The sequence below is a fragment of the Saccostrea cucullata genome, unplaced genomic scaffold, assembly GCF_032062105.1.
Source record: "Saccostrea cucullata isolate Sc308-1 unplaced genomic scaffold, CSIRO_AGI_Scuc_v1 ctg184, whole genome shotgun sequence".
Classification (NCBI taxonomy): Eukaryota; Metazoa; Mollusca; class Bivalvia; order Ostreida; family Ostreidae; genus Saccostrea; species Saccostrea cuccullata.
The window spans coordinates 200,777-272,865 of record NW_026926406.1 but is presented as its reverse complement, the minus strand read 5'-3'; the positions used below and the strand labels follow the sequence as shown (position 1 = coordinate 272,865).

Here is a 72,089-nt window from a genome sequence, read left to right as displayed (position 1 = left end):
CAATCATTAAATCATTTTTCTAATACTTGAAATACATTTTTTTTAAATTGCTCTCATTGTATTATTTCATTTGTTAGGATTTCAATTTCTTTTATTACCCAAAGCAGGTAACAACATTGTATTCGTTTGTAAGGTTCATTACGTTAATAGACGTTCTAGAAGAACTTGGATTTAATCTACAAATGGTAATCCTACTTATACTCATACTTCCCTTTTTAAGGAAAAAATTCTTCAAAATCACTTGTCAATTTTGAATACTTTTAATATTCCATAGAGCCAAAATGAATTTGAACTACCTTATATATATATTGGATTCCGAAACTTCATAAGAATCCTCACAAACAAAGATACATTGCAGGTTCCAGTAAATATTCATTTGCAAAATTATTTTGTTAAAACAGATTCTGATTGCAGACATAAGTACTCTGAAGTTGACATTAAGAAGATGCTTGAGTTTCTGATTGACAATATCTGTGTAGTTTTTGGAGACCAGGTATTCCAACAATCTATTGGAATTCCCATGGGTACAGATTGCGCTCCGTTATTAGCAGACTTATTTTAATAGTCATATGAAGCAGAATTTATGCAAATTCTTATGCGTGAAAAGAAGAAAACACTTGCTGTAGCCTTCAACTCGACATTTAGATATATCGATGACGTATTGTCAAATTATAATGGTAATTTCCATTCCTATGTCGATACGATATATCCTGGTGAGCTTGAGATAAAAGATACTGACACTTCTGTTTCATACTTGGATATTTTACTTGAAAAAGACGCTAATCGAATCTAACAACCAAACTATATGATAAACGTGATGACTTTAATAACTTTTCTATCGTCAACTTCCCTTACTTCTGCAGCAATATACCTTCATCACCTGCATACGGAGTATATATATCTACATTGATTCGATACGCAAGAGCATTTTACACGTATGAACAATTTCTGAAACGAGGTAAATTTTTGACAAGCAAGTTGATGAAACAAGAATATCAGCAGTCTCGTTTTAAGTCATCATTTCGTAAGTTCTATGGTCGATACAATGACCTTGTCAGCAAATACAATTTATCATTGAGTCAAATGCTGACTGACGTTTTTCATCTCAGTTGTTAGTCCGTCATTAATACACTGAATTGACGACGGATTTTTTCCGTTGTTTCCTGATCATGACAAGGAGCACACGGCCGGTGTGACCGGTCGGCAGGGGATGCTCACTCCTCCATGGCACCTGATCCCACCTCTGCTGTTTCGGGGGTCCGTGTTAGCTCTGCTCTTGTTTTGTATTGTTTTATGGACTTTCAGATTGAATACTGTTCGTTATCGCCATATCCCTCTCATTACTTAACTCTGCTTTCACAGGGTAAACTACTCTAAAGCGCCTATGTCTTTCCTTCACCTTCAAACTTTTTAAAGTTTTTATTAAGATTTTTAAAGATAAACGTTTCATCACAATAATTGTCCTCATCTCTGTCACTCAAACACTGTGTATACCATTTGTTCACACATGCACAACTCGCTTGTGACATATATTTTGATTCCTTCAACATTTTTTGAGTTTATTCAGGATTTTTCCTGAGTAAAGGCCGGCATACACGGTAAGATTTGTATTTTAAGATTATGTATTATAATACAAAATCTTAATGTGTATACACTCTAAATACAGTGTATCATATGATTTTTCGAATCTCGTAAAACTTTATTAAGAATAGGGCAATTCTCTATTTCTAAATACAAGTCTTAACTTGCCTTTCACTTTCAACAAATCAAATGAAACCCCATTGAAGGTCATCTTATTTATATCGTTACTAAAAAAAGCACATGGTAAATCACAATGGCAGACTTTACAAGTAAAGACATCGAATAACTCGTGTTTTATGGAGAGGGGAAGAGGACTTGTGGAATATATCAAGCAGTGCATAGTACGATGATAGACACTGCTATCAGAACCTCATCTTCTAATTTTATTATTTTGACAGAGAGAGAAATATGGCGGGGGAAAACACGTGGGAATACGGGAATACGTAGTGAATTTACAGTATTATAATTCAAAAGTATTCTAATTTATACTTGTATTATACTACAAATCTCATCGTGTATACTGGCCTTAAAAGACAAAATTGCATCGTTATCGGCTGCTCCATGACGTTCTAAAACGTCAGCGTTTCTGTTGTTTTCAATGAGGACAACCAATCTTCTCAAGCTGATTTCTTTTCAACAAAGCAAAATATTAAGCCATGATTTGGAATACGAATCGATATAACATTTCTAATTTTGATTTTCTCAATTGTTTTTAGATTTTACCTCATTTTACAGAGAAAAATGACTACAGACTTTATTTAGTGTATTGTTTGTAACTTACTAAATTTTAACCTGCTCCGCGATCCGATTTTTGCATTTTTAAAAGCTGGATAAATTTTAAGAAATCGTGGTATTAAAAAAAAATAATACAAATCATTTGGATTTATTGTCAAAATATTTCTACCAATTTTTTTTATTTACAGATTTTAATACATAGTTTTACAGTACATATATACATTTTCCGTAAACTTTTTATGAGACAAAGAGAGCACTAATGAGAGAGAGAGAGAGAGAAAGCAGGAGAGAGGGAGAAGAAAGAGAGAGAGGAGAGATAGTGGGATAGAAAAAAAATACATAAACAGACTCTTCTAGGGTTTCCAGGTTAGTCAAAAGTCAATTGAGTATTGTTTCTTGTGATATTTCTACCAAATTTGGATAACATATGACGTCAAATAAAAAAAAGATACGAAAGTAGTCCACGAACTTTTCGAACAACCCTCGTATTTTTCCCGAAATTATTGTGAATGACGTACTGGAAAAACCTTTTGAACAACATTTTGAAAGTAAAATAAAAAAAAAAAATGGCTTTAAGTATTTTTTTTGTGTTTCAAATAGGAGTGCATTGATTTGTGTTTGTTCAATGTTAATAATGGTTTTTCAATCTAGAATGATAGAGGGTATTAAGTGTGTATAAAGAATCATCGATTCGGTATATCCCTGTGAGCTTGAAATAAAAGATACAGCATATTCCACTATCTAACTAGCAAAAGACGTTTATGGTAACCTATTCAAAAGCTTTACGAAAAACGTGATGAATTCAACTTTCGAATCATCTACTTCCGCAGCTTATGTAGCAATATCACTTGCATATTAATGTTAATTAAGCTATATGAAAGAGAAACGTGTAGACATACAATAGGGAGGGATGTATCTGTATACAAAAAAAGGTTTGTTAAGGACACACTTATATAAATAGTTAATTGAGGTTCATTTTGAAAAAAAAAAGCTTTCAAGAGCACAAATAATTTAAAGTTCATTAATATTGATCTTCCAATAGTTTCATATTATAATAAACAACGAGTAAAATATGATTTAAATCTAAATGAAGCAAACGTAGAAACAACAAATACGGAAACTGCAAAAATACAGCGGCGGATATGTCGGAAATGTTAACAAAAAAGGTTAAAATCTTCCTTATGCCGGGGATAGAAAAAAGTACCTCTGAACCAAAACCTACAGATGACCAGGATGACCCTGGTGTTGGGGAGACATCTGGTGGTCAGGCTGCTGATGAGGAGGCGGGGGCAGTGGGTGGGGAGACTGAGAATGGCCAGGGCGGTCAGAGGAAATACATTACTATAGAAACTGACGTCACAGTGGAGGTAAATAATTTACAGTATAAAACTATTTTAGTAATGAAATTCACAGAAGGTTTGATTCTATTCAGGTGATATCACCAAAAGGAATTTTTAGACTGTTTATGATGACAGATGAAGATCATTATTTTAGCTTAACTATCAATTTCTCCGAATGTCAAAATATCAAAATATGTAAATCAATATGCGATCTGACGACCGCCAAATAATTATTTGGTGGCCGCCACATAAATAACTGGCGGCCGCTAGAAATAAATCTAGCTGTCGCCAGAAAATTTATTACTAGTATCAAGCGGCCGCAAGATAAAAAATTTTCCTACCTCGCACCTACCAGCTTCCGTACAAAAACATGACAAGCTTTTTAAATTGTAATTTAGTTAATTGTTGAATAAAGAAAATAAATAAAATGATCTATTGAATTCCAGTTTGAAAACATTTTTCAATAATACAAGGCTCTCATAACAGGAATGTCTGGGTGATACCTCTGTAGAGGGAGTCTGGTTCTGCAGTCACTGTCGTAGTTTGTTCATATCTGTGTTTGCCGCCAGTTTCGAGGTCGAGGAATTAAGTGTTTTCCTGGTTGACAACGTTCTATATATAGAAGGGAATCACACGCCAAGACATGGGGAGATAACCACACCCGCTAGGACATTCACCCAGACCTTTATTATCCCCCCTGTCAGACCTGATCACTATGATTTATCTTCTGTCTCCAGCTTCACTAATGGCGACTATCTCTGTGTCTGCATTCCCTCTCATCTTGATAAACACGAACACTGATTAATGCTTATCTAAAGAGAAAATATCAAACAATAAATTGCATTTCTTTATGTATTACAATGTTTGTAAAAAGTCTAAAGCATTTATCTTTGACTGTTTTTTTTCTGTATTAGTTGTAACTATTAACTATTGTAGCTGTTGACTATTTGTGATATATATTGATATTAATCTTCAAGTTGGAAAAAAGATGTTAAATTTTGTAGATTCTTTTTTTCGCGAGGATTAAATATTCCAAATGATTCTTAGACGCAATTTTGCAAGAACGATCATAACAATATGATTAAGCTATCAAGAGATTTTAAATGGATTCGGCGCTAAGAAATAATAAAAAAAACAGTAGAAAACTCGCGAATGGTGCTTCTTTCTAATTAAAAAGTAATTATTTCTTCAATGAAACATATGGAGATAACGAACAGTATTTAAGATCAAAAGTCTATAAAACAATACAAAACAGAAGCAGCGCAAACAAAACATCAAAAGTGGGACCAGGTGACATGAAGGAGTGAGCATCCTCTGCCGACTGGTCACACTCGCAGTGTGCCCCTTGTAAAGATTGGGAAATAACGGGATCGACATCCGTCGTCAATTCAGGGTATAAATAATGGAATAACAATTAGTATGAACAATGTCAGTCAGCATTTGACTCAATGATAAATTGTATTTGCTGACAAGGTCATTGTATCGACCATAGAAGTTACAAAATGATGCTTTTAAAGAAGACTGCTGATATTCTTGTTTCATTAACTTGTTTGTCAATAATTTTCCTCGTTTTAGAAATTGTTCATTCGTATAGCATGCTTGTGCATATCAAATCAACTGAGATATATAAACTCGGTATGCAGGTGATGAAGGTATATTGCTGCATAAGTTACGGTTGAAATGGACTAATGAGCTTGAATACTTACTGATCTTTATCTTTGTATTTCATACAAGAAAAATAGAACTTTTCTAAATTTCACATATTTCATGTGTATCAAGTAATAGGGTTTCACCCAATGCAAGTAAGAAGTTTTTGAATATTAACTAGTACAATTTAATAAATATTGACATTCGTATTTGCCTTAAGAATAAAAAACTAAATTAAATATATAATAGAATTAAGGTGCATTTGAAAAGTGAAATTTTCATTTCTGCGGCAAATGTTCTGTTGATGAATCAGGTTTTTATTATACAGGAAAAGGAAGCAAATTAACGAATTTGTACTTTTCTCATTTTTTTCTTACATTTGCTCTCTCTCTCTCTCTCTCTCTCTCTCTCTGACAGCGCTATGCGCGAACTAGCAACCATTTGTTTTAACATTCAAGCTATCGTCAGGCAATGCTGGCCGTTGCAAAATGACACGCTGAAGGTCGTGGCTTCATAATTCAGAGGAGGGAGTTTTAAAGATATTTTAAATAAATTTAATCAATTTACATGAAAGTTAAAATACATGAATATGTTGTAGAAAATTATTTGCATATAAATTTAATAATCTACCATCTTGACAAGAATAAATTGAATGTTGATTTAATTATTTTGAAAGTCAGTATTCTGTTTGATAAAAGAAAGATCTATACACATTGCAAAATATAGAGATATGATCATGTGATATTTTAAGAAATTAAAGCAACTGGTATATATTTTTATTTATATAAAGTAAGTCTTAAATCAATCCGTACATTGTTAATTACAAAGTAATATGTATTATATTGTTTTGATTTATAAGGTAAAATATAAATTATATAAATCAAAACTTTGGGGATAATTTGAAGGCTCGAGATTTTTCTTAATTTTTTAATTTCCATCTTTTCGCATATAAAGGTCTACAATTTGCCAAAATGGTCATATCATCAATACAAATGCATGTTTATTTTACAATTTAGAAATATATTTCATACCTTCAAATCTAAAAATAATAATTAAATCTGTGAATCCATTTTTGATTCTAGCATATTATTTTGAAAACGAAGAATTACCTATATTAGGGATTAATACTACAGAAGGAAACAAAATCCTCAGTAAAGGTGGGATTACAATTATTTTGCAAAAACAATTCTATCAACACATGAATGAATGGAAATAAACAATGAAAAAAAAATAGACACAATGATTTTATAAAGGAATCACTCTTACAGGTTTATGCAATCTGTAAATATAATCCTAAATCATCACGAGCAGCTGCGATCTAAGAGAAGGAATTAATGTTGACAAGACAAATCATTTAGTGAGAGTCCTAAACTTAATTAGGGAAAAAGCCGAATTGGGATCCGCCCCTCTACATCTGATAATAAATGTTGTATTTGTTTGCATCAAGCGCGCGCGCACGACTCGTCACAATGGCGACTCAGGGTGCCAAGATACGAAAACAGATACTATCTTACAAATAAAGTGTGAAGTCATCTTCAGCCGAGAACTTTTTATTTTCTTTCAAAAAACTTAGTAATTGAAACCGACAACTATAATTCAGTTAATCTTTAAGTAGAGGAAAGGAGTTTTAAACAAATAAGTACCTGGTATACAATAAGAATAAACAAAGGAGAAAACGGTGTTTGATATATAAGCTTCTGACAGAGTTTTTGTTACATCAAGGTCTTAGATTTCTAATGGTCATTTTAATATCTCACAAATCTGAAGAAATGTGAATTTGTTCTTTGAAATTTTCATTTCACATTTGGACTTCACATGAAGCATAGTAAATGTAAAATATCAAACAAAAATTATAATAAAAGAATAAACAAAAATAAATCATTATAACAAAACTTAAATACGGTAATTATAACAAAAGTATAAATAACATATTTAATGATAATAAAAGTATAAACAACGATTGATGATTATAATTAAATTATCATTTTAATCAACAATTAAGTAATTGTATTAAAATCATAAACAATAGTTAATAAATTATTATATAAAGTATAAACAATAAATTTGAATTATTATATCAAGTATTAAAAACAATTTAAAAAGTATGATATAAGTTTAATCAGGAATAATATTATTATGATAAAAAAATGAACATCGATGAGTTAATTTTGATAAAATTAAAACAAACAATAAATAATAATGCTAAAAATTACAAACAACAAATATATACGAGCGCAATTACGTGAAACACAATAATACATGTAATTTTATAAAAATGCAATTAAGCAAAAAATAAATGAATTACTATATAAAAGTACAAAAAGAAAATTAATACATTAGAAAGACTACATAAACAATATATGATGTATCCAGGATCAGAGTCTGGTAACAACATCGTCTTTGATTCTAAAGGTGATGAAAATAACGTATTACAGAGGTACTGTGTTGTAATAGTACGTTTTACTCCACTTATACTTACAGTTCTTCAAAATTTCATTTTAGTCTTTAATAAGTTGAATATCTCTGTAAACCCAAGGTTCGGTCTTCACTACATATACTATAGATTCCTATTAAAACAAATCCTTAATACAAACAGAGATATACTGTATTGCCGGTCCAGCAAAAACTCTGCTAACTCTCTTTCTTTATTTCTCACAAAATACAAACTGCTGTTAACGATCTGGAACATAAAAACGCTCTTTCCTACTTTATACAAACATTACTTTTGATAAATTAAAAAAAAACTATGCTTTTTGCTACATTAAAAAACTTGCCATGACCTTCAACTCCATATTTTAAAATATCGACTACGTATTATCAGTTTTTTTTTAAAATAAAAGTTAGTATACTTCTGTTCATATGTCAACTCAATATATCCTAGTGAACCTGAAATAAGTTATACCATTAAGTCTGATACGTATGTTTCACATAACAACTAACTTATTGGAGTCTGAACATTTAAGAAGTCCTTGTTTGCTCTGCTCCCATTTCTTCTTTTCAAGGACTATCTAGCTTGATTACTGGTTAGTTAAAGTGTTTCTGTAAATAATATTTATTTTCATTTTAAAATTATTTTGAAAAACTATTTCACGATATCACTACATGTATAAAGTTATTATTAATAAAATCTTCTTCTTTTTTAATTTGTGTACCATATACATGTACTTCTTTACTCTTTTTCTAATCAATACTTTGAAAGTTGATGATTTCTTTTTTAATCTACTCTACTATTTCAAATGAAAAAAAAAGCAGAATATTATGTTAACTTTATTTTCGACTGTTGTTGACATAATTTGCTTGATACTGACAATGTTGCTGGATAAAATAAATTCATCCGGTCAGAATCTGTTCCTCCTAATTAGGCCAAACCCACGTTAAATTAGCTTCTGCTTCATCTGATAAACCAAATGGAAGCAGTAGTTCGGTTGTTTGTATCAATCGAGTGCACACGCGTGTCAACAATGGTAACTCCTTTGGACAGATCCGAAAGAAAAGAAACAGATTTTACATTGCTAAATAAAGAATGACCACACATAGTCAATGACGTGGGGACAGGGTGATCTTTAAAAGTCAGAGAAATCATTTTAAAACGAACAAGAATTAGTTTTTATGTACACGTGAGAAAACTACATTGATGAAGTATTTAGAAATTCTTGACTTTTTAAGTTAAAGATTGCTCCTTTTTAACTTCCCACTTGAATATTTACATACGTCATCCATGCACATTGCACGACATACATATTCATATTGACAAATCATCCTGCAAAATTCCAAATAAATGTAATACATACATGTATGTCGGCATTCCTTGTAGACGGGTTTTATATCTCACAACTGATTGGATCTGCAAGAGAATAATGTATGTCTAAACAATTTCTAAAACAAGGTTATTTTAACAGTATGTTCGTAGCAGTGAAGGAGAAACTTCAAGAGTACCTGTGCAACAATATATTCAAGAATTAGTGGTGTATAAATGTTGATATAATCACAAGATTTTACCAAAATCAGTATCTTAAAAACTTATGACTTTTCAACTTTATACACAACCATCCCCACGATAAAGTAAAGTCCAGACTCTTTGAGATCAATGACAGCTTCTTTTTCAATAAAAATGGAACTCGTACATTTACTTAATTACCTTGTCATTAGTCATTTGCAAAATCATTTTGTTTGAAAACATTCAGATTGTACACGGAAGTACTCTGAAGTTGACATCAAAATATCAAAAAGAAGCTTGAGTTTCTGATTGACAGTACATATGTATCCATGTGGGTTTTGGAGAACAGGTCTTCCAGCAATCTTTGGAATCCAAATTGGTTTACAAATTGCGCCCCATATTAGCAGACTTATTTTTGTATTCATATGAAGCATAATTTGTCCAAAATCTAGTACGTTAAAAGAGGAAAACACTTGCTGTGGCCTTCAACTCGACATTTAGATATATCGACAACGTTTTGTCAAGTAACAATGTATTTCCTTTCTAATGTCGATTAAACTTCCCTTACTTATGCAGCAATATACCTTCATCACCTGCATACGGAGTTTATATATCTCAGTTGATTCAATATGCATGTATATCCATGTGATATCGGAAAGACCTGTCTCATATTTGAATATTTACTTTAAAAAGACGTTATTGGTTATCTACAGTGTTGTCACAACCAAGCTCTGTGATAAACGTGATGATTTTATCTTTTCAGCCTTCAACTTCCCTTACTTTTTCAGCATACCTTCATCACTTGCATACGGAGGTTATTTATCTCAGTTGATTCGATACGCAAGAGCATGCTTTCTGTTAATACAATTTTTAAAACGAGGTGAATTATTGACAAACATATTCATGAAACAAGAATATCAGCAATCTCGTTTAAAGACATCATTTTGTAATTTCTTTGGCCGATACAATGATATTGTCAGCAAATACAATTTATCATATAGTCAAATGCTGACTGTTTTTTCATACTTTTCGTTAGTATGAATTGACGACGGATTTTTCCGTTATTTCCCGATCAATACAAGGAGCACACAGCGGGTGTGACCGTTCAGCATAGGATGCTCACTTCTCCATGGCTTTTGATCCCATCTCTGATGTTTCGGAGGTCCGTGTTTGCTCTGCTCCTATTTTGTATTGTTTTACGGATTTTTGATCTTGAATACTGTTCGTTACATCCACATGTTTCATTGTTTGGCTATTATTACACACTTATATTCCGTTAATTCGAATCTCCGACCATGACAAAGAGCATACGACGTGTAGACCTGTCGGCAAGGAATGATCAGTCATCCATGGCACCTGCTCCCACCCCTGGTGATTCAGAGACTCGTGTTTGCTCTGCTTCTAATTAATTTGCATTGTTTGAATGGACTTTTCAGCTTGAATACGGCTCGTCGTCTACATATATTTCATGTATGAAGGTGAATTATAACAAATCTCCATACTGTAAATATATATATATATATATATATATATATATATATATATATATATATATATATATATATATATATATATATATATATATATATATATATATATATATATATATATATATATATATATATATATATATATATGGTTCTCTTCATAACCTCCACGAAAATTTTTGATTTCACAATATTAAAAAGTATGTTTGTCATAGCTTTATATCAAAACCATGTCTTTGATTGCATATATTTTGCATACTTACACTACAAAATAGACTTACTGACTTACAGTGCATTGTGAAATAATTACCCTACATTTGACTTAATAAAAACATATTTTCCAATAGTGGGCAGAATTATTCACCATAGGTTTGTAATATAATTTTTTTCGTGTACCACATATGACAAGAAGATGTCCTTTCTATATCCATCTGTTTTCGACTGTTGGTCATTCTGCCATTCTGGGCCACCGAGGGCTAAATTCCCCCTCCCTTGTAATTGGCAGTGCTGGTTCAAGTGGATCCCTGCGGGAGGTGCCCGGACCTTTCACGTGGTGTCTGTCATTACGGACCGCACGGGCCACGCCCCCTTACTTGTTTTGCCTCCCCTTTCCAATGTGTGCAATTGCTCGGAAATCTGCGTCAACTCTAATTGCCGCTTATTAAGAGTGGGGGTTAAATATCTGCGACCTTTCATTGCTTCATTGCTTTCTTCCTCGTTTTGTATTTTTAAAAAGTTTCTGTTATTAAAATTTGTTGCCAATCGCAAACCCTAGAGGTATCTATAAAACATATTAATTAAATGCTTTTCTTCATTTTGTAAAATTTGTGAAAAACATCAAGACAGAAACGTTTACATCAAGACAGAAACGAACATGTACATTCATGTACATGAAATGGTAAAATTGTATAAAAAAAAAAAAAAAAGGAAAAAAAAAGGGCAACATGGTCAATGGCCCTGGTGTTAGGGCGGGGCTCTGGTGATTCTGTATTGAAAATGCACAAATTCAAATCTTCTTCTCTTCCCATGTATACTTTGCAGATAAAATTACTCTTTGAAAATGTTCATTAATGTGCCTGAACATTTAGAGTCAAACTACTATAGTACATAGTTACGAGGACTGTTAAAAAATAATGTCCTGAGCAGTGACATATATACTTAGAATTAGAAATCATATGGCACTAAAAAAATAAGCTTGACTTTCTCTCATGATTGAACCTTTAATGAATTGGTAACAGTTTGTGTGACCACTTTTCATCACATAGTTTCATAGTGAGAAGCTGGAAAACAAGGGCTATTCGAGACACTACATTAAAAATGAATATTAAAGAATCAGTAAACTATAGTGAAATTAAATGCTTCGTTGAAATCGCTGTAAAACATGTTAGAATTCCAAAAGAAATATTCATTGAAATATGTTGAATTTACAGCAACCAATGTCTGTTTTAAAGACAAATGAGCAGGTGGATTTCAATGAACTAAAATGGTGTAATGGGCATCAAAAATGGGTAGTGTCCTTGGCAACAAGGACTCACAACAACCAATGAACTGTTTGCCAAAATTCAACATATAATCCCTGATGATGTTTGATTTGCTTGAAGGCACATAGAAAATTGATAGGAACCATTTTGGATGTAGATAACACTGTTTCAAAGAAACATTTGACAGTAAGAAAGCTTATTACTCAATGGTCACCCTATATTTTGAAAAATGAGTGAAAACTACAGAGTGTTAGAATATCTAAACAATTGTTTTCAAAAATCAAAATTTGTAACTATCTATGCTTGTCTGAAATTCAAACAGATAATGAAACTTGAATCCATTGCTTTAAACCCTCAAAACAAACTTACAATAAATCCACTTAACAAAGAAGACAAAGTTTTAGAAGAGCAAAGAATTGCAAGAGCACAAAAACAGCTTTATATGCCATTTTCTTAAATATTAGTGGTCTTGTTGTAAAACTTTTATTCGGAAAGGCAGTTCAATTCCTGGTCTTGTTTCATCTTTCTGAAAGGTGTTTTTCAAGTTTGGAAAGAGAAACAAGTCAACGGCTAAAAGATCTTGCGAATATTGTGGGTGTGACAAAATTTTAACTCTCTGCTTATCCCCCAAACTCCTTAACTCTTCATGGCGTATGGGTTTGGACGCTTTCATGAAGAAATTTTATGTAGTGGTTTCCTGATTCTGGTTCCTTCCTTTCATAAACCTTTCGATTTTTCTTTTGCAAAAACTTTGCTTTCTAGACTCCTCCAGAAATTGATTTTTTTTTTTTAATAATTGTTCAGATATATTTTTACATATTGTCATTTTCAAAACATAGGATGACCATTGAGTATCAAGCTTTTTTTACTGTCAAGTGTTTAGAACTTTGAAACAGATTTAACTACCCCTAAATTGATGCCTATTTAATTTGCTATGTCTCTAATGGTCAATCAAACATCAAGAGTGATAACTTGTTGAATTTTGGCAAACAGTTCATTGGTTGTTGTGAGTCCTTGTCGCCAAGGACGGTAACCATTTTTGATGCCCATTAAATAATTTTTGTTTATTGAAATCCACATGCTCGTGTCTATAAAACATACATTGGTTGATGTAAATTTCACATATTTCATATTTGGGGGGGGGGATTCTTAGGAAGTTTTACAGCTGCTGTAACGAGACGTTTAATTTCACTCTAGATTACTGATTCTTTACCATTCATTTTTAATGCAGTGTCTCGAATAGCCCTTGTTTTCCAGCTTCACACAATGAAATTATGGGATGGAAAGTGGTCACATTAATTGTTTTCAATTCATCAAAGAGTCAATAGTAAGATAAAATCAAGCTTAATGTCAAATGATTTCTATGTTGTATGTCATAGAAATCAGGACACTATTTATTGAACAGCCCTCGTATGTCAATAAGAAAAAAATTCTCCTAAATATATTACAATTGAGATGCAGCTTTTAATTTTTAAGAACACGAAGACGACTTTTGCCACACACATCACGTCCCGGGGGAGTGGAGGATTAAATATTTCCGTAGAGTGATAAAAACATGTGTAAACTTTGATGCGGATAACAGGAGAGGAGACAGTTTTTTTTTCATTTAATATTAACCCGCCTTCTCCTAATGATTCCAGGTAAAATATAAATACACTATACTGGTCCATTGTTCGATATAGCTTTCACTTCCAAAGAGAAATAGGCATAAAAATCTTCGGTCAATGAAAGACGTTTCGTCCGTGCTTTAATTAAATCATTAAAATTTACGTCAGAAAATCGTTTTCAGTAAATTCTAGTATTTAAAAAAGAAGGGATAAAAATTAAGAAAGATTAAAAATTTTGTGAATCTGGAACTTGAATTTTCGGTCCTATCAAAAAAATTAATAAAATGAAATAAAACAATAACTAGGGTATACTATCTTAAGTATTCACGCAAGAAAAGTCCTTGATCCTTCTCTCAAACGATATTTTGTTTTTCTCGAATTAATTATTACTCCGAATGGAATTCCTCTCCTGTATTACACAAATTATTTTTCAATGTATTATGTACTTATAGGATATTATTCTTGAGATAAGAAAAAAAACAAAAAAGAAAAGAACTAAGCATCAAACTTTTTTCAACTTCCGCTGACTGTTTGACAAATTTTACATTTAGAGTAAATAATATTTTATCAAAGTGGCCTTTTCTACGTAAGATATTTTGAAATTAAAATAAGTAATTCTTTTAATTCTACCGATGTATTTAAAATTGAATTAATTAGAAGAATAGTTTTAGAAAAATAAATCAGTCCCAAAAAAGCGATTATTTTTTTTAGCATTATATGAGTAATTTTGAATCGAGAATTAAGAATTTTATTAAAAACACAAACGAAATTGGCTTAAACTCATAAAAAAAAAAACGTATACGATTCATTAATCGGTTTATGTATTAATCGGAACATTAAATTCAAGAATTTTTTTTTGAATTTTGAAAAGAATCAATGAAAACAATTAAACAAATGTCTTTGTACATAGTATATAGTGTATAAAGTTAAAAAGCATCAATTCTAAAAATTCATTCAAGTTGTAAAACAAGCATTAAGACCAATAATATTTCTCAAGTAATACTAAATATAATTGTATTTTTTTCTTTCATCAAATGAATTCCTTTCTTATTTAATGTTAACATTTATGCAAAATTTTCGTCATATGCACAATTTGCATAAGAACTGTCTAAAAGATATCTTTAAAGAAACAATGTACACTGATGAGTTAGCACTAATAAAAAGTCTTTGAATATGTCACTCATTAGAAATATATATCCACATAATCAGTAAAATAAAATGCTATGAAGTCCGATGAATGAAGTATGGAAATGGAAACTGATTTATAAAGGTGGTTGAATCACATGTCTCTGTGACGCCGATTGCAGCATCGGAGCTGAAGGTCGAAAACTAGAAGATGACGATGTTCTGCAAGAACAGAATGAAGAACAAGAGGACAAATGGGGAGGCACCGAATGTCTCAGACTGTGTCCAAAGGACGGGGGGTAGCCGCTGGGCAGGGGGAGGGGATAGGCTGCAGGTCCGTAGAGCGAGGTCCCAGGTGTATGAATGTACGGTAACGGTACAGTAGTGGCGGACTGGCGCTGGTTCGAAGCCGAGGAACGGTAGATTTCATCCAATAGCCGTTTCATTTCGTCCACTGACTTAGTCAGAGTTTGGATGTAGTTTCTGGCGAGGGTCAGTGTAGCAATTTTGGATAGTTTACGTACGGATGGTCCTTTGGCGTACGGCATAACTTCACGTAAGTTATCCATAGCCAAATTTAGATCGTGCATCCTCTTTCGTTCTCGGCTATTTATCTTGGCCCGCAACTCCGTTATTTCCTCGGGGTCTAGTCCTCGCAGAGTGTAGCTTGTTTTACGTTTTCTGGACGTTGATTTTAATTTTTTATCATCTTCTATTTGGTATTCCTCTTCTTCATCATTCATAATATCTACAAACTCTGTATGTTCATCCTCTGAATCAGACATTCTTAGCATTTACTGTCAACTTTTCTCTCTTTCTTCACAAAATAGAATAATCACCATCAGCAATACATCAAATTTCTTCCAATCTTTATTTTGTTTACAAATAGTTTCTTTTTATCATCTTTGACTCTACGTTTTAAAAATGGGCGTGGCGTTTTCGGTGGAAGAGCGGCACTGGGTTGATTTGTTCAAGTGGTCCGAGTTATCACGCCCCGCTACAAAAGGCGTTAACGGGGCTTTTTCAATATGCCTAATTTAGAACCCATTTGTTGGTCGGCTTCGCACCTCTCCCGTTTACTAGTGGTCAACGTTAAATGGTCACGTAGATCAAACGACACGACCTCTGATGTCGTAAAAAAGTTTAAAGTTACTTCGATTAATTTTCAAAGGTTTTTCTTCACAACAATGTGATACGTAAAGTAGCTTTATAAAGTTGATTAAGAGTTTAGTTATTGTTGTTTACGTTAAGGATTAGCGGAAAGATGAGTACCGTTTAAGGGATTAAATTTATTGTGTTTGTCTGTCTGGAAGTTCTAACAAGCGAAATTCGAAGATTAAAACAATCTGTCTGTTCAACTTTCAACGGTGAATACTGTATCACAGTAAAATACATCAGATGTGAATCTTCAAACTAATTATAAAAAATACGTGCCATTCTCTAAGCAAATATTTTCTTTATATAGTAATGTTCCTCTTCAAAAAACTTCAATTGTTATTAATGATATGCATAAAGAGAACAAAGATTCAATTAAAATTGTATTCCACAATGCAATTGGTAAATTCAAACCATTGTAAAAAGAGAACAATCAATCCATATTCCTAAAATTAAAACGGTGCGCAAACTTAATTGATTTGTTAAACCATTTTTTTTTTGTTTAATTCTCGAAATGATTCCTTAATGCAATTGGTAAATTCAAACCATTGTAAAAAGAGATCAATCCATAGTCCTGAAATTAAAACGGTGCGCAAACTTAATTGATTTGTTAAACCATTTTTTTGGTTTAATTCTCGAGATGATTCCTCAATGCAATTGGTAAATTCAAACTATTGTAAAAAGAGATCAATAAATTCATATTCCTCAAATTAAAACGGTGCGCATACTTAGTTGATTTGTTAAACCATTTTTTATCAATTTCTCGCGCTGATCACTTTCCTTGGCCTAGTCCGTCCCCTAATTAGTTAACACAGTGACAAATTCTATTTCACCAACATCTTGAGGATTCTGTTTGCTACATAATGTGTAAAATGTGGCACTGTCGTCCCTCCCACCTGTTCCATTGTGGGGAAAATTACAACCCCCACGTGTGTACCCCAAAATAACGCCGCGGCCATTGTCCACGGTTTGGTGCTACTTAACTCTCCCTAGGGACACCGAGGCACCACAACAGACTAACAGTCAGGGTCGTGTAGTTAGCCGCGCGGACCCTCTCTCCTCAGGGCAGTCACTGTCCACTACAACTAGGGGGCGTTCCCTGGACCTCCTTGTAAACGAATTCCCCACACAAGTGTATGAAATCCCCTAAATCTGCTGAAATACTGGTCAATTGACGATTAATGAGGCTTTCTAGATCAGTTTAGCCTCAAGTCAACTATCGGAGTTTTAGTGTATAGAGGATATGTTGATTAGCATAAAGAAACAAGAGTGATATTTAACTTACACTTTACTACACATTGTTAAAAAAAAAAATCCATGATGATAGGCGATGATTGTTTACAAAATTAACCAACACAGTAAGTTGAATCATAACTCATTGTATGCATAACAAATAGAATCAACAAAAGCCTAAATTTGGCAATTTAAATAGTAGATAGGGCATGGTCTCCATTTCAAAGAAATATCATTAACAATGACTATCATACATGTAGTAATCAAATGTTATAACTCAATCAAATCATATCCCCATTCTCTCAGACACTGAGATTCAAAAGTAAAAAAAAAATATCAAACTTTTAAGCTTCTTGTGTGTGCCAGTGGCATCTAAGCAAACCAAATAGTATACAATACATTTATGTATTAGAATACAGTGAAACAAAAATTTAATTAAAGTTTTGGGGAAAAACATTAATATAACATTTATGAAAAGTTGAAACTGATCCTTGTAATTCTGTGGGTTTCTCAAATATCCAGAAGATTCAATTAATATGCTGACAAATTAATTGGTCATGGGAAAGTAAAATTGTGGATAAGGAAGACCAAAGAAATCCACAGACTTACTGAAATAATTCTTCTAGTGCACTACATATTTTATCATTACTGATCCCTTTTTGCAGAACTGGTACATTGTAAGACTTGAATATACACTTTAAATGTTATACAAAATCTTAATTATTAACATGACTTTTTTTCTGCTAAGTTTTAACTTATTATCATTAAACAATATTGCACAAATGTTTGCCTTGCATCATCAATGAATCAGTACTTTGTTTACATTTACATGTATTATATGAGATATGAGAGTGTTTAATTCACAACAGAGTTGATCATCAATGTTTATTACATATTTTTCAGTAATGAAACATAATAGTTACTGCCACATGTAACAGTGTAAATTAAGAAAGAGTCAACATATAAAAATGGCAAATAACACAATGATATAGAAAACATGCAAGATATTTTTGGCACCACTACTGGTTTTCACACAATCACCACATACACACTAGTTTCTACTGGGCTAAGTATCTTCCCCGTGCTGTAATACAGAGTTGTTCTGTGTCCCCTTGTCCAGACCTCTGTACAGTATAAAATATTCTCATCCCCAGAGATCCTCAGTTCTTCCAAATTTGAAGATCAAAGAACTGTAAACAGCAAATTTACATAAAAAATAGGTGATTTTATTAATTAAAAATTTCAAAAGGCTTCAATGCCTTTAGTACAAGGTCCTGTAGTGCCCTTTCAAGAATTTGAAAATTCTACATGGAAAAAGTACCAAACTATTGAAATTTAATTGCAGATGACTTACAACTGTGTTTTACTGTTAAATGGATTGTAGTTTATGCTTATTCCCCACTCATATCTATATGACTCTTTCTAATATTCATATCCCATTTTTCAAATTAAGAAGTACTGGGTAAACAAATTTAATGTGTATACAATTTGGGAATTTTAAGCTTAATTCTGGGGAAAGGGGTCAAACAATTAGGACAAGGCACTTTTACTGAACCTGGATGCAATGGATATTTAGCTCTATTTTTTAAATTTATTTATTTTTGGCAATATTATGAAGATCAATTTGTAAATTATAAGTTTACATGAATATTTTTCTTGAGAGTATTGATATTATAATTTTATAACAGTGTGCTCCATATAGAAATCAGGAGTGATGGTTTATAAAAAAGATATGGATAATGTTGGAATATTCAACTTGATGAAAATTGTTTTGATTTATTAACAGTGCATACTATGGTACCTTAATGTTGCTACTTTTAACCATTCTGTAATATTACCTGAAGAAAATGAGGGCATTCTGTAAAAATACAGCTACTCCAGGCCAGTCTGGGATTCCTATAACAAGGAAAACACAGTTAGTATAATGTAGCTGTCCAAACTAATTGTCTAATGGTAAGATGTAATAGAGGGACAAGATTATCATCTAATAAAAATGCATTTGTTCCAACACAAACAAAGCCTCAATGACAGATTTATCATTTATCAACAAATGCCAGTCTATGTACAGACCTGGGTTATTGACCACGTAGAACCCAAACAGGATCCAGGACGCTGCGATGAGGGCCCCGAACCCCATCAGGAATCCAATAAAAAGCCACACCCGCGCCGCAGTCTGACCCAGGCAGCCGTCCGTGTAGCTTTCTCCTCTTATCTGACCATTGGACACAGAATTTATACTGGAAAAAAAAGAGCATTCGATTCAATTACATAGGACCTGTATTTTCACATTCCCCGACGAAACATGTTCAACGTTCCTGATTAACAAATTCTTTTGCTTCTTTCATAGAGATTATATTTTGATTAACTCTCTGAAAGCTTTTGGTAGTGATTGTTAATTTACTGAGGATATTACATGTTACTGATTTAGTTGTTTTCTGTACACTTACAAGAAAAACGCTAGCGTCCCAAACACACCACACGTGTGAAAGGCATGGTTGAAGTCCTTCTCATCAGGGTAGTTGGCTGCAGCATCTATAACTATCCACCATCCAGTGAAGAACTGCATAAAAATAAACAACAAAAGTTATGTTAATCGGACATCATGTTGAAAGTCTGAAACTTGAAAATTGATTAATATTCTACATTTGGAGACTCTCATTTTTTATAATGTTTGCAACCACTGATAAGATTAAACAGGCCTTTACCACGATTGTATTTAGACTATTCTTAACGTTTCATTTCCATCAAAACAGACGAATTTTAGTCTTTGATTTTTAACTAATATGGAAAAACAGATATACCCATTATCTGTATTCATAATTAATTATAATTTTTAAAGAACTTTAAGTTAACCATGTCAATCTTCATCAGTACACCATTTTTATTTTGTCAATGTCATCCTCTGTGTCATTAAAGTCTATCTATATATAGATATTTCAATTTGATAAATTTTAAACATATCTATTTTTTTTTTTTTGGTCATGACCACTAGGACTTAGCTGATCTGTAGCTCACTGATCTAAAATTAAAATTGGGATGAACATCCAGAGCTACAGTGACATCTGCACAAAGCATGAATTATCTTCCAAATTAAAATGGCAAATGCTTTGTTAACAATAATTTTTTGTTGATTTTTAGTGCATATTTTCTGGGCACTGGTAAAGTAGAATTGTTCCAAGTGAACTTTTTGATGTCCTCAATTTCAGGGCCAGGAAGGGTATGAACAACATACTCTTATTGAAAATTTTGTTGTGGAAACAATGAATAAAGATGTTAGGAACACAAAGTTAGTAATATTTTCAGCTGAAAGTTTTAGAAACATAGAGAAATAAATCGACAAACTGCTTTTGTTTTGTGCGCAATAAATATACATTCTTTCCAATGACACTGTAGCTTACCGGTCTGTCAATATTTTTTTTCGGAGAGCTACAGTTCTGCAGCTAACTAGGACTACACCCAACATACTTATTACTAGCTAGGGGTACTCATTTGCTGTGATAAAAGTAAATAACTTGCTCCGTGTGTAGGTACAATGCTGTGTACATAAGTTGTGTACAGATACTCACAAGAATGCCTGAGATGATGGAGACGACCGCATTCCTACGTTCTCCGAGCTCTATACAATCACAGCGACAGTGACAGTTGTCCAGAAATCCTGACATCTTGTGATGACGAATAGCCACACGATGTTTTTTTCACATTAGGTAACTCGCAATATACCAATGAAAAACCCAATCTAATGTTAAAAATCAATCTTTCTAAATCTAACGTATCTTTTCTGCACAAAAATTCAGAACCACCAACAAATTCAATATTTTTCAAGCCGTCGGTGAAGCCGAAATGAAAATAAATAAAAATGTCTGAACCATATCCGGTTAGGTGGACCAAACCGGACTAACCGTATATTTCCGGAAACTTTTTCAATGCTTGCAATACTCGGGAAGAGAAGCGAGTACATGTATGTTAAAAATTTTATGCCCCTGTAATCGAAGATTCGAGGGTATATAGTTTTGTCGTGTCTGTCTGTCTGTTTCTCTGTTTATCCGTAAAAACTTGAACCTTACTCATAACTTTTGATTTAGTGGAGCTATGACTTTCAAATTACACGTAATTGTGTATTCCTTGTGACAAGATCTTTCTTTGGGTACAACCAGAATTGACCACTTGACCTTGAACTTTGAGTTTGACTCACTTGTGCAGAAAAATTTACTACTTACTTTGGCCATAACTTTTAAACGATAGCTAGGGCCTACTATGTAAGACTTTCATACTTCACATATGTATTCTTTGTGGCAAGACCTTTCATTGGATACCAACAACTTTGACCTTGATCTTGGAGATTTCCGTACTTATGAAAAAAAAAATTAACCTTGGCTATAACTTTTGAACGATAAGGACATAGACCTATGTAATCCTTGTGCGAAGACCTTTCTTCGGAGGCCAAGAACGTTGACCCTTTGATTTTGGAGTTTGACCTATTTTTAAATATCAAACCTTGACAATAACTTTCGAAGGGTTGGGGTTAGGGCTTTCATTCTTCATATACTGTAAATGTATTAGTGTATTGGTATTTAGTGTGTTTATTCGATAATTAACAAAATAAATTGACCTGTGTTTGAACAAGTAAGCGTAGATTTATTTTTTAAAACGCATTTAACATTGTTCATGGTCAAGCGAATTTATATTTATAAGACAAACTTGCTGTACGTGTCATTTTTTTCACAACCTTACTTATACTATAGGAAATGTTAATTGAAAAACCTGGCTTTGGCCCCCCAATGTTTGAAATTAATAATGACTTTTAGTGATATACCGAAAATGTAGTATTAAAATTGGTATACTAAAAGTAGCTCTAAAAGTAGTTGAAACTGAGAAAAAAGTTTACCTTTTACCCCCCCCCCCCCCCCCCCCCCCCCCCCCCCCACGAAATAGGATTTTCGATTTTGGGCAACTTTTTCCTTTTTTTTTTTTTGCTTGTCAAGTTTTTCAGGTAAGTAAAAAAAACAATTTTTTTTTAGCTGGCCTGTGATTACCCCCCCCCCACTTTCAAAAACGATGCTACGCCACTGTCGTTCTTATTTATGTACAAAACATTTAGCGTTGTACTTGAATTAGCGGATGTGTCTTTCCGCCAAAAGCGCTAAAAAAAGAATACACAGCCAAATGTAATACGTTTACAGTATTTAATCTTTGTGATAAGACCTTTCATTTGACATCAATTATAAAGAACTTTGACCCTTTTACCTTGACCTTGCAGTTTCACCTACCTTTCAAAAACATTAACTTTGGCTACAACTTACGAACGGTTAGGGCTATGGATTTCATCTTTCACGTATGTAATCCTTGTGACAAGACCTTTCTTAATAAACTAACAACTTTGACCCTTTGACCTTGGAGTTTGAACAACTTTCAAAAACTTATCCTTGGCCGTAAGTTTTAAACAAGTGTTGATAGGGCTTTCATATTTCAAAAATATATTTCTTGTGAAAAAGACCCTCTTTTGGGTACCAATATATTTAATTTGCAATAAAGAACAGTTTAATTTTCGGTACGTAACCATACGGGGCATCAGTTTTCCACAAACACATCTTGTTTTTAATTTGAAATCGATTTCAAGGTCTTTATTTATTTGACATCATCTCAGGAAATTGATGAAACAAATTTTTCTGGTGAAAACAAGTTATTTTTTTCAAGGGCCTGTGGTGATGATGTCAATATTAAAGGCACAAGATATCTTTAAATTTGGAAAATGTTCTGTTTATTTACGACCATTTGGACATGAAGCGCGAAGACGAATCCATTTATATTAATGGCCCGTCCAAGTAATTTTTTCTTTTAGGGGGTGGAATGGAGGTGGGGGGTTAGAAGAGATTCATAATTAATACAAGGTAATTCAAAGTTTAAAAACTATTATATCAGCAATCCAATGGCCTTCCGATGGCCTTTTAATTATTTCTTTGCTTGTAGATTTATGGATAATCACATAAGAAGTTTGTTAGATTGATCTAAAGATATTGCTGTGTTACTCATCTGTTCAGACGATTTCCACAGTGCATGTATGTACAGGTATGCAATATACGAGTCCGTTAATTTTTTTTTTTAAAATGAGCTCGAGTCTGATTAAATTTTTAGTTATTTGGTTTTTAATTAATTGAGCAAACTAGCTTAAAAATAATGCCGATTTTGCCCTCTCTCGACTCGTAGTAAAAACAAAATTGGGTCGGTAGGCATGTGTAAGTGGGAAAATCTGGCTTTCAGAAAATTGTGAAATATTTGTGTACGGGGTAAAAAAAAATTTCAGGGATAATAAAAAAAAATAGCAGATGGCTTCGAAGGATAAAAAAAAGTTTGAGTCGGGTCACCTTTAGCCAGTCGGTTGAGAGAAAGCAAATAAACAAATAAACAATTGAAGATGGCCTTTTAATCATTGATAATTTTTGTTAGATTTTACTTAATTATGGAATATATCGTCAGTATTCAAATCACAGGATCAAAAGTAAATAAAAAAAATTTAAGGGTCAAAAGCGTAAATAAGGATGTGTGTGGGAAGGGTGGTTTTATCTATCTTTAAGCACAAATAAGTGTCCGAACATTCTTGCGAAAATAAAGCTTACATACATAAACTCACCTACATCACCAGTCTCTGTACCCTTACTTTGCTTTCGAAGTGTATAAATAGAAATGAGAAAACAAGCCTGTTCATACATTTATTACTTGGCCTGGACTATAATCGATGTCATTACATAAAAATCTTCTCAAACAATATAAAAACATTCCAAACTCTGAACGTATTTTTTGATTAAGCTGATAACCACTTTTCTTCTCTGCTAGCAAAGACAAAGAAAATGCAGCAAAACAGAACATCGTCATGATCACTAAAGTCGATAAGGCAAATGTGTCCCACACACTCACAAATTTATTTTCAAAAATTAAATTGTTAATATTATTTTTACGCCGACAGAAATCATCAACTATCTCGTATACATACACAGTTATTGTAGCAAATAATAGAATATCGCACTCAGGGTAACCCTGCCGAAAGCCAATTTTTGTGTAAAAGTCATTTCTTGTTACATTGGAAATGTATACCATTAAAGTCAAAATACACAAGGTAATGAAAATCACATTGACGCAAATTTCTACGAACGAATCAGTATTACTAAATTTGTGGATAAGTGGAACATTTGCAACAGCATATAGAACTACTACAAACACAGACTCTAGCCGTGATGCATATTGAAATATCGAACTAAACGCAGTGGTGCAGTAAAATGCAGTCGCTAACTTCGCTGCTACAACTTTAACTGTTGTTTGCACACAAATGTCACTGAAATATCCGGACCAATCATAATGGTAGTTTGTAAGAGTCATGGCCAGTCCTGCGAGTCCTAGACACATGGAGTCAAATTGTCTGAAGATGAATACCGTTGATTTCTTAGATGTGGAGACAAAAAAATAGCTAACCAGCTTCCCAATAAAAATAAATATAAATAAAGTCACAGTCACTGTAAAATTCCACATGTATTTTTTGGAATAAAACGCATCCATTACAATTTCAGAAAAATACAGATGAAAAGATACAACGAGTCCGAAAATAGCACAAATGACACAAATACATTGTCCAAGAAAATCCTCCGTGGGACGTTGCATTCTTTTCACTGTTGGTGCCAAAGTTGTCAAAGGCATATTGTAATCTGAAAAGGGAAAATTATTACACAAAGTATATGAACAATATGCAGCGTTATACACAAGACGAATAAACACGGAAGGCCGAACAACTTGGTTCATCCTTAGCTGTTACATGTGTTATATAACATATCGTCTACCCGTGTAACCGTTCGCGCGCTATGCCCCAGGGATACCGCTATAGTATTTTAATATTCATTAATAATATTAACATCAACTCATGTCATTTACGAAGTGGTGAATTCTGTCAGACTTATATTTTATACAAATTCACAATATATTTTTTCATGTATAAAACTAATATTTATGAAATGTTATGCCGAAAAAAATACCCCAGTCTCATAATATGACAGGATAGGTAATTCAAATGATTCCTTGATTGTGAAGTATCTTAAGGGAAAAGTGTCATTTTTAAACATAAATCGAGATATGAGTACGAATTGGTCATGTCATCAAATTCTATAGAGCTCGAATGTGCCATCAAATCCCATAGAGCTAAAATGTGCCAAGAAATTCCATAGATCCTAAATGTGCCATCGAATCCCATAGATCCTGAATGTGCCATCAAATCCCATAGAGCCCGCATGTTTTATTGGTAGATAAGACCAGGTCTAGTTTATTTAATCGGTGTGCTTTATGAATGAAAAAATGTCTTGAATGGGACGTAAAACACCATACAATCAATTAATTAAACCTCAAAAGTAAACCGTCATAATTGTAAAATTTTTAGCTCACCTCAACGAAGTTGGGGGAGCTTATGTAATACCCTCGGCGTCGGCGTCGGTGTCGGCGTCCACGTCGGCGTCCCAAGTTAAGGTTAAGTTTTTTGGAGCAGTTTTCTTTTTAAGTACTTCTGTGTCCTTTATTGATTAGACATGCATGGAAGATGGTTCTAGTGTGTTTCATTGTACCAGTCAAAGTTTCAGATGCTGCAATTTCAGCAAAGGAATGACCAGGTTAATGTTTTTGTAGCAGGTTAACATTTTTGGTGCAGTTTTGGGTGTAGGTTTCATTTCCAAGTAACTATAAGCCCTATGTTGACCAAACTTGCAAGGATGATACATCTAAGGATGGATACTACCGGGTTTTGCTTCGGATGCTGAATCTGACCTACATTTTCCGGTTGAGCGAACAGGTTAAAGTTTTTAGAGCAGGTTTAATTTCAAAGTAACTATAAGCCCTATGTTGACCAAACTTAAATGGATGATACATCTACGGATGGATACTACTGGCTTTGCTTCAGATGTTGAATCTGACCTACATTTTCCGGTTGAGTGAACAGGTTAAAGTTTTTGGTGCAGGTTTCATTTCCAAGTAACTATGTGCCCTATGTTGACCAAACTTGCATGTATGATGCATCTAAGGATGCACACTACCGGGCTTGCTTCGGATGCTGAATCTGACCTTCATTTTCCGGTTGAGTGAACAGGTTAAAGTTTTTAGTGCATGTTTCATTTCCAAGTAAATATATATAAGCCCTATGTTGACCAAACTTGCATGGATGATACATCTAAGGATGCACACTACCTGGCTTGCTTCGGATGCTGAATCTGACCTACTTTTTCCGGTTGAGTGAATGGGTTAAAGTTTTCATCAAGAGATGAAAATTCTCAAATTTGCTTCAGATGCTGGATTTTGATTACATTTTCATGAAGAAGAACTAGTTTAAATTTTTTATGTAGGTCTATTTAAAAGTATCAGATCAAAATTGCTTGAATATTTTCAATTTTGGAATGTACACCTTTTGTTGGTTAATTGTGTGACTTTGCCTTACTTAAAGACAACATTCGTTGAGGTGAGCTCTGTAATCTCTGATTACCTATGTTTAATTTTCCAAGTGGCAGTAAATACAAAATTTACAACATAATACATTGAACATAACTTACGGGAAGGTTGTTTGTTTCTCTTTCAATTTACATGTATAGTGTATGAGAGAGTCGACCACTCACTATGTCACGGTGAAATTGTACAATTATAATAAATTTATTCATATATAATTACGCACTACTCACATACAGGAAAAATATTCATATGTAATTATAAATCATTAGCTGTGATCCTTTTTGATAAGGGCCTGGGCGGGACAAAGTCAAAAGACTTTTGATTATGGTTCACTTTTCTATTTTATCTTTAATTTATATTTATTTATATATTTTTTGGAAAACCATTTCTAAACTTTCTCCAAGGATTTAAATACGCGGTTTGTTCGTGTGATCAAATCTCACAAAGTCCATAATCCCGATAAAAGTTAAATGGTACTTTTTTAAAACTTATATTCATATCTAAAAAAAGATGTGCAGTGAGCATAGGATTTAAAGTCCTAAAATAAAAACGACTTTACATTCGAATCTAAATTTTTATAGTTCTGAGTATTTATTTTAAGATTCCATTTTTTATTAAAAAATTCGCCATAAAAATGATACAGCATTACACAGACAAGTAAAACAACTTCATTAAATTGAAAATGAACAAATATAGTTGAATACAAAAAATTCCTAGTGGTAAATCAAATTATGTTTATTAATTTACTTACCGGAAAGCTTGATTTAATCTAAAAGTCTTCGGGACAATTGAAAAGGTGTTGCTTCCTTGAATGGTAAAGGCTTTCTATCGATAGAGTTTTTTTTCTCAAAGTAACAGCTTGTACAAGGATCGCGTTTAATGCATTTACACACTAAGATTTATTGCCCAGCTTCTTTATTATAACTGAATATCTGACCTTGTACAACACGTGTCAAATTATACAGGAAACATCGCCGCGTGTCCAAGACATCGAACGCGGACAGGGAAAGAGCGCACCGGAAAAATGGTACATGTGAGGAGAGGATGTAGATGTATACAAATGATAATTCTGAAGTCTAGAGAGAACAGATCGTAATTAAGATTAAAAGAGATATATATTTAACAAAATTATTCAATTTCGGATTTTAATATCAGGTACTAAAACATGTTGGCGAGACTAATCCTTGACCCTAAATCAAAACAAGGTCAAGGAAATATATCTATACATCTGGTCATCGCAGCATCCAGGCTACAATTTTGAAACGACTAATTATAATGCAACTTTAAGTATACTGTGGAAAAAATGTGTTACAATCTTTATTCAAGGTCACACTCAAAAGTCAAGGTTACTAGCAAAATCATCAAAGATTTTAATCGCAGAATGAAATATTGAATATAAAATAAACTCAAATTTATCTATATACATGTATATTAACTTATCTATGGTCCTGATTCAGAGGAAAATCCTACATTGCAGTGTCGTTACAAGATTTATGAGAAAGGTAAGGGTGCATATGAGAGTTTGAATCCTTTTTTAGGGGATCCGATCGCACCCAAATCATATCCTACCTCTTTTCAATGACTTTGTACAGACCCAGTGAACATGTACCAATTTTGGTTGGGGGAGGGGGCAGATATGAAAACTTCCGTGACAAGCCTTAATAAGATGTGCTTGTCGAATACTGATGCCCCGGTATGGCAGATCAATGCCAAGTCAAAAGTTTTTCAAATGTAGGCCAAACTCCAAGGTCAAGAGTTTAAAAATCTTGATACCCAATAAAAGGTCTTGTAATAAGGAATACAAAATTAATGTACTCTGTATATCAAAACCCCAGCACCAACCATTTTAAAAATTACGGGCTAGGTTACAGTTTTGTCGAATAATCGAACAGGTAAAAAGACAAACAGACGGACGGACAGTCCGAGAATTACCGGTATATGCCCCTTCTTCTATTTATTTACTTTTATTTATATATCCTTTATTCAACAGGGATATAAATAGCATTAGACGTAACTAACACTATTGCCTTCTATATTGGTTAGTATTAATTGAAATACTGAGAGGACACAACAATTTATAAGTTTTGTTTACTGTTGTTTGTATACATGTTGTTTCACGTTCCTCTCGAGAATTTTTTACTCATATGGAGACGCCTACAGTTGCTGGTGGAAAGCTTCAAATTCTGTTCTATCCTCGGCACTCAGAGCCTTTGAGCAGGGAGCCTCGGCGGTCTTTTTCATGCCAGCACCTCTGCGACACGGGACCTCAGTTTATACGGTCTCATCCGAAGGACCGGTCTCCACGTCTCAGAGTGGGATTCCAACCCGCGACGTAAGGATCTACTCCATACTTCGCGACTCTAGAGCAGACTGCGCCATGCGATCGACTGTTTTCTGTTGAATATGGTACATACATCTTTGACAAAATTATTGAAACATCTCAGATGGCTTAATTTGAAAGAAATTATTATGCCCCTGTAATCACCGATGGGGGTAAATAGTTTATGTCCAGTTTGTCCGTCTGTCTATTTGTTTGTCCGCAAAAACACTTTTACCCTGCCCATAACTATAGGAAGGTTGAAGGTATGGCTTGAATATTTGACATGTTCATTTCTTGTGACACGATCTTTCTTTGGGTACCAACACAGTAATATTTGACATCTTTACCTAGGAGTTTAACATACTTTAGCAAAATGTTGCCAAACTTTATCTTTGGCTATATAACTTTTGATTATATAAAGCTGGAGATAGATTTTTCATATTTGACAAGTATATTTATTGTGAAAAGACTTTTCATTGCCATTGGATAACTTATTTGGCCTTTTGATTTTGACTTCAGAGCTTGACCCACTTAAAAAAAAAAACAACGTACATTGGCCATAACTTTTGAACAAATAGAATAGCTAGGATTCTCATTTTTCACAATTCTATTTCTTTTGAAAAGACTTTCATTTAGATACCAACAATTTTGACCTTGATCTCATAGCTTGACCTACTTTTGAAAACTTTAACCTTGACCATAACTTTTGAACAGATGGTGCTAGGGTTTTTATATTTTCCAGATGTATTCCCAGTAACAATCCCTCCCCCTACGCATCACTGATTCTTTTATCCTAAGGCCTGAACTTTAATTAATCTTGGAGTTCGACCAACTTTAAAAGCAATGAATTTTGAGTGTAACTTTTGAATGCTCGGTTTTAGATTGGGTTTTCATATTTCACAATATTCATTCCGACAAGTCCTTTTTTTGAAAAGCAAAATGTTATTGGATCAAATGAAAGTATTGTTCTCCCTCCTACCTCCAAGATAATTTTCAAAAGTTAATATATTTAGATGATTTTTAATATTTATTTAGATATCTATATGGATTGTCATAAAACATTACTTATTTCGGAAATCAAAAAAGAGATACATGCACATGTAACTCTACCATTTCCAATTGTTAAAACTTGCGTTTTCTCCATAGAAATCAACAGAAGACGTACGGAAAATATTTTTATCCCCCCCCCTTGAAACGAAAAATCCCTTTTACAGGTTATATGGACTGTCATTTCACAGATTCATACAAATGCATGTTGTGTTTCACGGGGGGGGGGGGGGTAAATGGTGATGCTTAAAAATACCCCCCTTTTATTTTAAGAACTGGAATTAGGGATGATTTAACTGTTTAGCGCTTGTATTTAAATAATTTATCAAGTGCCACGGAATTAATATTGAATTAAATGGGTTTAAAATGTAGGCGGGAATCGAGAGTTAGCGTGCGTGGTTCTTTAACCTTCGATACATTATTGTTTCACATACACATATTGCTTCAATAGCTATGATTCAAAAATGTTATCCAAGTCTTATGGAATGGCCGAGGTATAGATGGAAACGGTAAGAGGATATGAGTTGTAAAAAAAATCCCATACAGTTATGTACATGTAAACTCAGTCTTTCATTTGCATTCAAATTAAACAAATCAATATGCGCTTATTAAATGCATGAAAATTAAGCTCGTGTATTGATTTACTGAAATGCATTTATAAAAAATGTGCATTTCTTTATTGATAATTGCATCAAGAGTGCACCCCGTCTATGCACATTTTATTTGTTTATTAAACAAAGATTTTCAGAAATCATTAAAGAAACATGCATCATGATCAGTTTCATGTACCACAGATGCACATGTACTCTATTAAGGATATCCGATCCTCAGCCAGGAAAGATAACTCCAAAAACTAATATTTAATTGAAACAGAATCAACATGAAGCTAGAAACTGAAAACTTTACATGCAACAATTTTCATTTTATTCACCTTAAAATGATTCACAGTTCTTGAAGGTCTTAGAAAGGGCCTTATAAAAGTTAACACTTTTACCTTACAAAAGGACAAAATTGATGGTCCAGTTTTAGAGAAATGATTTTCTTGAATCTGGCCTTGGATATCAACGCTTATTAGCATGATATGAAATTTCAAATGATTTGTTATATCTTGCAATGATACCACATGCCTTTTACACTATGTCTTATATAATTCTTGAAAAATTGATTGATTGAATGTTGTTTAACGTCCCTCTCGAGAATTGTTCACTCATACACCGGGTTCAAAGATATTTTTATTCATCTTCATATTTACATCTTCTAGTACACATTCACATTGTATTCCATATGAAAAAATCCAAAAAATAACGTAGAATTAACGTTTTATTAAAAATCATACCCGCGGTATTATAAAATTATTACCCATTATCACCCGTGGCTGTATACTCGTTTATACAGTATTTCCCATGACCAAATCACCTAGCATACAGCTGTTATCAACTATTTTGACACACACACACACACACACCTTTTTTTTGGATATACATGTATAATATAAATTTTAAAATAATTGTTTTTACTGAGTATCGTTTTATAAAATTCTATCAAGTAAATATTAGTAATAAACGTCTATTGATCCTGATAAGTTGGGTTTCTCTCTTCAAAGATATTTATAATTTTTACAAAGCTGCATTACACCCCTTCATAAGAGATGTGACATAACCATTTGTATTTAAAAAGTTTTTTTTTTGATAAATAAAATTAGAACAAAAATTGATTTCGTTTGGCTTGATGATTGTAACAGGCATTAAAACGTAAAAAAAAAAAATCAATGACGGGATTAATCAGGGCTTAACTAGTCTCAATTAAATTAACACGCCTATATTTTACCGAGTACCATTGTAATCCATTGGAAAACCGCCCGAGTAACCGATTATCAAAAATTGACCTATTTGACATCCCTAGAAAATGCATAGCTGATATTCTTACTCTCTTTGAACATACCTTTCCACACATTTGATAAGCCAAAAAATGTATGTGTAAAACGTAAATATATTTACATATCAACTTATTTGTCAGTAGCTTGCATCATTAAAGAAATTTTTTTCTTTGTTCAATATGCTCTTGTTTACGGTGGTATATTTAGGACACGCATTTATTTTTTTTTTAAATACCAGAAAAAAATTATCTTGTGAAAACGACATAATTATCTTGTGAAAACGAGATATTATCTTGTGAAAACGACTTATTATCTTGTGAAAACGAGATATTATCTTGTGAAAACGAGATAATATCTTGTGAAAACGAGATATTATCTTGTGAAAACGAGATATTATCTTGTGAAAACGAGATAATATCTTGATGTTTGTAAAACACTTATGCTCCCCTTCCCCAAAATTGGAATTTTTCAAAGTCCAAAAGGGCATAACTGTGTTATTGTGCGATTGTACCCAAAACAGAACTTGTCCTAGATATTCATCGGATAAATCTGTACACTTAATTTCATTTCAGTATGTGCAACTGATGCCAAGAAAATGAACGGAAACTGCAAATAATTGGAATTTTTTAGGGATGTCAACGAATATTCGAGTACTCGACTATCGTTCGATCATACCGACTATCTACTAAAATTTCATTAGTCGGTTATTCGTTAAAAATGTGTTTCATCAAAGTACATGTAATATTGAATTCAAGGCAATAAACTTATATTTGCCCATTTCATTTATTTACAGATCAATATTTTCATATGTAAAAATTAAGGGTACGGTATAACTGTTCAAAGGAAAATATATTTTCGGCAAACATATCTTCAAAATACACATAAATTGGGGTCAGTTATAACAGTAATTAAACCGTGTTATCTTTTTCTGATATTAATTTCATGCCATCATTGATTGTTTGCACAAAATTTCATAATTAAAATTTATCCCAAGCTATCTCTCTCTCTCTCTGTCTCTCTTTGTTTTCATAAGAGACACACTTTGTTTACCTGTCAAAGGTCATTGACGGACACGTAGAAATTGGCTTCAACAAGCTAATTCAGAGAATTCGTGTCCCCCGCTTAGGGAAAAAGTCGGACCCCCCTGACTGAATTTGTAGAATTGTTAAATGTATACATGTATACTGAAGAAAATAAAATACATGTATGTCAATATGCATATAAAGATTTGATTGCTTATTCTTTATTATGTATATAGAAGATTCTTTTTATATGGAATATTTATCACACTGTAATGATGATTTTATAACATCATAAATTTTTCATTTCACATGCTGCATGAATACTATCACTTAGTAAAAAAAAAAAAAAAAAAAAAAAAAAAAAAAAATATATATCACCCGAAATTCGATCCCGGGCCCTCTCACATGTGAAGCGAGAGACATATCACTCGACCACGGAATCGCTTTCGTCGGATTCATGTATATGCAAAACCGAAGTCACATACATGTATATATTTATGTTCGGTATTCTCAAAATTTTACACAATCCATGGTGTTTGATTTATTTAGCCTTTATTAAACAGTTCTAATAGATGTAATAAGAACATAAAGTCCGCCGAGAACCTGTTTTATACGCAGTAACTCTCCTCACGCCTCTGTGCTAAAATTAGCGACATGTAATACTATGAATACTACTAAAACAAACGGGGCGGGGCACTTTGAGAGAGGTGAGAGAGGTCCTAGGGAGTTTTGGTATAAAATTACGTTGCATAAGCTCAAAATCTTCTTGAAATATCGCCCGGAAATGATAGTGTTACACACAGACAGAATGTATAAATTTACGACCTTGAACTTTGACCTTTTGACCTCAAAATCAATAGGGGTCTTCCTTAGGCCAAAGGGAGTAGCTATGTAAAATTTCATTGCAATAGCTCAAATGGCTCTAGAGATATCGTGTGGAAACGAAAGTGTTATAACAGACAGAATTTGCTTATTTATGACCTTGACCTTTGATCTTTTGACCTCAAAATCAATAGAGTTCCTCATTAGTCCACAGGGAGTTGCTATGCTGAATTTCATTGCAAAAGCTCAAAGGGTCCTCGAGATATCGTGTGGAAACCAAAGCGTTACAGACAGACAGAAAGACGAACGGACGGACAGATGGACAAACCCAAATTAATATCCCCCACTTTTCAAGCGGGGGACAATTATGGGGGTACATGTACTACCGTTATGTAAAGAAAGGACAAATCAAGCTTTTGATATCCTGCATTTAGATAAAATGTGCAGCTAATATATTAATTTTGAAATTAAATACATTGGATACATATTGATGTGCAGTTTTTATTGTACTACGTACATGTTTACAATTCAGGAATTTGTTGTGTAATGGTGATAGCGTAGGTTAAATATTGTAAACTAGTCTGTAAAAGACAAATAGTGAAGATGATATGAAAAAATAATTAAAATCAAACGAATATTTGACTATCGTTCGACTAAAGCATCTGACTATTCGACTAAGCTGCCCGAGTAAAATTGACATCCCTAGAATTTTTCTAAGTCTAAGGGGCACAACTCTGTCAAAAATGGCACAGTCATATCCCAAACAGAACTTGACCTACATATTCATGTGAAATATCTGTATACCAAATTTCATTTAACTATGTACAACGGTTGCAAAGAAAATGAACAGAAACCGCAAATAATTGGAATTTTTCTAAGGCTAAGGGGCACAACTCTGTCAAAAATGGCACGGTCATAACCAAAACAGAACTTGACCTACATATTCATGTGATATATCTGTATACCAAATTTCTTTTCAGTATGTACAACGGTTGCAAAGAAAATGAACAGAAACCGCAAATAATTGGAATTTTTCCAAGTCTAAGGGGCATAACTCTGTCAAAAATGGCACGGTCGTAACCAAAACAGAACTTGACCTACATATTCATGTGACATATCTGTATACCAAATTTCATTTCAGTATGTACAATGGTTGCAAAGAAAATGAACGGAAACTGGAATTAACTGGAATTTTTCTAAGTTCAAGGGGCATAACTCTGTCAAAAAGGGTGCGATCGTATCCGAAAAAGAACTTGACCTAGATATTCATGTGATATATATGCAAACCAAATTTCATTTCTGTATGTGCAATGGCATAGCTCTGTCAAAAATGGTGTGATCATACCTAAAACAGAACTTAACCTAGGTATCCATATGATAAATCTGTATACTTAATTTCATTTCAGTAGGTGCAAAGGTTGCCAAGAAAATGAACGGAAACTGCAAATGACTGGAATTTTTCTAAGTCTAAGGGGCATAACTCTTGTCAAAAATGGCGCGATCGTATCCAAAACAGAACTTGACCTTCATATTCTTGTGATATATCTGTATACCAAATTTCATTTCAGTTGAGAAGAAAATGAATCGAAACTAAGTGGACCAACAGACGGATTGACCAACAGAGAGCAACAAAGCAATATGCCCTCCCTTCTTTGAAAGGGAGCGTAAAAAGGTTGAAGTGAAATGAATTTTCCAACTCAAAATGCAACACATATGTGCATCATTCTTCTTTTATTTAAGTTACTAAAATAAGACATATACAAATTACTGGTCTTGATGTTACTTGCTTTTATTTCAAATCTGTCATTGATTTTTATGACATATTATACTGTACATATAAACAGATTCATCTGACCATAAAGAAATTGACTTTGTTTATAACCTTTTTACATTTACAGTCAAATCAGTTAACAATGAACCCAATTATTTGATTTCATCACTCGGAAGTCTGAATCACATTCAACTTATCTAGCTGATAAAGTTATATCCTAGTGAATCAAAACAAGCATCCTTTTTAAAACAGTGGCAATAACACAACTGGAGAGTAGTGTCTAATGTCAAATTAAGAGTTCATGTATCAAGATTCTGAAATCTTTGATTGCTACTGGATGAGAATCCATTTCATGACCACAATGTCAACAGTTGGCCATTGTTGGTGGGTCAACATTGGTCAGCCTCAGTAGTGCTGGAAGGTCAATATCACCCGTGGTGAAAGGTCAATATCACTTGTGATGCCAATATCACTAGTGACCAAAGGTCAATATCACTAGTGATAACAGGTCAATATCACAAAACCTTACTCAGAATCCTGTTCCGCATTTTCTAGACGCAATAGACAAACACATGTATTTCTCTCACATAGGGAGATTGACAGCATACTCCATGGCGTGGATATTAACCAGCATCTTACTGATCTGTTTGATGTACTCCCTACAAAATCACAACAATTCATTTAGTTCTCAGTCATAAAGTCATAATACAAATAAATCCAGTTATGATAAAATATTTTTCAAGATGTTGTAAAAAAAAGAATCATTCACAGGAAAGCTGGTGTAACTGTGACAGTATAATGATGTACATATATATACCTGGAATCTTTCTTGTCGAAGTCGAGTTTACTGTGGCCCTCGGTGTACAGGGTCTTGGCTGCGGACACCAGAAAACGACTCAGGTTCTCTAGCTGTGGCATCGTCCTGTCCTCGTCTAGATCACTGAACCACTCCCGCGGGAATGTGGAGATAATCTGTGATGGCAAACAGTCAACATTTGAACAATGCCTATTCATATCGTGAAGCTTTATTTCAGTATTTTCTTTTAATTTTTACCCTTACTAGGGTTCAATAAAAAAAGATCTAAAAAAGAAATCAATAATGATGCTTTGATAAAAAATTTTGCTTTGTTTAAATTATGTGTAAAAGTCCTTTCAAATTATTGCACTTTAATTTGAAATGACCAGACTGTAATAATCTGTAATTGTATGACTGTAGAGTGGACTTACAGACTGACACTTCTGTATTGTCTCTTTATTTACACCAGAATTACACAGCCCCAGAATGATGTATCTATTGAGGAGTCCATCCAGTGATAAACTCAGCAGCATCTGATTGGATAAAATACCATGCCAGCTCAGGATGTTACCTAGCAACTGAAGAAAAAAGAAAACATTTTTTTTTTCAAAAACCATAAAATCAAATTTGATTTAGATAAAATGTAAGTATTTCTTCTAATGTGTGTTACCTTTATACACACCCACAGCTGCCTGTGGAAAAACACAGAGGAGTTGGAGGATCTGTTTTCCAAAACCCTGTAATGGAGAGATAATAAAATCACCTTAGAAATTAAGTCAATCCTTAGCTATCATAATAATTGATAGGTCAAGTGTGTTAAACAGTCTTCAAACATGCACAGATAATCCCATCTATTATTTTTCTCTGTAAAATTATATTTGTTTTGATTTTCCCCGATGTTATCAAGACCACTGCCTGTTTTGATGTACATTCTTTTGAAACATAATAATAGGCTCAACTTACGACTTTGGATACAGAGGCATAAACACATCATCTTCTAGTGTGGTTCTGATCCTTTTGACAATCACATTAAGTAATTGCTACAAAAAAAGAACTGCAATAAATTTTCACAATTTCATAAAAATTATTTGTAGCTCTTCTTTCTTCAATATGAAAACTGTTGTTACTTTGAGAAAATTGAGGAGTGGTTTATTCTTATAAGTCTTGACACTTCATTGGGTTCTCAAGTCAAACCCTGAAATTACTGAGACATTATGTATTGTAACAGACCATACCTGTGTAGTTTTGTTGTTGGCCTGGATACATGGATAATCTCGGATGAGCTTGGAGACAACGTTCACCAAACGGGATGTTTGTGTTGTGGATAATGGATCCCAGACAGACTCCGCTAGCACTGAAATAAAAATTCTTACCTATAATCTATCTACATGTATATTTTTGAAAATTTATTTGAATTACAATTATCATCAAATCTATCAGCTTTGGAGACTGAAAAAAAAAATTATTCATGAAATTGCTTCCAAATTTTGTATATAAAACATAGGTAATCAGAGATTACAGAGCTCACCTCAACGAATGTTGTCTTTAAGTAAGGCAAAGTCACACAATTAACCAACAAAAAGTATACATTCCAAAAATGAAAATATTTTTAAAAGCAATTTTGATCTGATACTTTGAAATAGACCTACATAAAAAATTTAAACTACTTCTTCTTCATGAAAATGTAATGAAAATCCAGCATCTGAAGCAAATTTGAAGTTATCTCTTGATGCAGCATTTGTGAAAGTTTGGTTTATACAATGTTATATAAGCCTTATAGTTTTTGGTAATAGACAAACCATAACTTTTACCTTGTCTATTATCTGAAAAATGTATGTCCAATTCAGCATCCGAAGCAATATATTAGTGTGCATCCTTATGTATCATCCATGCAAGTTTGCTCATTATAGGGCTCATAGTTTATTGGAAATGAAACATGCATTAAAACTAACATTTTCACTCATCCACAAAAAGTAGGTCAGATTCAGCTTCCGAAGCAAGCCTGGAAGTATGCATCCTTAGATGTATCACCTATGCAAGACTGGTCATTAAAGAACTCATAGTTCCTTGGAAATGAAACCTGCACCAAAAACTTTTAACTATTCACTCAACCGGAAAATGTAGGTCAGCTTCAGCATCCGAAGCAAGCCTGGTAGTGTGCATCCTTAGACGTATCATCCATGCAAGTTTGGTCAACATAGGGCTTAAAGTTACTTGCAAATGAAACCTGCACCAAAAACATTAACCTGTTCGCTCAACTGGAAAATGTAGGTCAGATTCAGCATCTGAAGCAAGCCCGGTAGTATGCATCCTTAGATGTATCATCCATGCAAGTTTGGTCAACATAGGGCTTATAGTTACTTTGAAATGAAACCTGCACCAAAAACTTTAACCTGTTCACTCAACTGGAAAATGTAGGTCAGATTCAGCATTGAAGCAATCCCGGTAGTATGCATCCTGATGTATCATCCATGCAAGTTTGGTCAACATAGGCCTGATAGTTACTTGGAAATGAAACCCACACCAAAAACTGCACCAAAAATGTTAACCTGCTCCAAAAACATTAACCTGGTAATTCCTTTGCTGAAATTGCAGCATCTGAAACTTTGTCTGGTACAATAAAACACACTAAAACCATTTTCCATGCATGTCTAATCAGTATAGGACACAGAAGTAATTAAAAAGAAAACTGCTCCAAAAAACTTAACCTTAGCCTGGGACGCCGACGCCGACGCCGACACCGACGCCGACGCCGACGCCGAGGGTATCACATAAGCTCCCCCCAACTTCGTTGAGGTGAGCTAAAAATCTATAAAATGTTTCTGAAGCCCTATCTTTATTGTATCAAATTCTGAATACACCCCCTACCTGTTAATTTTGGTAATATAACTTTTTCTACAATGGATGGCAGTAGTCTTACATCATCGTCTCCCTTAGATATCGTCTCCTGGAGCTTGAAGCCATAAAATATGAGAGTATCGAACCATCTAGTGTCCTCAAAGTCCAAACAGTTAGCCTTAAAAAAAAAAAGATATATTAAACAGGTATTCTAAAATGTTTATACAATATAATTAAATCAAATACTTTTTTATTAGATAGCGTTTCTCAGGCTGTTGAATTCATTTTCACTATTGCATTCAGTTGCCAATCACCATAATACGTAAAAGTGGAAATTTTTGCGAGATGCAAATTTAGCGATTTGTCCTTGAATTTAGCAAAAAGTAATTTTAGCAATATTAAACATAGGTAATCAGAGATTACAGAGCTCACCTCAACGTGTGTTGTCTTTAAGTAAGGCATATTAAGTCACACAATTAACCAACAAAAAGTGTACATCCAAAAATGCAAAATTTATGCAATTTTGATACTTTGGAATAGACCTATATAAAAACTAAAAACTAGTTCTTCATCATGAAAATGTAATTAAAATCCAGCATCTGAAGCAAGATTGAGAGTTTTCATCCCTTGATGCATCATTTAAGCAACTGGTTTATATAAGCCTTATAGTTTCTTGGTGATAGACTTACCCATAACTTTTACATATACAAATGTATGTCGAATTCAGCATCTGAAGCAAGTCCATTTGTGTGCATCCTAAGATGTATCATCCATGTAAGTTTGGTCAACATAGGGCTTAAAGTTACTTGCAAATGAAACCTGTATAAAAAATTAACCTTTCCACTAATCCAGAAAATGTAGGTCATATTCAGCATCCGAAGCCAGCCTAGTTGAATGCACCCTTAGATGTACCATCCATGCAAGTTTGGTCATTATAGGGCTCAAAGTTACTTGGAAATGAATCCTGCACCATAAACTTAAACCTGTTTACTGTCCAGAAAATGTAGGTCAGATTCAGCATCCGAAGCAAGTCTGGTAGTATGCATCCTAAGATGTACCATCCTTGCAATTTAGTCATTATACGGTTCAAAGTACACTGTACCTTGAAAATGAAACCTTCACCAAAAACTTTAACCTATTCACTCAACCGGAAAATGTAGGTCAGATTCAGCATCCGAAGCAAGGCTGGTAGTATGCATCCTGAGATGTATCATCCATGCAAGTTTGGTCATTATATGTCTCATAGTAACTTGGAAATGAAACCTGCACCAAAAACTTTAACCTGTTCACTCAACCGGAAAATGTAGATCAGATTCAGCATCCGAAGCAAGTCTAGTAGAATACATCCTAAGATGTACCATCCATGCAAGTTTGGTCATTATAGGGCTCAAAGTATCTTCAAAATGAAACCTTCACCAAAACCTTTTAACCTGTTCACTCAACCCGATGTAGGTCAGATTCATCATCCGAAGCAAGGCTGGTAGTATGCATCCTAAGATGTATCATCCATGTAAGTTTGGTCATTATATGTCTCATAGTAACTTGGAAATGAAACCTTCACCAAAAACTTTAACCTGTTCACTCAACCGGAAAATGTAGGTCAGATTCAGCATCCGAAGCAAGTCTAGTAGAATACATCCTAAGATGTACCATCCATGCAAGTTTGGTCATTATAGGGCTCAAAGTATCTTCGAAATGAAACCTTCACCAAAAACTTTAACCTGTTCACTCAACCGGAAAATGTAGGTCAGATTCAGCATCCGAAGCAAGGCTGGTAGTATGCATCTGCATGTATCATCCATGTAAGTTTGGTCAACATAGGGCTCATAGTAACTTGGAAATGAAACCTGCACCAAAAACTTTAACCTGTTCACTCAACCGGTAAATGTAGGTCAGATTCAGCATCCGAAGCAAGTCTAGTAGAATACATCCTAAGATGTATCATCCATGCAAGTTTGGTCATCATAGGGCTCAAAGTATCTTCGAAATGAAACCTTCACCAAAAACTTTAACCTGTTCACTCAACCGGAAAATGTAGGTCAGATTCAGCATCCGAAGCAAGGCTGGTAGTATGCATCCTAAGATGTATCATCCATGTAAGTTTGGTCAACATAGGGCTTATAGTTACTCGGAAATGAGACCTACACCAAAAACTGCACCAAAAATGTTAACCTGCACCAAAAACATTAACCTGGTCATTTCTTTGCTGAAATTTCAGCATCTGAAACTTTGACTGGTACAATGAAACTCACTAGCAACATCTTCCATGCATGTCTAATCAATATAGGACATAGAAGTACTTAAAAAGAAAACTGCTCCAAAAAAATTAACCTTAATCCGGGACGCCGACGCCGACGCCGACACCGACGCCGACACCGACGCCGAGGGTATCACATAAGCTCCCCCCAACTTCGTTGAGGTGAGCTAAAAAGCTCACTAAAGAGGCCGTTACAAATAAAACGCCATTAATTTTTAGCAATATTCAATTTTACCGATTTCAACACCCTCGCTAATAATGCCAAATCCTGACTAAAAATTCTGCTTATACGATATAGACTTGTCTGCACATCTATCTGCTCTAGGTCTAATTTATTTAACTTAGGCTTTCATATTAAGTATCAAGCCTGACTAATTTAGCTATAATGTCCTGTACCTCTAGTGGGTTCCAGTTGATAAGACTAAGTCTGATATAGGGATTAAACAGTTTAGGGAGACAGAGTCCTATGTAGGCGTCCTGGTAGGTGTCCCTGTATGTCTGTTTCCAGTCCTCAAAGCGTTCGCGGACACTCTCCACCTCGCTGAAGTCCTCCACGACGTCCTCAAAGACGCGCTCCTGGGACCCCAGCACCGACTCTACAGAAAATCAAACAGAGGAGTCAGCATTCTACACATACAGATATCAACAAATAGTGAATACCCGGTAATAGACACTTCAGGAATATTTATCTTGTTCTGAAATTGTACAAATTCAAGTCATGACACAAATATTCTGGTTTAACCCACAAAATCAAATGTGAGCAAGTTTGGCAAAATATTTCATACACTTAATGTGTCACTTTGCTGTTCATATTCTGAAGCACTAATGTGACTGCAAGTAGAGAATACACAGGGGTGGGCGGGGCACTTCAAGTCATCAGTGTGAGTTAATACCACAAAATACTGTGGGTTTTTCATTCATAGGACAACCAAGCTTATCAATCTTAGGGCAACCCCACAGAAGGGGGAACTGTCACCGAGCCCATCTCTTGTCAAGTCAGTAAATCATATCTACATATACAACATTAAATGTCATCAGCCAGCACGGGGAATTGTGGGTAAAAGTGCCACCTTTTTCCAGGTTATATTTTGCTATTTCTGATTGATTTTCTTCTTCGTCTGATGACAAGCCGTCATGGTGCCCCACTATGTCTTTTAGTTCTCTCGCTCGTCTCCTGCGTGATCTGTAATAGAAAGGTACTGAAGTTAGCAAGCTTTCCATTATGTCTACCTGATCTTTACTAATCCTGTCTCCTTTTATAAAGTTAACTGTTTCTATTTACCTGCGAGCCTCCCTCTCTGCTGCTCGTCTCTGTCTCTCCTGTGCCTCAGGTGAGTTCATATCCACATTAGCTGTGCCTAAAAAGTAAAATAATCAACATAAGGCCTAGAAAAAAAATATGTTTGTTTCCGCTTTCAGGCTGAAAAAATATAGGGTAGGTAGGTAGGCATTTTTTTTTATATTTTTTTTTTTGCTTTTAATCAAAACATGTATAGAAGTAACATTAATGGCAGGGAAATGTTGTTTTCAAGCATTTCTGTGACTTAAACTTATAATAGAAAGGTGACCCAAACTTCTTTCTGTCTTGAAAAGCTTGTAATGTTGGAGACTATAATTCCCTGGGTGAAATCTTGCACTTCATGGGACAAAAGCATTAAAAAAATTTTTAGGGTCGGCACTATAAATTAGGGTCGGTCGGGAAAGTGGAAACAAACATATTTTTTTTCTACGCCTAATCAATCCAAAAGTTCCATATGTTTGGTCTCAAACAGAACTTCTTCACGACAAGGAGGAAAGTCTTTAATACCTTGGTATATAAAAAACTCACCTTTTTACTTACCTTTATCATTTAAATAGATAAGAATTTGATTAACAATATTCTCAATATATAAAATACAAGTTATTTTCTTATACTAGCCTACTACCTGTACTTTTTTCATTCATTTATTCTATAATCTTCCTCTGACAAAGGAGATGCAAGTATTCAAAAATATAAATAGGGTATAAATTTTAAGCTGTTGGGGTTTGCCTTACTAGCAAGAAATAATGAAGACAGAGATATGTCATGAGTTAGGGAATTAAAAGTTAAATACCGACTTGTCATGTACTCCTGACATTGATCTCTGACGTCCTGCTGTCGACGCGACACCAGTTTCCGCGCTCTATTCAGCCACAGTGTCAGCATTCTCTGTTCTAGATTATCAATCTCTGGTACCTGTAAAACAGACACAGGACACGGATGTAAGACTCAGATTAATCCATTATAATCCTCAAAATTAAATAATTACAGTCACTTACTTTTACACTTAAAATTATTTTGTTCAAAATTAATTTATAGGAGAGGAAAAAATATCAGTTAATTAATATTTTCATCTTTGAGTCAATATAAGTAAATGATGTATTTAATGTAATGAAGTATACTTAACAGCTGTAAACCACATGCTCAAGGCATATAGCCTCAAGTCATAAAGATTTGAATGGGTCAGCCTTTCTCAAAATAATTTTTCTTAAAATATGCTACAACTCACATTTTCAAATATTGTTTTTCTTATAAATTTGCCATATATGAATACAAATTCATAAATGACATTATTTTCTTCTTTCTCTGATATCTATAATATGGTAATTTTAGCCTAAAGCTAATTAATCAATATTCTACAAGAAAAGTTAGGTGACACACAAATTGTTCCCATCCCAGCATGGCCCCTGCACTTCCTACACTCATGTTTTGTCAGGTTTAAATTTGCAGCCAAATATAAAGGCTGTGAGACTTGGAAATTTGGTGAATTTACCTTGATTTTAAATGTACATTATTTTAAAAAAATCTATTTTAAAGCATTCTAATTTGTATTAAAAAAAAAAAAACCCTTTCTCTAGGTGCAATTCATTCAGTAATTTATTCTAATATTCCCGTAATTGTTTTTTTTTTTATAACTAACTCCAGAAAATATATAATACTTGATAAATTCCAACACTTTTTAAATTGATGATCATTTCATAATTTCTTTTATGTTTACTTCAATGTTTCTAAAGTTATATCATTTAATCTTGAGTGAACAAAAATATTTTCCTTTCAATTCAAAATTAACTATTTCTTTAAATTTTTGTTCAGAAATGCTGCACACATGTACAAATAAATTGGATACAGCTGTTCAAGTGGTTTTGATAAACAAATATAATGAAACATATCTTATTTATATAGAATGCTGAAAGTACAGATTCCCACCCCACTCCTATCACAAAACATTTCCTCCCAAACAATGTAAACACCCACCTTCTGACTGAGACAATCAACCAAGTCTCTGACATACCCCCTCATTTCTTGGAAAAAGCGGTAACGCTCTTCCAAGCCTGCAACTTGTTCTTGACAGGTGTCAATGCTTTTCTCTGTATCGCTAATATCACTAACTAACGAGTCTCTTTCTCGAGTGTGGCTACGATGAACTTCATCCATAGAGTTCAACCTATAAAAAGAATTGTTTGAAAAGGTCATGCAAAATATACAATTGTTTACATACCAGCTTTAATAAGCACTGCCATGACTCAGGTATAAATGACCAAATTTAGGTATACACTGACCTGACTAAGGTAAAGACCAAGTATAAAACTTACCTGTCTTGTAGACGTTTTCTGATGACCTCCATACTAATTATAGTAGAACCCGCGGACTTGGTCAAACTCTGGAATGGTGTGAATGGTTTCTTCTCCAGTATTGTTTCTTGATATCCATTGTACTGGTCATTGTGTACAGGTGTTGCTGGAACACTTCCATCTGTCTGTTGCTAAAATACAAAATTTACAGTGGAATAATTGCTGAAAAAATGATTAACAAATTTTGAAAGAGACCAGTACAAAATTCCACTTTATTCTGAGTTTTCTTTAAAGTGTGTTTAATTTGACCTTCACCTCTGACCCTAGGCTGACCCCCTTTTTAATCTGTTGCTCCTCCCACTCTCGCTCCTGGTCACTGTCCTCGTTGTCCGATCCTGTCAAAATCAAGTCAGTATGTTCAGCAACTTACATGAAAATATGTAACCACACAGCCATCACATAAAAAAGGTCCAAAATCTCTAATTTTAAAAAATATACAATTTTACCATGCCTTGCCAAGAAGTCATTTTGAATTTTAATCCTGTCTCGTGCCTGTGTGTTCACAGAGAAGTCCATCCTCTCATCATCTTCATCATCAGACTTATCGTTGTCATCATCCCTGATTATAAAAATAAGATTACTTACTAACCTTACATGTATGAGAAATCAAAGAAGGTGACCGATATTTTATTTACAGTTGTTTTTTATCATCTCTTTTTAATAGTTGAATCCACACTTTCCAAAAGTTATGTCCCATCATCAGACTTATCTTTGTCATCATCCCTAACAATAAAAGTAGCCTTTGTAGCTTTCTGGTTTGTAAATCAATTCTCGTTATTCAATAGATGTGTTATAAATATTACCTCCTTGCTAAAATTTTCTTATCTTGAACGATTAACACAATTACATGTGTACCATTGAACATGTTAAAGTAATTTAAAGGTGAAATGTAACAATTTCTTAACATTGAAAAACACAACTTTTGCAAAGTGTGGAAATTAATTGATTTCTTTCCTTGAGGATAAACAAAATCAATATTTGTTATAAACTATCATATTACCTATCATTTCTTAGAGAATGTGTACATCACATTATAAAATAATCATTTTTTCCATCTTTTTACAAACCTGACGAGTCGTGACTTGTTGTTTTCCGCTCTCTCAGTATCATCCAGTGGAATGTAGTCTCCAAAATCCCTTGCCTGTTGTCGTCGCTTTCTGATCATGTGAATCATATTAGCATCTGGGATTTCCCCCTCTGCAAGTGAACAAGAACAAAAATTAAACAACACATTCTGATATGTTTTTTTCACATGCCCAGTTTATAATACTGGCCGCATTAACTCATTATTCTGATACATTTCCTAATGGTGCCTTGTTATACAATACTGGATGTAATAACTCATCATTCTGATATGCTTCCATAAGGTGCCCTGTTATACAAAATTGGTTGTAATAACTCACTCTTCATCATCTTCTTCAGCTGACTGCCGCCCTCCGTCTCTTCCTCACTCTCATTCTCTTCAAGGTCCTCGCCATTCAACGTCTGAAACTCCGCACGTAACCTCTGTCAACACAACAAAATACTATTAGTTATCCAACCAATCAAAACTTGTGTTACATGCAAGATAAGAAATAATATATATTCCACAGCTGAAGTATTAAATGACATGAAAAACATACTCCACAAACTCCAATACAGCTTTGCGATAATAAAGAGTTAGATGACATGATTATATTACCCTTATTTCTTCATCTTTGTCCTCGTACGAGTCCTCCCTGTGGACCGGGGAGGCCCTCAAAGGGGAATTATCCTCCCTCTTCTTACTTTTCTCCTCTTCCTCTCTTGCTAACTTAGAGGCCAACTTTAGCTGTTTGGCAATCCGCTTACTGTGACTTGACTTCTTCACCTTAAAAACCTCACCTGTAACAAATTAATAAAAATTGACCATGGGTGAAAATTAGTACTAATTTCTTGCCATATATTGCATTTAATTGTCAATGGAAACAAATGGAAAAATATGTGTAAACACATAATCTTTCTGTTGGAATATTACATGTATTATCGTTTTTTAATACTTTTTAAAATGATGAAAATAAATGAACTTACAGTTACAAATGGATTTTTTAAATTATTAATCTCTAATTTTTGTATTTTGTCACATGAAGTTTTGATTTGATATCACTCTATATGTCAAAATTATTTAGGGTAGGGGTGGGGTGGGAATCGCTATGGGGGTTATTACTTTCTTGCGAAAATTTCGCCTATGGCCATAGAAACTATCAAATACTTCCTTTTGTATTCAAGTATGTTAAATAGTTATTATATATGTATTATATCGCATTTTTAAAAATACAACTGGAGAAAATAATGATATTAAAATATTCTATTTTTGTATTATAATTTCATTATTTTCTATATTTTAAATGAAGTAAAAACTTGATAATCCGAAAAAATATAAATATATCCATTTGGTCCATTTAATTTCCATATTGGTTATAAAGAAAATTAGTTAGTAAAATTAAAATTTCCACCGAATTTCTTGTCATATATCAAAATATATTGCATTTAAAAAAAGTTTTCTAAAATTTCGCAAAATATAAATATAAATATGTGATAAAAACATAATCTTTCTGTTGGAAAAATTCACACCTTCTTCGTTTTCTTCTTTGAAGCTGAGAACGCTGCTACTACGATGCATTCCTTGGGATTCCTCTTTCTTCTTTTTCTTCGACTTTTTGATTTGGTCACTACTGAAGGTTTGGGATTTGATATCACTCTGCTCATTGTCAAAATTATTCTCGTCCTTACTATCATTGTCAGAATCGCTATCTATGGTTATTACTTTCTTGCGAAAATTTCGCCGAGGTTTCTTGAATAAGGTCGACATTTTCCTTTACAAATGAAGTCAATGTAACAACAGTAAATAGTTTTATTCGGATAAATGTTGCTATATCATATTTAATCATTTGAACGACCCCATTTGAATGATTTAAAAAAAACAATTACCGAAGAATATATTTTTGTATATAATTATTTTATACATAAACATGAAGTGAAAGTACTCAATAATCCGAAAAAATATGTTTTAAATATATCCGTTCTATCCGGAAATAATAATATTGGTTATGAAGAAAATTAATTAGTAAAATTAAAATTTCCAAAAGAATTATTTTGATTTTATAAATTTATTGCTATCATTGAAAAAAGTTAATATGGATAAAATTTTGAAAAAATACTTAATATAAAGTAACATTGATAAGGATAGTAAACGAGATTTGCAATAAAAACAAAGTTTTGGGGCTATGTAATGAGTTTGTCAAGGTATGGTGAGCGAATGACAAAGAAGTCCAGTTCATGGTTAACACGACACATAGGTCAGTTTATTCAGCACAATGTGAATTTCATCATACTTCAATGCCTCACTGCAGGTATGCAGCTAACCAAACAATGGAATTACATGTTTTCTCTGTCATATTTTGCTTTTGTAAACATAAGGACTAACACTCGTAAACTAATGCTATTTGTGTCTTTACATTGTTTTTAGGTTGTTGGAAAGGGTGCTTTTGGTGTTTCAATAGTCATTTAATTGAGGGACTTTTTGTCTCTTTTTAAACTAAATCAGAGAGAAAACTTTTAAAAACTTACCTTGAAATAGCTAAATTGCCCACCCCAATATTGTGAAGCTATATGGAGCATGTAAAGAACCTCCAACAGTAAGATATGAAATGCATCATCATTTTACTAACATAAGTATTTTATTGGGGACAGGGGTTGGGGTGAGATTGAATATGTAATGGTTTGGGCAGTGACTATCGTCTTGGTTGATAGAGCACCTGCTAGTGGTAAAGGGGACCCAGGTTCATTGTGCGGTCCAGTTATGCATTTTCTCTTTTACATGTAGCAGTTAAATAATCAGGGCTAGACAAATAGCACTGCTTGACACCCGGGACAACCAGTTTTGGTTGTTGGGCAAGTAATTTGATAATAGGTGCCTGCCGGCGGACAAGTTCTTTTCCAATTAACAAAAAAAAAAAAATCATGCACAATATACTCAATATCTTTTGTGTTATTGATTTAAAACTATCCTGAATCACAGCAAAACACTTGTTTTCACTGCCGTTGACCACTGCATCAGCTGTATATACATACATTGAATAGTCAGAACTCCTCTAGATTTTACCCATTAACGTGTTGTGAAAATATGCAGCTGTCGTAAAACATGGAGTTACCGATGTCGCCAAAACATGCAAAACATATGGAAATTTAGACATTTATCATCAAAATATTAAATTAATACTGTGAATGCAGATTCTAGTGGTATTAAATTTGTTGTTGATGCTGTTCCCTGGCAATTACACAGCCATGATGTCAATCTCTTAATCAATATGCAGTCGTGTTCTGTTCACAGACTCTTATTTTTTGTATGTTTTATGAGATTGATCAGTGTATTTTGTTTTAGAATTTTGAAGATTTTCGTGATTTTACTAAATTTAAATCTATGATTGTCTTTGTGTATTGTTTAGGTGTGTCCCTCAAGAAATAATTTCATATCAATACTTCAATTCTTTGTAATTTTAGAAAAAGGTGGGACAAGCATATTTTTTGGTAGGACAAGTAGTTTTACGAAAGTAACCTGTCTGAGGGCAAGTACTGCAAAATTGTATTTGTCTACCCCAGAAATAATGCACCTTTGGGATATACCTGGCCAGGCGTAAAATAAATTGAATTCTTTGAACATGTTGAAGTTGCCTACTAACCAACTATAAATGTTGCTGATCCAAACTTTTGATCCAAGATTTTTCTTACTGTTTCTTTTCCTTACTTCTATTTTGTTTTTATCAAATTAGTGGCTTAATAAAGAGGGGCTTATTTAGCATGTCTATACATTATATAGTAACCCTGTGAAAATCCTTCTGATTTCTTCCCCCACCCCTTAAAAACTGACCCACTCAAAAAAATATGGGTCAGCAATTGCAAACAAGGATTTTTTTTTATTTCTAAGTTTGGCCCAGACAGATGTACATTGGTCATGTTGATCACCTCACCAAATAACAGTAATGGAAGAAAGACATTTTATAATTTTGACAATCAATATCTTTTCTTGTGGGACTATCTCACTAAAACTTAAGCTTATCTGAATGTCTCACCATTTATTAAAACAACTGATTATATCCAATTTACATGGTATGTGCTTTTTTCCCCCCATATTTTTCCTGTTTGCAAAATTGATTTTTAGCATTTAAGGTAAATTTTCTGTGTAACTTTAGGTGTGCCTTGTGATGGAATATGCTGAGGGTGGATCTTTGTACAATGGTAAGAACGTTACCTTACTATATGCATGATACTTCCTTGAATTTAGAAACCAATATATACAATATATTGAAAGAATCTGATTTCATTATAACATGATTTACCCATATTTTGATATAAAGAAAGATAGAAAAATAAAGTTACTGTAGTAAAAAAATAACAAACTTCTACTGACATGTATGCTTGTATGTCTGTAGTGTTGCACGGGGCGGGTCCCCAGCCAACCTACACTGCCGCCCACGCTATGAGCTGGGCCCTGCAGTGTGCTAAAGGGGTGGAGTACCTACACGGAATGAAGCCCAAAGCTCTGATTCACAGAGACTTAAAACCACCAAAGTAAGTAACAGATAATGAATGGGAAGAAAATCCATGGAGACACCTATTCATATTTTGTACTATTCATGAGACCAATTTTATATGTGTTTAAACATTTTCTTACATTTGTTAAAGTATTGTGAAAGTTCTCACATATTATACCCTCCATGTGTTCTAGCCTGCTGTTGATTATGGGTGGGACCGTTCTGAAGATCTGTGACTTTGGCACGGCCTGTGATATACAGACACACATGACGAACAACAAAGGGAGTGCAGCCTGGATGGCTCCCGAGGTCTTTGAAGGTTTGTGTGAAGCAGCATTCATTGTTGTATCATTTCAATACTCTGAGATTGGCGCTATTTGGATTAGCATCCATTTTCAGTGAAGGGAACTTTAAACTGATTTGTTGTATTGTTTACAGGCAGTAATTTTTAGCTAAATGTAGATATTTGACATATTGTAATGTGATTTGGTTATTGTATTGTTTATAGGTAGTATTTACAGCTACATGTAGACGCACATTATACTGTAAACTGATTTTTTTCTGTCATTTACAGGTAGTAACTACAGTGAAAAGTGTGACGTCTTCAGTTGGGGAATCATTTTCTGGGAGGTCATCACGAGGAGGAAGCCTTTTGATGAAATCGGTGGCCCCGCCTTCAGAATCATGTGGGCTGTTCACAATGGTAAAGAATTCATCCACATTATAACATCTTTTGAATTATGTCACATGTCATAGACTACCAAATGAGTATAATGATTTTGCCCCTTTGGATAACATTATGAAGATGACCTTGACTTACACTGATGATTTTATTTAAGGCACCAGACCACCTCTCATCCGGAATCTTCCTAAGCCACTGGAGATATTAATGACCAGATGTTGGCATGGTAACCCAGCAGAAAGGCCATCAATGGCAGAAGTCTGTAGAATCATGACCTACATGTTCCAGGTGTATAAGTCATTCTTTGTACATTTTAGTATTTTTATCTGTTTGGTTATTTTCAATTTAGAATGTACTTGTTAATAAAAAATGCGTTCACTGTAACTACATGTATAATCATCAGTTCCAAACCAAACTTGATGAGTAGTTTTAGTAGTGTTACTGTGTACATATTTTGGCTAGGTGGACAGGTTTTTAGAGCAGGTCCCTGGTTGATTTGTTCCTACACACTCATTTATTTGTGTTGTTCAGTTTTTCAGCGGTGCAGACAAACCCCTAGAGTACCCCCCGATGAGTGAGTCCTCAGATTCACCGGACTGGAGTAAGTCTCACATATTTGTCGACAATCAACAGAGAAGACACATGCATTTAACCTTCCTGTAATTCACAGATATTCAAAGAAATGAAATATATTTTTTCAGGACCACAATTGTATTTTTACTTCATAAATAGTACGAAATTGCAGTATTAATGTATTGCACTTTTTTCGATTCATTGATCATATAAATGAAAACAAGTACAAATAGACACTCCCCTTTCACTTAATGTGCGATGTAGGAATTACTGAAGAGACATCAATTAAATATTTTGATGCAATCCTTAAAGCAGTATAAAGGCTTAACTATGAGTGGTTGACTCCTTCTTTTTTTCAGCATTTATCACAATGGTTGTTTATTTTCAGCATTCAGCTCTCGTCCTAACAGTATGGCCTTCAGTTCACCCCCCTCTACATACAACACCTCGGCACCAGCGTCTGAGTCTCGCTCTGATACCCTTATCAACCCTGACCCCTACATACAGGGTGACCCTCCTCCCATACCACCCCGAGGAAACCCACCACCAGTGGTGGAGGTAAGGAATATTTCTAATAAATTACTGTATTCCTTATTTTTCGCGAGTACTTTTTATCACGAAAAGCCTCTTCAACGTCAAATTGCGAGAATAATAATTTGCGAATGAAGGGTTCATCAAGGGATTTTACATTGTTTTTAGCACTATCAAAAATAAAAGTGAGTAATTAGCTCACCTCAACGAAGTTGGGGGAGCTTATGTAATACCCTCGGTGTCGGCGTCGGCGTCGGCGTCGGTGTCGGCGTCGGCGTCCCAGGTTAAGTTTTTTGGAGCAGTTTTCTTTTTAAGTACTTCTGTGTCCTATATTGATTAGACATGCATGGAAGATGCTTCTAGTGTGTTTCATTGTACCAGTCAAAGTTTCAGATGCTGCAATTTCAGCAGAGGAATGACCAGGTTTATGTTTTTGGAGCAGGTTAACATTTTTGGTGCACTTTTTGGTGTAGGTCTCATTTCCAAGTAACTATAAGCCCTATGTTGACCAAACTTGCATGGATGATACATCTAAGGATACACACTACCAGGCTTGCTTCGGATGCTGAATCTGACCTACATTTTCCGGTTGAGTGAACAGGTTAAAGTTTTTGGTGCAGGTCTCATTTCCAAGTAACTATAAGCCCTATGTTGACCAAACTTGCATGGATGGTGCATCTAAGGATGCACATTTCAGGGTTGCTTCGGATGCTGAATCTGACCTACATTTTCTGGTTGAGTGAACAGGTTAATGTTTTTGGTGCAGGTCTCATTTCCAAGTAACTATGAGCACTATAATGACCAAACTTGTGTGGATGATACATCTAAGGATGCATACTACCAGGCTTGCCTCGGATGCTGAATCTGAACTACATTTTCCGGTTGAGTGAACAGGTTAAAGTTTTTGGTGCAGATTTCATTTCCAAGTAACTATAAGCCCTATGTTGACCAAACTTGCATGGATGATACATCTAAGGATGCATACTACCAGGCTTGCTTCGGATGCTGAATCTGACCTACATTTTCCGATTGAGTGAACAGGTTAAAGTTTTTGGTGCAGGTCTCAATTTTAATATACTATGAGCCCTATGATGATTTAACTTGCATGGATGATACATCTAAGGATGCATACTACCAGGCTTGCTTCAGATGCTGAATCTGACGTACATTTTCCGGTTGAGTGAACAGGTTAAAGTTTTTGGTGCATGATTCATTTCCAAGTAACTATGAGTTCTTTAATGACCAAACTTCCATGGATGATACATCTTAGGATGCACACTAATGGACTTGCTTCAGATGCTGAATTCGACATACATTTTTCAGATAATGGACCAGGTAAAAGTTATGGGTGCAGGTCTATTACCAAAAAGCTATAAGGCTTATATAACATTGTATAAACCAAACTTGCACAAATGATGCATCAAGGGATGAAAACTCTCAAATTTGCTTCAGATGCTGGATTTTATTTACATTTTCATGAAGAAGAACTAGTTTGAATATTTTATATAGGTCTATTTCAAAGTATCAGATCAAAATTGCATGAATATTTTCATTTTTGGAATGTACACTTTTTGTTGGTTAATTGTGTGACTTTGCCTTACTTAAAGACAACATTCGTTGAGGTGAGCTCTGTAATCTCTGATTACCTATGTTTTTGTTTCACTGGTGGTGCTTCTTGCGAAGTTATGGGATAATTAATTCTACGCGTATAGTTAGGAATTTACAACAATATGTTTATTTATGTCATATTCAGATAAAAACTTTTTCACAAAAATTAACTCATTTTTTTTTTCAAATAAAAAAAAACAACTTCAGAACAGTTTTCTTTCAGTATATTGTTTATCATTGTCATAGGATTTAGTTAATCAAATTTCTTCTGCATAAATGTTTCTATGGGGTCTATGTAAATTAACTTGTAAACAAACGGACTGAACACATCATAAAACAAAAACACCAGTCATTCCTTAACTGAGCATGCTTGTGACATTTGACATTAACAGTACCAGAATGAAGTTGGACGGGGACAAATGAGTGCTCCGGCCTCACTAGCAGCCAGTCGAGAGAGTTTAGCAGAGGGGAGAGCTGGCACCCCAGAGCAGTACAAACGGTACTCGGCAGATCTGACCCGCCTCAGTGAGGGGGATATCCTGACACAAGGCAGTAATGGAAGTGGCAGCAGTACAGGCTCTCACAAAGGTAAGTCATGTACAGCGTGCTCTAAAAATGTATCATCAAATCACAGATTCATTATAAAAGCATCAAATCATAATCAGACATTTATTCTTGTATTATAATGCTTTGTGTACCAAACTAATGGCAGTTTTTCTACATTTTGTACACTGTAATAGCTTAACATTACATACATATATTCTTTGCAGTAAAATATATAAACCTGTATCAAATAATTAACCAAAAGGTTCATTTTATTGTACACAACAATCAAAATAATAATATAAAAAGCGAAATTAAGTATAGAGAAAATGATATTAAGTTCATCCTTTTTGTCAAGAGATGTTCTGTCTTTGCAAAGTTAACTGATTGTACAATCATTGAATGGAAAAAAGATCTTGGCAAAAAATTTGTAATAAACGAGCTGATCATTAACCAAAATAAAAAAAAAATTAATTGAAAGATTGACAATCTCCAAATTTAAATCAAATATTTCAGGACAGCGTAGTCTTTTATGTTGACCACTTGATAAATAGTCAGAGGAGATGGCTTTCATTTCTTGTTACATGTATCAGGAATTAAGGAAAGCAGGAAAATGTTATTTTATATTTTGTGCTGCATTGATGCATTTTGACTGTATTTGTTTCATGACACGAATTTTTTATTTTATATTACCATTTTTGTTTATTCAATTTGATTTATATTTTGAGAAGACTAACTTTTTTGTTTAAGAAAACAGATTAAAAAAATATTGCATGTGAAACAGTAATGTTCCAAAAGCATGAGATTTCCTTGCATTTAAGAATCAATGCTTAATACAGATCTAGTTATGAATAGACGAAAACAGACTTGTACATAGATAAAAAAATTATATTGTAAATTAAGGTGTTTTTAGAAATGTATTTCTACAATAATTTTACTTCAAATATTAAAAAAATTGATTTGAAAAAAAAAATGAAAAAAAGAAACCTTCAATAGTTAAATAATCCAGTATGGTTTCAATTTGTAATGGGTTTTCGAAAATCAATTTCCCAATATAAAATATTTCTATGAAGAGTGTAGACATGATAAGTATAAGAGTTGTGTGCCCTTTGTTAAGAGTTGTGTCCCCTGTGTTGACGTTGTTATTGTTCTGTTAGGACATCGTAGAACGGGATCACATGGTACATACATTTTGTTTTCTGGTGGGAACCCATTGCATAATGTGCCAATCGCAGGTGAGACTATTTTGTCCATTTCCAAATGCTTCTGTTTAGGTGAAGAAACTTTGTTTTTAAATACATTTGGAACTTAGAAAGTAAAAATACCTAGACATTTACATTACATTTCCTAAAATACATTTGTTAAATCTAACAAAGTATTTTTCAGATTAAGATCATTTAAAGTGATTCTAAATGTAAATCGAAAAAAAAAAAAACTTCAAAATTTATAAATCTCAATCTCATTATTCAATAGCATGAAATTGGTGGAGGGAATATTTTGCATAATTATATGTTAAAGCACATTGTAACAGTCTGTTTTAATACAATGAAATGTAAAATGTATGCACTTGTTTTCTTCACTGCATGAATCACATATATGAAATCTTTTGGTTAAAAAATTTAGATATAATCTTCATCTGTATAATTTGTTAAAAATTTAGATATAATCTTCATCTGTATTATTTGTTAAGAGATGTTTTGTGGATACTGACTAGTAAGGTTTTTGATTGTTAAGTTTAGTAAGAAAGTCCATAATTTTTTTCTCTCTCAGAAATTGAAATTTTGTTACGTTATTTAATGTGAATTAGAAATACCAAGAGAGTAAACATGGAAAAGAAAAGAAGTCTTGAAGACTTTTCAGTGAAAATTGAATTAATTCTTTTATTTGATTGTCATAAAAATGTAAAGTATTTAGATATCTCACTCCTGTTTTAAATGGAATACTGTGAATTTTTTTTCTTAGAAAGATATTACCTTATTGCCTGAAAACCATGTGCAATAAGGAATTGAGAATTAATCTGCATGATGCATGTTTTTATATTATTTCTGATCTGCAAATTTTAGTTGAGTTAATTTTCTTTGGTTAATAATGCTATATGTATTAGTTTAGCTTAGTATTCAATTTGTTTGAGGTATTAATCCTTTTGAAATAGATAAACTTAAAAAATTTAGTAATTATTAATTTAGTTTTATTAACATCTTTTGATAATCTTCTATCAGTAGCAGTAAAAAATATTTTGATAAATTTTAATCAATGGAAATAAAATGTCCTGAGTCCCCAAAATATAATACATAAACCATATTCAAAAGGATTAAAACTCTTGAAACACTTGCTTGACCCAGACCACAATGCCAATATTTGCGTCCCTCCCATTGACAGGGCGAACTCACCGACGTGGCGGATCAGACGAGGTGACCCAGATCAGACTGGGAATGTCCAGCTCCCCCGTGTTTGTCAATGTTAACCCTTCCCATCAACCCTTTGTCAGTCCCCCTAACAACAACATTCCGCACGTCAACACTTTCCCCGGAACACTACACTCCCCCAACCACGAAAACACCATCCCCCAGCGCTCCATCTCTCACACGCCTCCCGAGTCGGAGCGGATAGCCAATGTGGGCCCCAGACACCAGTCGTGGACCCCAGAGATGGGAATTCATCCAGTCCTACCCAGCAATGGCCAGCAACCAGCAAACTCCACAGCCAGCGACCCCCAACAGACCACAGGTTCGTTTTGTGACATCTTGATATTGTTCTTATCAATTGTTTAAATATTTTCCATTAAAATAAAGAAAATCACAGCTCACAATGTTATTTAAAAATATCTTCTCCTGGATACTTCCTATGGGATGGCTTTCAGATTCTGATTGCAACATCTTGTTTCTGATTTATAATGAAATAGTATGGCTTCTTCTTATTTCTTTATGTTGCTTATTTGAATAAGCATGTCAATTTAGAGTTTGAGAATGACTTTGGTAGTAAATTGTAGAATTATAACACAAAAGCATCCTTACATTAACTTTCTTGTCATGTGATTGATATCATATTCCATTTGACATTTCATAAACTTGTTGCCAGTACTTGTGTAGGTCTTATACATGAGAGAGAGAGAGAGAGAGAGAGAGAGAGAGAGGAGAACTGACCTGATAAGTTTATTCACAATTGACAGGAACTGGTTTGTCCAATACAGATGCATTTGCGATGAGCCTGGTTCTCCAGTCGTTAGACCACCAGTTACAGGTAACCATAGCAATACTCTTGTAAATGTTTTTACACTGAAATTAGAATAGGATAAAATTAAACAACACATGGTAGGGAGTTTTTCTCTGCCATTTTGTGTGTTCACAATTGTGAATTATGCCCCCTACTTGTTAAAGCTTGCAATATTTACATTTAAAAGAGTATGAACTACTTTTGACATAATATAAGATTCTGAGCTATCCATCATTCATTCCTAACATTTTCATTCATTGGCCCTCTTCCTGGATGTTGATTAGTTGAAAATAAAAAAAAAAACATGTATATGATAACAGGTAACTAGGTATAAGCAGGATACTTGACAAACTGCCGTGCAAACAAATTGCAGTAGATGATGTTAGTAGCTGGTAACTGCACTTCTCCATATCATCTACATGTATTTATAGACAAATTCCAAGAAATCTAAGTCAAGCTTTTCAACTTTCTACAGCCCGTAATATAGACAAGTCTCTCTCCTACCAAAAAAGAACATTTAATCATTCATGTTAACCTTAGACTGTTATTTTAACAGGGACATACATAATAATACTGTATACAGGGAAATTTTCACCCCGGTTTTATTTTCGCCCTTTTCACCCTCTTCTTGATTGGGCGAATTCAAAACGGAGCGAATGCAAATTACACGACATAATTTTTTAAACAGAACTATGACAGGGCGAATTTAAAACGGGGCAAACTTGTTCACAAGTGCAAAAGGGCGAAAATAACCCTGTATACAGTATTATTATGTATGTCCCTGTTAAAATAACAGTCTAAGGTTAACATGAATGATTAAATCCAGTAGTATATAGTTCAGGGACTTTAGGTGTAAAGCTTCCTTTTGAATAAATAGTACAAACTAAAACCTACTGTATGTATACATAAATTGGTGTATTCAAAATTTAGGGAAATCACAGGGCATTCAGTTATTGGCATATCCATGAATTAGCACTACACACTTCCGCGTTGTATTTTGTATTTTAAATTATTTTTTAGCGGTATTTATAAATTTTTTAAAACGCTACTCCTCCTACAGTTTTGGTCTGATTTTAATATAACTTGGCACACAAGTAGACTACACTAAGATACATAAAATAGTGCATCGGTTTTTGATTTCGATGAACGGTGTTGCCATGGTTACTAAAAATAGAATTTTCTGTGAAATTCCTTTAAAACGCTACTGCTTCTACAGTTTTGGTCTGATGGCAATGGCTTTTTTTCTCATCCTTTGTTATAAGTACAAACCAGTAGAGCTACAGTCTTGACAGAGACTTCTGGTTTAAGTACACATACAGTATTTAGAACTATAATATATATTGATGACTTTAACTTTTCAACCTTCAACTCCCCTTACTTTGTACCAATATACTGTAGAAGTACGTTTTTCCGCGTGGTATTAATTTAGCTATGTACGCGGTCACAAATTTTCCGCTGAAATTTGTCTAAGCGTACTAAATATATATGTAAGGCATATAGTGAAAGTCTAAGAAATCCACGTAATTTTCTACTCGAGGATTAAACAGAAATTGAGATTCCGGGGAATTATGACCCCTTGGAAAAAAGTACGTCTACAGTACCTTCATCACCTGCACATAGGGTTTATACTTCTCAGTTATGCTAGAACATGTTCTACATATGAACAATATTTAAAACAAGGTAATATACTGACAATCAAGTTGATGAAACAAGAATATCAGCAGTCTTGTTTTGAGTCATGATTTTTGAAGTTCTTATGGTTGATAAAATGACCTTATCAACAAATACAATCTATCATTGAGTCAAATGCTGACTTCAATCGTAGTTATTCATACTACATTGTTAGTCCATTATATATACACTGAATTGTCTACAGATTTCCCCCTTATTGCCTGATCATGACAAGGAGCACACTGCAGGCGTGACAGGTCTGCAGGGGATGCTCACTCCTCCATGGCACCCGATCCCACTTTTGATGTTTTAGAGCTCTGTGTTTGCTCTGCTCCTAATTTGGAATGTTTAATGGACTTTTGAGCTTGAATACTGATTGTTATCTCCTCTATATATTCACTTCTAACATTCATTTACTTGGAACAAGAATTATGAATTTGCAGTACCTAGGACTTTCTGGGAAATTGGTGTACATTAATTTCAAACTTTTAAAATTTGAAAGAAAACTATTGTTGAAGACATTGATAGCATTTCATATGTATTTCAAAAAAAATTTGAGAAGGGGACTACATGAGATTTTTAATACACATGACTGTATACAGGAAAAAGTTTGCCTAGGCTGTTTTATTTCTGCCTCTTTTACCCTTGTAACAGTTGGCTGTATTTAAAATGGTAAATTCAAAGAAAAGGCATTTTTTCTTAAGAATCCTCTCTACACTGTACACTAATGAGTTCTGATTCTAAGGTATTTTTCTGCAGTTAGTGATCTGCCTTTAGATATAAATTCTAAAAAATAGAAATTTTCAATATATTTCTCAATTTGTAATGAATTCAAGTATTCTTAACATTTTAAAAGGCCAAGATAAATTAACAGAACGTGTTATTTACATGTATTTTCTCTATTGAAGTAATTTAATTTAACAGTGATTTCTATTCACTGATACTGTGTTGTCTTTGAACATATCTCCCGGGGGTAAATGCCATGCACCATACAGTGAAAATATAAAAAAAATGTGCTCAATATTAACTCCTTTATACAAAATATTTTTCTCAATGTCAAAAAAAAATTTTGAACACGTGTAGAGAGGGTCCTTAAACAGATCTGTGTCTGGGTGAATTCAAAAGGGGGCAAAATTGTTTGTAGATAAGATTTGACAAAAATAACTCTCAATACAAGTACAATATTAGAATACATTTAAAACAAATAGCTTGTCTTTTCCAGACTAAAAAAGAAGAAAAAAAAGCCTTTTTTAAAGGGGGGGGGGAAGGGGAGTATGCCGTGACTGTCCCTTGAATCAACATTAATTACCTAGTAACTGTAAAATGTATTTTCCTAAATGTATTTTTAAAAAGAAGTCTAGTTTTTCAATACTAAAATTATGTCTGTGTCTAGATTTATAAATCTTCTGGATTTGTCTTATTACAAACTCACCATTTTTACCCTATAACTTTTAATTTTTTTTTTTGTATCTTTGCAGCCTCTTGCCCCATGTCCTACCAGTGTAGAGTCAATGGAGATATTTGATCAACACTGTAAGGTAATGAACTTAAACATTCTCAAAGATTCTACAAGAAATGACAAAAGTTCTATTAGAGAAAAGAAAACTTCTAACAGAAAAGAAAACTTCTATTTTTTTTTTTTTTCAACAGAAATTGACAAAAAATCTGTTTTAGAATAAAGAAACTCATAATTTTTCTTTTTACAATAATTTTTCAAAGAAGCATCTAACAAAAGGAAAAAAAAACAACACCATCATTTTCTGAATTCTTGGAACTTTAGTAGCAGAGACATTTGATAATTATTTTCTATATTGTACAGAATTAATCATTGTAGATTAATTATTGTGGATTTATTAATTAATCATTTACTTAATAATATTTGCTTCACTCAATTTACAAAGAATTTACTTCATTTTACACAATTTACACAACCAAGCTTTATGACAAACATGATGACTGTAACTTTTCAATTGTCAACTTCCATTACTTATGCAGCAATGTACCTTCATCACCTGCATACGGGGTTTATATCTCTCAATTGATTTGATATGCAAGGGCATGCTCTATGCATGAACAATTATTAAAAGAAGGTAAGTTATTGACAAAGCAAGTTAATGAAACAAGAATATCAGCAGTCTTGTTTAAAGTCATCATTTTGTAAGTTTATTTTCAATTATATCCGATAATATACTGTAAAGCCACTTTTATTTGTGAGCGAGAAATATTCACGAGTTTTGTGACCTTCTTTAAGTAGTCATGAATATTAATCACCGGAGAACATTTATTTTGCTTTGCTTTTGTATCTAATGTTTCCTCATTCATGAAAATTAATTGTCGCAGATTGATTTCTAACTGATGAATCACGAATAAAAGATGACGCGAATAATAGTTGGTTTACAGTATGTAAAATTGTTATCTCAACAAAAAGGGAAAGAAAAATGAATTTATCATTTAAGATTTTAAATTTCCGTTCCAATTTCTCTTCATCTAAGAGACCTAGAATGGATGAACTTAAAAAAACAGAAGGGTAATATTTTTTATGTCGACACATGGATAGATCAATAGTTATTAGGCCGCCCCAGAGGGGAACCTCACTTACCTAATTCTGAAGACAAAAATGGATTTGTTGTGTTGTTTTATCAAGTCTGATCAGGCCTGTACTTTTACCTCACTATTGAGACCAGCCACCCACCAAATGAAGGTTTATGGCCTCCGTTTCTTGATCTATTACAAAAAAATAGGGAGAAGAGTTAGTGTGGGTTGTGCAAGCGCTGTGCTGTATTATGGGGTGAAATACACAGTACCTAAAATGCAGTATCTAATGTGCTTCCCAACACATAAAGACAAGTACATTAGAACAAATGTATGCATATCATGTTTATTCATCTTATAAAAATTCAAACAAAAGTTATTATGAAGGGACAGAGTGTGCTCTGCTATATTGGATGCAGCTCAGACAATTGTTATACCAACACCAGTATACATGTCTAACAGCCATTTGTTAAATTAAAATGGTACACTAAATGAGTCATTTCTCTTTTAGAAATGATTATTTGATTACCAAAAGATGCAGGCATATTTTATTGAAATGTACTTTCTCTTCCCCTGCATTCCTGTAAAGACTCATAAAGTATCAATGGGTCAGAAACTTGTGTGAGGTCATGCAAAATACAAAATTCCCTTGTTGATGTTCTGCATTGGGAGTAATCCCTATGAAATGGGGTTTTAAGATAGTTTGCCAATTACAGACACATTTTATGACCTGGCAGGCTGGGATAGAGGTTTGGGAGATTTTGGGCTGGCTGCTCCATTTCCTGATATAGAAGTAATTACAGGCACTTGCAGCCAGTTTTAGATATGAAGAATAAGAAAAATCTGTCTCTGTTATCATACTTATATTATTGAATGACAGCATCATAGACACGTAATGGACATATAACCACGATAAAGTGGACTCAAATATGGGTTCTTTCTACTCCCAGAGAAGCATAAAAATATTGAGTGCAGTATATACATTGTATCATAAGAATCCAAATAAAGAATTTTTATTATCAAATTCCTAACATCAAAGCAAAGGGCATTCAACACATTATACAATTCCTGATAAAGTCCAAGCTTTTAAACATCATAGACAGCTGTTTTTTCAATAAAAACGGAACTCGTAAATTTACTTACCTTTTCATTTACAACATTATTTTATTGAAATACTGTCTGATTTTACACACATATACTGAAGTCAATATAAGAAAAGATAATTCAGTTTCTGATTGACAATTATACATGTTTCGATGTATCTTTTGAAAATCAAGCATTAATAGTAATTTATGAACAAAACCTAATGGTAAACTTTTGCATTTTTTTTTCTTATTTATATAGCAATATACCCCCTTGCCTACATATGGCATTTATGTCTTCCAATTGATTCAATAAACAAGAGCATGCTCTACGTTAAACAATTTCTAAAATGAGGCAAGCTATCAATAAGCATGTATGTCAAGAGTTTCATTTGAAGTCACATTCTATTTAATGACCTTATCAACAAAAACAATCTTTCATTAAGCCAAATGCTGACATTTTTTCATACAAATTGTAGGTCCTCATTCAGTGTAATTTATTGAGATAACGAACAGTATACAAGCTCAAAAGTCCATCAAACAATACAAAATAGGAGCGTAGCAAACAAGAACCTCCAAAATATTAAGTTGGATCAGGTGCCATGGAGAAATAAGCATCCCCTGTCTGTGTTTGCTTTGCCCCCTATTGGTATTGTTTCTGTGGATTTTTGAGGTTTATAACTGTTCGTTTTCTCAGTATTTCATCAGATCTGAAATCAAACTACTAATATTTGGAAGAAATGATCATCAGAATTGAAAAGCACATGATCAGAAAACTCTTATCTCAAATTATTACGTTCAGAAGAAAGTTATTGTTGGGGAATCAAGATGTTCCCACTGCACTTTAAGCATAAATACACGTATTCTTTACAAGCTAGATATTGTTATATAAAAAATATCAGCAACTGTTTTAATGTCCATTATCAGGAAAAGAATTAGATGGGATCCCTAGAGAGATCTCATTTCCAAACTTAAAGACAATGAAAATTCTCTTTAAATCTTTCATTTATCTAACATTTCAATTCCTGTCAACAATTCTCAGAAGTACTCGTCTTAGAAGTTATAAATTTAATTTGGATCCAGTTAGGATTTCCCCTGTGGCAGATTGAGTGGAGGTGGCTACAAAAAGCCTGAAGCTCAGATGTCTTTAAATGTCCCCCAGTCTTAAACTCGAAATCAATATCATTGAAAGAATAATGGAATGATGGATCATTCCGAAATTTATGATGCTCAGTGCTGAAATACTTGCTAGAAAACAATTTAGATTTAGAACCCTAATCAATAATAAACTTTTAGACTGTTTTTAGACAGTCATAGAATGATGTTTTCTTGAAAAATTATCAAGACTCTCGGATTTTGTAGAAACTAGGAATGGGAAATGTTTTGAAAAATCGGTTTTTCACTGTCAACCTTAAGTGCCTCAAATTCCTGGCGTGATCATATTTCAGCCTTAATGTTTTTTTTTCAACCTTTAGATTCTGTTTAAGAACAATTTCAACAAACAAACATAACAAAAATGTTGCTAGAAAAATACTTCAGAATTACATTGTCTAAAATTCCCGAATCGGTAAATTGGAGACTTTTTTAATGTAACGTTGTCAAGAATTAATTAAGCATGTTGAATTTTTTCTATTTTAACCCTGCATGTTATTTAATTGACGACGGATTTTCCCGTTATTTCCTGATCATGACAAGAAGCACACGGCGGATGTGACCGGTTGGTAGAGGATGCTCACTCCTCCATGGCACCTGATCCTACGTCTGATGTTTTGGAGGTCCGTATTTCCTCTTCTCCTACTCTGGACTTTTTCTCCTACTTTTCCTTTTTTGATATATACAGTGTATGTTAAAAAAGACTTTATGAAGAAAATCTTTTATTTCGACTCTGCATGTCCTACAGTAGCTTAAAGACACGTTTAAATACTACTGCGTAGATATTTTATCATCAGTTCACTCTGAAAAATTATGTTAGACATCCTTCCGACAATAACTTTTACAAATTAGGTAAAAACTGAATAAACAACCACGCTTCTGTGTCACAGGAAACCTGTTTTTAATTCTACTGATATCAAAAACTTTTTATGTAACTGGATTTCCGTTCAAGCGCACGCGCTGCTATTTTTATTCTTTACCTAATTTTTTATAAACGAGTTTGTCCTTTTTACATAAAGCGCAGATTTTGAAATTTTCAGAAAATACTAGTACCGTAAATTTATCTAAGAATACGCACAACACCTTTCTGAAATTAAAAAAAAAAGACATTTACAAATCATATTGAATTTCAGATCAATCTAGTATTCGTTGAATACTAAGTACAAAGATAAATTTGTAAAAAGCACAGAAAATTGCATCCTGAAAAACCCAATATATATCTTTGAAAAATTGGGAATACTTAAAAGACAGATCGGGCCCCATAAGTCATCAGCACCACAAAATTGTTAATGACGCGTCTTGAGGGGAAATCGTATAAGTATTTGTCTACAAGAGCCAAAAAAGTGTTCAAATTATCATTCACCTCTCATCCGAAAACACCGTTAGGATCGATCTTTTCCCGCAGACAAACTTTGTAAAGGTTGATTATTCTCCAAAAGTAGCAATTAGACCGATGTATTGACGTTCACCCCTTAAACCGAGAAAAAGGGTTTAAGGCATCTTCGCCTCTGTATACCAACTCATAATGAACATGTGATCCCAAACACACCGGCAAATATTTATTATGATTGTAAACACTTGAGCAGAAGAATTCTATGTTGAAGTGGTATTAAGATATAATTGTGGTGTTGAGCTTTTGGGAATCCTCATAATTGATTGGGAAAGATCCGAAACAGTGGACAAAGCATGAAATGACCAAAATCGATGTTCTATAGATTAGCCTTCCCAGCGGAACACAAATCGTTGTGTCACCAACAGATTTGAAGAGTAATAGAATGGAAATGAAGTTTTTTTTTATCAGTTATTAGCCACATTTTCAATCTATTGGTCATTCTGTTTCCATTTAACTCCCTGATATATCAAAATCATTCATATTTCCCATTATCAGACAAAAGTGTTCGAGTAACTAGTATTACTTACTAGTTGGTTAAAGTTCGCCACCTTTAAAAACAATGTGTATAAAATGAATACGAATTTCAAACAAAGGCTCACACTGCATGAAAATTCTTAGTTAAATTACTGTGGTCGACATTGCCTTTATTAGTGAAGATGTTTGTTTTTGTCAACTTAATAAATGAAGTAAAAGTGCAGTTTATTTTTAAGAATCAATTTTTATTTTTCTCATAGATGTTAATGTTTTTTTTACAGTTAGCAGAGGAGTACCTTAAAGTACAGACAGAACTGTCCTTATTGGTTCAGAGAAAGTAAGTTTGTTGACTGAACTTTTTTGGTGGGAACTTTTAATCTGCCAATTTCCCTTACTTTTGCAACATTATACCTTTATCACCTGCATACGGGTTTTATATCTCTCAGTTGATTCAATGCAAAAGAGCATGCTCCACGCATGAACAATTTCTAAAATGAGGCAAGTTATTGACAAACAAATTGATGCAACAAGAATATCAGCATTCTCGTTTAAAGTCATCATGTATAAGTTCAATGGTCGATACAAACACATTGTCAGCCAATACAACCTATCAATGCTGACTGACGTTTTTCATACTAATTGTTAGGTTATAATTTATACACTGAATTGTCGACGATTTTTCCCGATATTTTCCAATCATGACAAGGAGCACACAGCGGATGTGACCGGTCGTCAGGGGATGCTGACTCCTCCAGGGCACCTGATCCCACCATTGATGTTTTACAGCCCCGTTTTTGCTCTGCTCATGATTTGTATTGTTTAATGGACTTTTGAACTTAACTGTTCGTTATCTCCATATATTTCATGCTTTGAAGCCTCCATTCCTTAGGTGAATATATGAAAAAGTCGAAGTTAACAAACACATCATCCCAAAAAAAATATATATGAAAAAAAAAACACATTTCTGTGAAAAGTACATAAAACACAAACACCTGGACACTCCAGAGATGGGTCAGGTGCCAAGGAAGAGTAAGCATCCCCCGTTGACCTGTCACACTTGCTGTCAGTCCTACGTATTCCTCAAATAAACAAAACATTCTATAGCCAAATTCAGTATAATACTAGTAACCAAAGATCTAGCAAGCCACCCCCAAAAAAAGACCCATTGATGGACTATTTTTGCCAAGAAGGTCACTATATACTGTATCGACCAATGACTTTAGGATCCTACTTCGAATAAAGTTGTTAAGGTGCTTGTAACTTAAACATTTCTGTTAGTAGCCTGTCTCTTAAAAAAATGATTATCTAGTGCTTTTTAAGTATCAAATAATTTTGTAGGTGTAATCACCATACAATGTATATACATGTAGGTGATATCGGAATACATGTTTTACCGTATAATAAATAAGGAAACTGACGATGGAAAAATTGAAGTAATCTCGGCTGTCATACGATTTAGTTGGCCCATTTGAAACATGTGATAAACTTCCTTTTCTGTTTGATAGCAGTATCTAGTTTCAAAAATTCCCACAATGGAATTTTGCCAATAGCTCTCCGGATCCACGAAAATCAACTTCAAAAATAAAAATATTTCAGTTGTTTTTTTTTTTATTTATCACCGAGTTATCTTTGTCAAAGGCAGATTCTAGAATATCTTGATTCTTAATAATTTGATCGTCTCTTGGTCTTTATAATATTTGTTAATGTATATCCTATTTTTTTCTCAACCGAAGGTCATTGGCTATATCCTATTTTTTTCTCAACCGAAGGTCATTGGCTACGAATATTTAAATGGAAATACCATTGCTATTTTGAATTCGTTCAGTGGGATTTAGTTGGCATTCTAGTCAAATTATTTTTTTATGTTGTATTTTTGTAAGATATGCAAACCATGTGTTTATATTGGAATACCTTTACTGTTTTAACATGTTGAAATTAGCCATTGGGTAGATTTTATTTTAAAAAACAGGGCTATTTATGTCTCGCTTTCTTTCTTGGGATAAAAGATATCGCACTGATTTCTGCATTCCCCGCCATAATAGCACCAGGAAACCGATTTCTGTGATTGGTGCCAGAGACAAACAATTGTTGCCTGAAATAAGTTAACATCTAATGTCAGATCTAATGAAAAAAATCAAAGTATTCTGTAAATAGAAGGCAAGTTTCATACCACGTAGACGTAGAAATATTTAGAAAATTTGATGAAGCAAAGATCAGATTTTGGTTGTAACCGTTTTTAGAAATGATTGTTGTACAAGCAAATGATGATTGTGAGGTGAATTCTGCGAGAGCAATTTGAGCGTCTTTCCAAATTATCCTAAATTGGCTTCGAAGCAAGTGCCCTGTGTAATTTTATCTGCTTTAGGCATATTTCTCACGGAGAAAGGAAATAAATGTCTTTTTGTGTGAGTACAATCCAATAGTTGGGGAGATACGTGATTTATTAGACGATATCTAAGACCACTAAGGCGGCACTAAGAAATGAAGAACACTTCTAACGAATTAAAAGTTCTGATTGACTCGCTTTCTTATACTTTTTATGGACTTCTGTGACACTCTATAATCATTTATCAAAATAATATTTTTAATATCAGGAATTCATGCAGATATACTTTGATTAATTCAAGAAAACCTCAGAGTACAGCAAGGTTATTGGCCTCCCCTAGTCTAGTTCAATGACGGCAAATTATATTATAAAAAGTAAACAAGAACAATTGGAGGAAAAATGAGGAGTTTTTTAATATCTCCTGAAAAATCATGCATATACGTTGAACACTGTTGAACATTATTGCTAAAAAAAAAATCAAGTATTTTAAAATACATGTATATAGTTGATAAATTGGTATTTTATTTTAATTTGTATGTTTCTATTTTGTATATATTTTTTTGTGGATTGCTTGCATTTCTTCTGCTACCTCGTTGCTCAGTACATAGTCTGAATATATTTTTAGGAATGATTTGATTAAGGAATTTGAGCAGGATGAACACAATCAAATGTGTAGCACGCGCCTTGCCGAGGAGTTCAAGCAACTTCGAGAGGAAAACGTAAGTATTTTCTTAAGTTTTACAGTCAGACCAATAATTGATTTCATTTTTTAGTTTTACAAAGAAGGTGAAGAAAGCATAAGATTTCCCATAACAATAAGTTTGTCAGTTTACTGAATTGGGACTTATCAAAACAGCTTTGTCTTAACCATCCCCTTTCATCCACACCTGCTGGTTTGCGAGGTTAAACTATCAAGTAATTTTGTTTTGTCTTTTTAATTTTTATGTTTTTTTTTTTTTGCAAGTGTAAACTTTTTACAATTAAACGTTTCTGTGTCGATGAAAATGTAATAATTTTGATACACTGACTTCAAATAAAAATTTGAATGTGAGACAGGCCAACATAGGCCACATACATCTGTTTTGGGATGCTTGCTCCTTCTTGGCACTTGATCCCACCTCTAGACTATCCAGGGATACACGCATTTACCATCTGTACAGATTGAAATTGTTTATAGATTTCTTTTTGTGAGATCGATCATTATTGGTTATCTTCATCTTCCATGTTGATTTTTTTCTTGAAGCAGGCTTTTTCTTTTTATAATGAGTCTTTTGCAACAAAGTAACAATTAGTAAGGAATACATAACTGTATATGGACTCTTTGCCAATCCTTTACGCGATTATATTCTGGTTTGAATATGGAGAAATGAAACCTTTCCCAACAAGTTTAATGATACCCTTGGGAAACGCTTTAAACTCAATGTTGTGCAGAAAGTTGATGCTTTTGACTGGTGTATTCATTGGAAGACACAAATGCACCAATATCCCTTCATAATGTGAATTACCATAATCTCAAAAAGCTTGAACATTTTCCCTTTCATAACTCTTTATCATGGATTTTTTTCGTTTTATTGGTTTGATAAAACTATAAAATGGAATCACACCTTGTCTGCACTGACACACTGTGTCTGCACTAGGATGCCATTTATTACTCATTAAACAGGATCCCTACAACTGTACAAAAACTCATCTGCAACATGCACAAGTATACCTTTAGATGTTTCTCTGTATGCACTCGGATACCCTTGGATCATCCCTTATATGCACTCGGATACCTTCTATCCTGTGCTTTATCCTCCCATCATAATCCGGGGGATAGATTTCCCCCGATATCTCTCTCTTTCTACTGAACATTGGATGGGCTGCATATTGTAAATTATGTACATTTCTAAATGAAATATTCCGAACACTGCTCAACCTTTTTGCACTCGGCAGCCTTCATTCTGATATTTTGTCGTGCCATCTAAATCTTTTGATATTTTTCGTCATATCTTGGTCAAATCTCCCTTTTAACTGCCAAAAAATCAAATTGTCTTTGACAGTAACTGAGAAAGCTATGTGTATCTCCTTCAAAATTGTTGGAAAAGAAGTTCATATGTGGCTGGATCTTTCCTTGAGTGGTTGTTATGATGCCGCACAATCTCTTCAGATGAATAATATATTTTTGCTGTATACCTTGAATCATTTTGAAACATTCAGTTCGATTTTTAAAATGATTTAAAATTTTCATAAATTTCATGTTTCACAAAATACTTTAGAAGAAAAATGATTAAAAAAAGGAAAATTATGAATAGTTCATTGTGAATTATGTTTATTTTCACTTTTTATAGGAAAGCCTGACATTGCTTCACAAAAATCTAAATCAGCAAGTTGAGCAAATTAGACACGAGCAACAGAAGAGGTGAGATCGAATTTATAAAAATATACAATTAAAAATATACAATTAAAAAAAAAAATTTATTACGCACTTCTGTAATTTTTATATTTTTACGTAAGGAAATCGCATTTGTATTTTCAGGCGCTGAATAAACAAAGAGGATAGATTTTATCCGTGGACATCTAGGTTTATGATTTAATTAGTGTTTGGTTGTATGCCTTTGTTTACGTGGAGAAATCATTGAATATTTTTGTCGGTAGATTGATATTCTCTTGAAAACAATTATATCTAAGGCGATATATGGGGATTGCCGTTATTTATCCTCGAAAGTGCATGTATATTGTTTTATTGTTTCATTCAGTGTACATTGCTTTATTGTTTTGGACTTTTTTTTTAAAATCAATTATACGAACCACAGAGTTGTTTTTTAGCATGGACGAAATTTGTGCCATACATTAATAAAATGATCATTCTTTATAATATTGAATTGATCTTTAAAAGAAATTGATAATATAAATGGTTCTGTTGGTATAATTTATGTATTGTAGACCTTTAATTTTACAAGTTGAATGGAATCATTTTTTTTTTTTGGAATGATGCGAAAAAGATATTAGACAATCTCTACATGCAATTTATTGTCTTTATATGAATATATGATACAACACTATGCATACGACAGGGCAAATTATTCGGCCAGTGATAGATACAATGTTAATGTTAAAAAGAGAAATACATCGCTTGTTGTGAAATTGATAAATGTAGCGGCTTTCTGGCAAAAAATATTTTTGAAACTGTTCTTGTGTTGAACTTTTTTTTTTACCTTTTAGAGATTTTAATCATGTTATTATTAAACTTGGGAATTGACTAAACCTGAAAATGGACACTGTTTAAATTCAGTGGGATTTATGTGCAATGAAATGTAGATATATATTATATGAAATAAATTTTTATGACTTATTTAATGGTTTGTTATTTGTGTGTTGAAAATACCAAGACTTACATTTTTTTCAAGGATGTTGTCATACAATTGTATGATTTTCATATTTTGCAGGTTTTGATTGAAAATTCTTCTGTAGAATTAAATTTATGAGCTTTTCTTAGAAGAAATATGTTTTCCTTATCAACGGCCAAGTATTTTGTAAAAGCTAAATATGTCAAGGGAGCTACTGTCAATTAAGTAGCCG

At 33.5% G+C, this 72,089-nt stretch overlaps 6 protein-coding genes across 6 annotated transcripts; 2 read left to right on the top strand and 4 right to left on the bottom strand.

The window, feature by feature from the left end:
• Positions 1-3,477: 3,477 nt before the first annotated feature.
• On the top strand, positions 3,478-4,504 carry LOC134271604 (uncharacterized). Its single transcript, XM_062753804.1, has 2 exons — positions 3,478-3,683; positions 4,143-4,504. Exons 1-2 carry the CDS (start codon positions 3,498-3,500, stop codon positions 4,455-4,457), a joined length of 501 nt encoding a protein of 166 aa, XP_062609788.1. The 5' UTR covers positions 3,478-3,497; the 3' UTR covers positions 4,458-4,504.
• Positions 4,505-14,958: 10,454 nt separating this feature from the next.
• Positions 14,959-16,296, bottom strand: LOC134271602 (oligodendrocyte transcription factor 2-like). Its single transcript, XM_062753803.1, has one exon. The coding sequence runs from the start codon at positions 15,732-15,734 to the stop codon at positions 15,078-15,080; it is 657 nt and encodes a 218-aa protein (XP_062609787.1). The 5' UTR covers positions 15,735-16,296; the 3' UTR covers positions 14,959-15,077.
• Positions 16,297-17,370: 1,074 nt separating this feature from the next.
• LOC134271613 (transmembrane protein 50B-like) lies at positions 17,371-21,177 on the bottom strand. Its single transcript, XM_062753818.1, has 5 exons — positions 20,895-21,177; positions 19,776-19,888; positions 19,399-19,565; positions 19,167-19,224; positions 17,371-18,518 (listed from the first exon to the last, which is right to left on the bottom strand). The coding sequence occupies exons 1-5, from the start codon at positions 20,988-20,990 to the stop codon at positions 18,473-18,475; spliced, it is 480 nt and encodes a 159-aa protein (XP_062609802.1). The 5' UTR covers positions 20,991-21,177; the 3' UTR covers positions 17,371-18,472.
• Positions 21,178-24,027: 2,850 nt separating this feature from the next.
• LOC134271601 (uncharacterized) lies at positions 24,028-25,048 on the bottom strand. The gene has a single exon (XM_062753802.1). It carries the CDS (start codon positions 25,012-25,014, stop codon positions 24,028-24,030), a length of 987 nt encoding a protein of 328 aa, XP_062609786.1. The 5' UTR covers positions 25,015-25,048.
• Positions 25,049-35,651: 10,603 nt separating this feature from the next.
• On the bottom strand, positions 35,652-48,045 carry LOC134271612 (PAX3- and PAX7-binding protein 1-like). The gene is made up of 19 exons (XM_062753817.1): positions 47,789-48,045; positions 46,878-47,059; positions 46,600-46,702; positions 46,264-46,393; positions 45,643-45,755; positions 45,452-45,531; positions 45,158-45,327; positions 44,820-45,009; positions 43,643-43,760; positions 42,828-42,903; positions 42,616-42,728; positions 41,942-42,141; positions 39,319-39,466; positions 37,686-37,804; positions 37,414-37,490; positions 37,121-37,187; positions 36,882-37,028; positions 36,472-36,626; positions 35,652-36,313 (listed from the first exon to the last, which is right to left on the bottom strand). The coding sequence occupies exons 1-19, from the start codon at positions 48,024-48,026 to the stop codon at positions 36,238-36,240; spliced, it is 2,502 nt and encodes an 833-aa protein (XP_062609801.1). The 5' UTR covers positions 48,027-48,045; the 3' UTR covers positions 35,652-36,237.
• A 753-nt stretch (positions 48,046-48,798) lies between these two features.
• LOC134271608 (mitogen-activated protein kinase kinase kinase 7-like) lies at positions 48,799-71,862 on the top strand (the record flags this gene model as incomplete). Its single annotated transcript, XM_062753809.1, has 17 exons — positions 48,799-48,852; positions 50,407-50,452; positions 50,647-50,785; positions 50,943-51,067; positions 51,323-51,451; positions 51,588-51,718; positions 51,962-52,031; positions 52,392-52,561; positions 54,535-54,730; positions 55,843-55,920; positions 57,065-57,412; positions 57,855-57,925; positions 61,048-61,107; positions 66,484-66,539; positions 69,154-69,247; positions 70,859-70,929; positions 71,047-71,862. Coding segments are annotated over 17 exons (1,845 nt in total), but the record flags the coding sequence as incomplete, so codon positions are not given.
• Positions 71,863-72,089: the final 227 nt, after the last annotated feature.

Bases quoted from the DNA above. Each gene is read 5' to 3' on its own strand.
- LOC134271604 (XM_062753804.1), top strand. From the start codon at position 3,498: ATGCCGGGGATAGAAAAAAGTACCTCTGAACCAAAACCTACAGATGAC. The intron at 3,684-4,142 runs GTAAATAATTTA...CTCTCATAACAG, and splicing joins AAACTGACGTCACAGTGGAG to GAATGTCTGGGTGATACCTC.
- LOC134271602 (XM_062753803.1), bottom strand. From the start codon at position 15,734: ATGCTAAGAATGTCTGATTCAGAGGATGAACATACAGAGTTTGTAGAT.
- LOC134271613 (XM_062753818.1), bottom strand. From the start codon at position 20,990: ATGTCAGGATTTCTGGACAACTGTCACTGTCGCTGTGATTGTATAGAG. The intron at 19,225-19,398 runs GTCTGTACATAG...TCCTTGTTATAG, and splicing joins CTACGTGGTCAATAACCCAG to GAATCCCAGACTGGCCTGGA. The intron at 18,519-19,166 runs GTAATATTACAG...TGCTGTTTACAG, and splicing joins AATGCCCTCATTTTCTTCAG to TTCTTTGATCTTCAAATTTG.
- LOC134271601 (XM_062753802.1), bottom strand. From the start codon at position 25,014: ATGCCTTTGACAACTTTGGCACCAACAGTGAAAAGAATGCAACGTCCC.
- LOC134271612 (XM_062753817.1), bottom strand. From the start codon at position 48,026: ATGTCGACCTTATTCAAGAAACCTCGGCGAAATTTTCGCAAGAAAGTA. The intron at 37,491-37,685 runs GTATGGTCTGTT...CTTTTTTTGTAG, and splicing joins CCAACAACAAAACTACACAG to CAATTACTTAATGTGATTGT. The intron at 37,188-37,413 runs GTAAGTTGAGCC...TCTCCATTACAG, and splicing joins ATGCCTCTGTATCCAAAGTC to GGTTTTGGAAAACAGATCCT.